The following is a 72089-nucleotide window of genomic DNA, read 5'->3' on the forward strand; positions in this document are numbered from 1 at the left end:
AGAGGAAATGCCTGAGAAAGAGTTCAAAAGAATAATTATAAATATGTTCAAAGAGGTCAAAGAACACATGAAAACAATCAAAGAAGAAATCAAAGAGGAAATCAAAGAGGAAATCAAAGGAATCAAAGAAGAGGCAGGACACCAATTTAATGAAATAAAGAAGGCAATACAAGACATAAATAGGGAAATAGAAATAATAAAGAAAAACCAGTCAGAATTACTAGCAAAGAAGAACACAGTTAATGAAATAAAAAACTCTGTAGAAAATCTCACCAGTAGGATGGATGAGGGAGAGGACAGGATATCTAAGCTAGAAGACCAGGTGGCAGACCTAATGCAGTCCAACAAAGAGAAAGACAAACTTATAGAAAAGTATGAGTGGGAATTTCAAGATATTCGGGACACTATGAAAAGATCCAATATAAGAATTCAGGGCATAGTAGAAGGAGAAGAACTCCACTCCAGAGGCATAGTAGGCATCTTCAATAAAATCATAGAGGAAAATTTCCCCCAAATTGGGAAAGAGGTGCCAATACAGATACAGGAAGCCTTTAGAACCCCAGCCAGACAAAACCTGGAAAGAACCTCTCCTCGCCATATTATAATCAAACTTCCAAACACACACACCAAAGAAAAAATATTGAAAGCAGTTAGAGAGAAAAATCAAGTTACCTACAAAAGCAAGCCCATCAGGATTACAGCAGATTATTCAACACAAACTTTTAAAGCCAGAAGGGCTTGGAGTGATATATTCCAAGTTCTGAAAGATAACAACTGTCAACCAAGGTTACTTTATCCTGCAAAGTTATCCGTTCAAATAGATGGATAAATAAAGACATTCCATGACAAAAGCAGGTTAAAGGAGTATTTGAAGACAAAACCAGCTCTACAGAAAATACTTGATAGAATCCTCCATGCTGAACAAAAGGAAAAGCACACATATAAGGAACCTAGAAAAAACAAGCTATACTCAAATACCAGTTAACAGAAGAGAGCACAGGTAGAACCAGAAACACACACACACACAAAAATGGCAAACATAAATACACACCTTTCAATAATATCTCTTAATATCAACGGTCTCAATGCCCCAATGAAAAGACATAGATTTGCAGACTGGGTTCAAAAGCAGGATCCTACAATTTGTTGTCTCCAAGAAACTCACCTTTCTACAAAGGATAGACATTATCTTAGGGTGAAAGGTTGGAAGACGGTGTTTCAAGCAAATGGGCCTAGAAAACAAGCAGGGGTTGCTATCCTAATATCAGACAGGGTAGACTTTAGTCCGACGTTAGTAAAGAAAGATAAGGAAGGTCACTTTATATTGATTAAGGGCACACTCCAACAGGAGGACATTACAATCCTAAACATATATGCACCTAACATGAGGGCTCCCAAATTCGTCAAACAAACACTATTCGAACTAAGGTCACAGATAACACCAAACACAGTGGTGGTGGGTGACTTTAACACCCCACTCTCTTCAATTGACAGGTCATCCAGGGAAAGAATAAACAGAGAGGCATCTGGACTAAATGAGGTCATAGAAGGAATGGACCTAACAGATATATAGAGGACATTTCATCCAAAGGCTGAAGAATATACATTCTTTTCAGCAGCACATGGAACATTCTCTAAAACAGACCATATATTAGGACACAAAGCAAATCTTAACAAATTCAGGAAAATTGAAATAATTCCTTGCATTCTATCTGACCACAATGGAATTAAACTACAAATCAGTAGCAAGAAAGGCTATAGAGCATACACAAAATCATGGAAACTAAACAATACACTACTAAATGATGAGTGGGTCGATGAAGAAATCAAAAAGGAAATCAAAAAATTTATAGAGTCAAATGATAATGAGAACACAACATACCAAAATCTCTGGGACACAATGAAGGCAGTTCTAAGAGGTAAATTTATAGCCTTAAGTGCCTATATTAAGAAATTAGAAAGGTTGCAAGTAAACGACCTAATGCTTCGCCTTAAAGCCTTGGAAAAAGAAGAACAAGGCAAACCAAAAATCAGTAGACGGGAAGAAATAATAAAGATTAGGGCAGAAATTAATGAAATAGAAACAAAAAGAACAATCCAAAGAATTAATGAAACAAAGAGTTGGTTCTTTGAAAGGATAAACAAGATTGATAAACCCTTAGCAAATCTGACCAAAAGAAAGAGAGAAGAGACACAAATTAATAAAATCAGAGATGAACAAGGTAACATCACAACAGATTCCAGAGAAATTCAAAAAATCATAGGGACATACTATAAAAGCATATACTCCACAAAGTATGAAAATCTGAAAGAAATGGATGATTTCCTTGATCTATATGACCTACCTAAATTAAATCAAAATGAGATTAATCACTTAAATAGACCTATAACAAACATGGAGATCTGAACAGTTATCAATAATCTCCCAACTAAAAAAAGCCCAGGCCCGGATGGATTCACTGCTGAATTTTACCAGACTTTTAAGGAAGAGCTAACACCATTGCTTCTTAAGCTTTTCCAGGAAATAGAAAAAGAAGGAATACTACCAAACTCCTTCTATGAGGCCAGCATCACCCTGATACCAAAACCAGGCAAAGATAGAACAAAAAAAGAAAATTACAGTCCAATCTCCCTCATGAACATAGATGCAAAAATTCTCAACAAAATATTGGCAAACAGAATACAAGAGTATATCAAAAAGATCATTCACCCTGACCAAGTAGGCTTTATCCCAGAGATGCAGGGATGGTTCAACATACGCAAATCTATAAATGTAATACAATACATAAACTGGTTGAAGGACAAAAGTCACATGATCATCTCATTAGATGCAGAGAAAGCATTTGACAAAATCCAACATCCCTTCATGATAAAAGTCCTACAGAGACTGGGAATAGAAGGAACATATCTCAATATAATAAAGGCTATTTATGACAAGCCTACAGCCAACATACTACTAAATGGGGAAAAACTGGAAGCTTTTCCACTAAAATCAGGAACAAGACAAGGGTGTCCACTGTCCCCACTTTTATTTAATATAGTCCTGGAAGTCTTAGCCATAGCAATAAGGCAAGAGACACACATAAAAGGGATACAAATTGGAAAGGAAGAGATCAAGTTATCATTATTTGCAGATGACATGATTCTATACATAAAGGACCCTAAAGACTCTACTAGCAAGCTGTTAGAGCTGATCAAAACCTACAGCAATGTAGCAGGATACAAAATAAATACACAGAAATCAGTAGCCTTCATATATGCTAACAACAAACACACAGAGGATGAAATCAGAAAATCACTCCCATTCACAATTGCATCAAAAAAAATAAAGTACCTTGGAATAAACCTAACCAAGGAAGTAAAGAATCTATACAATGAGAACTTTAAAACACTCAAGCGAGAAATTGCAGAAGACACTAGAAAGTGGAGAAACATCCCTTGTTCCTGGATTGGAAGAATCAATATCGTGAAAATGGCAATCTTACCTAAAGCAATCTACACATTTAATGCAATCCCTATCAAAATTCCAAAGGCTTTCTTCATGGAAATAGAAAAATCAACCCAAAAATTCATTTGAAATCACAAAAAACCTCGAATATCTAAAATAATACTGAGCAACAAAAAAGAGGCTGGTGATATTACCTTACCTGATTTTAACCTATACTACAGAGCCATAGTAACAAAAACAGCATGGTACTGGCACAAAAACAGACATGTAGATCAGTGGAATAGAATAGAGGACCCAGATGTAAGCCCAAGTAGCTATAGCCACCTGATATTCGATAAAAATGCCAAAAATACTCACTGGAGAAGAGACAGCCTCTTCAGCAAATGGTGTTTTGAAAACTGGATAAATATCTGCAGAAGGATGAAAATAGATTCTTCTCTCTCGCCATGCACAAGATTTAAATCCAAATGGATTAAAGACCTTAACATCAGACTGGAACCTTTGAAACTGCTAGAGGAAAAAGTAGGGGAAACCCTTCAACATATTGGTCTTGGCAAAGACTTTCTGAATACAACCCCAATTGCTCAGGCAATAAAACCACAGATTAACCACTGGGACCTAATGAAATTACAAAGATTTTGCACTGCAAAGGACACAGTAAAAAAAGCAAAGAGGCAACCTACAGAATGGGAAAAAATCTTCGCCAGCTATATATCTGATAGAGGATTAATATCTAGGATATACAAAGAACTCAAAAAGTTAAATAATAGGGAATCAAACAAAGCAATCAAAAAATGGGCTATGGAGCTAAATAGAGAGTTCTCAAAGGAAGAAATACGAATGGCATATAAGAATCTAAAAAAATGTTCTACGACCTTAGTCATCAGGGAAATGCAGATTAAAATTACATTGAGATTCCATCTCACTCCTGTCAGATTGGCCACCATCATGAAAACAAATGATCATAAATGTTGGCGGGGATATGGAAAAAAAGGAACCCTTCTGCACTGCTGGTGGGAAAGCAATCTGGTCCAGCCATTGTGGAAAACGGTGTGGAGGTTCCTAAAACAGCTAGAGATCGATCTACCATATGACCCAGCTATAGCACTCCTAGGCATATATTCAAAGGACTCATCTCATTTCCTTAGAAGTACATGCTCAACCATGTTTATTGCTGCTCAATTTATAATAGCTGGGAAATGGAACCAGCCTAGATGTCCCTCAACAGATGAGTGGATAATGAAGATGTGGCACATTTATACAATGGAGTTCTACTCAGCGGTAAGGAAAAATGAAGTTATGAAATTTGCAGAAAAATGGATGGACCTGGAAAGTATTATACTAAGTCAGGTAACCCAGGCCCAGAAAGCCAAGCGCCACATGTTCTCTCTCATATGTGGATCCTAGCTACAGATAACTGGGCTTCTGTGTGAGAATGAAAATACTTAGTAGCAGAGGCCAGTAAGTTGAAAAGGAGACATAAAGGGTGGAGAAAGGAAGGGAGGAGGATACTTAATAGGTTGATATTGTATATATGTAATTACAATGATTGTAATGGGGAGGTAATATGATGGAGAATGGAATTTCAAATGGGAAAGTGTGGGAGTGGGGAGGGAGGGAATTACCATGGGATATATTTTATAATCATGGAAAATGTTAATAAAAATTAAAAAAAAAAAGAAAAAAAATGTTGATGGAAGGGCACATGGGCTGATATCTCCCAGCCCCTCTAGGAGAGCACTCACCTATCCTGGCATGTCCCAGAGGGTCCCTGTTCAGGTGCCAGATGTGGGTTCCTGGATTCTTAGGGCCATAGTTCTCCAAAGATGTACAGGCAACCATGGAGAGCAATGTTGAGAGCAAGATGAAAGAACCACTTTTGGAAGGCAGTTTCTGTACAGCTCATATATTTGTTAGGGAAATGGGTTTATAAGCAGTCAATAGAGGGAAGAGGGTACTAAGGGGATTGGTGGGTTCAAAGGTTGCTAGCTGATGAGATGAATATTATGTGTGACCTGGAACTTTTTTTGTAACTGAGGAGGATTTTGAACTCCTGATCCTCATGCCTTTGCCTCCCAAGAGCTGAGACCACAGGTGTATGCTATCCTGTGCAGCATGTTCTGATAATTAATAAAAAGATTTTTTAGAGCTGGAGGGATGGCTTAGCGGTTAAGGCACTTGCTTATAAAGCCAGAGGACCCAGGTTCAATTTTCCAAGACCCAAGTAAGCCAAAAGCACAAGGTGGCACATGCATGTGGAGTTCATTTGCAATGGTTGGAGGCCCTGGCTCTTTCTCTCCCTCTCTCTCTCTCTCTCACACAAATAAATAATAAAATAAATAAAATTTAAAAGATTTTGTAGATACTTCAGATAATTTACAAACAGCTTGAAAACTTTCCTTGTGCTGTTTAAATAAAAAAAAATTGTTTGAATGAAGTGTTAATTCAAATGAGGTAACAAACTAATCCAATGATATATCAGTGGATAAAAAAGTTATGTCTGTTTCTGTCTCACTTAAAATTTCTAAAGTGAGTGATCCAGGTTAACAGGTGGCCTTTTCCTAGTTGGTCACAAGGTTCTTCTGATGTAGCTGGATCCCCAGCCTATACCACATCCCACTGCATACTCAGAGCAGAAAAAAATATGGAAAAATATGAGGGACAAACTTGGCAGTATCAAATAGATAAATGAATTAATTTCATATTCAATTTGGGAGGATTTAGATATGTGCCATACTTGTCAGTGAGAGGGCCTGGGAGATATTTACACAGAAGCCCACACCTTCTAGTTCTAGCTGTTTAACCAAGGAAGAAGGAGGAATGGATTTTGTGGACAATAAGCCATCTCAATTAACTACTGAAATATACAGGGGGAATAGGGAAGTAATAACACAAACAGGAGTGAAATATGCTTTCTGAAAATGCTTTCTAAAGGGAGGAAGACGTAAGACATGATTAGGAGAATCAGAGAAGCTTTTGTTTTCTGGGTTTAAAAATTTAATCAGTTAATTAATTTCTTGAGAGAGAGAGACAAAGAGAAACAGAGGGAGATAGAAAGAGTGAGCATGGATGTGCCAGGGCCTTCGGCCTTTGGCCACTGTAAACAAAGTCAAGATGCATGTGCCACTTTGTGCAACTGGCTTTATGTGGGTACTGGGGACTTGAACCTGGGCTGTCAGGTTTTTCAAGCAAGGGTCTTTAACTGAGCAATCTCTTTAGCTGTAGAGAAAGCTTTTTGCTAAGACTCAGGATTTTTTCTGAGCCTTGAAAGAAGCATAAAATGTAAGTTGACCAATATAAGAGAAGAAGAAAGGGTAATTCAGATATGGGACTAGAACAGCATCTCAGAGGTAGGCACATAGAGAACATTTAAGGGATGGCAAGTAAATTAGTGGAACTGAGAGAAAAGAGGATGCTAGAGTGTTTTGGGAGATGAAGAATATTGCAATCACACATCATGCTGATTTTTGCCAAACCTACCATAATGAACTTTCTTCCTCCTAGATAATGTATTCACTCCTCATCATCAACACATGGATAGAATATATAGTTTTCTAAGAGATGAGTCAGAAACATGTACAACAATAGGCTATTTGAGATTGTACATAGAACCAGAAGTTTTTCTTCTTACTAGACTTGTATCCAGTTCATCTTAAAGTAATATCTGTGCATTAAATATTTGTTACACGAAACAGTAGCTAAAAACATGGGTAGTGATGGTGAAGTATTTGGCTACTTATTCTCATTCACATTCCCTTGCCCTGCTGTTAGTCTCTTCAGAGCTGACTTCACATCTTGGTTCCTCAGGGTGTAGATGAGGGGATTCAGTAATGGAGTTACAACAGTGTAAAACACAGCGACTGCACCATCCAAGGGACTCTTAGAACCTGCCCGAAGGTAGATGAAAATACAGGGAACATAGTAGACTGTGACCACAGTTAGGTGGGAACCACAGGTGGAGAAGGCTCGGTGCCTCCCGTCAGCGGTACTTATCTTCAGGATGGCATGAACTATGTTGGCATAGGAGAGCAGAATTAGCACAAAGCAACTGGTGGCCACTATCCCAATGTCCACAAAGGTCACAAGTTCATTAACTGTTCTGTCAGCACAGGCCAGTCTCAACACTGCAGGGATATCACAGAAGAAGTAATCCACTCGATTGGGTCCACAGTATGGCAAGCGGAAGGTCAGAATGGCTTGAATAGACCCATGGATGGAGCCAGCCACCCATGCACCAGCCACTAGGATTGTGCATAGCCTCCCATTCATGAGTACAGGGTAGCGCAGGGGCTGACATATTGCCAGGTACCTGTCATAAGCCATCAAGGTGTACAGGAAGCACTGAGTGCTGCCCAGGAAATGAAAAAAATACAGTTGAGCCACACAGCCTCCAAATGGGATAACCTTACTGGAAGGAGTGAAGTTTAAAAAAATTCGAGGAACAATGACTGAGGAGAGCCACATGTCCAGGAATGAGAGCACGCCCAGAAGAATGTACATGGGGCGGGTGTGCAGCTTGGGATCGACCCACACAGTGAGTAGAATGAGCAGGTTCCCTAGCTGAGTCAGGATGTAAATGAGGAAGAAGACCAGGAAGAGGAGGGGTCTTAGATTCCTGGGGTGAGCCAAGCCCAGGAGGATGAATTCTGTCACCACAGTGTCCAGTGATGTGTTTTTGTTCCTTCTCATGTTTTTCTTGAGTCTGTTAAGATTAATGGTGAGGTTATACAAGAGAGACAGAACATAGTAGGGAGGTACAAGATTTCTTTTGTCTGGTAAAAAGAAGGCACATATATGATACAGAGTCTCATGTAGTCAAGCCTGGCCTTCAACTTGCTACGTAGCTAAAAATGACCTTAAACTTCTGATTCTGCCTTTACTTCTCAAGTATGCACCTCCTCCATGCCAAGTTTTTTTTTTTTTTATTTATTTGGTTTTTTTCAAGGTAGGTTCTCTCTCTAGTCCAGGCTGATCTGGAATTCACTATGTAGCCTCAGGATGGCCTTGAACTCACAGCAATCCTCTTACCTCTGCCTCCCGAGTGCTAGAATTAAAGGCATGTGCCACCACACCCGGCTCCATGCCCAGTTTTTGAAGTGTTGGGGGTTGACACCAGGGCTTTATGCATGCTAGGCAAGCACTCTACCCATTGAGCCACATCTCTAATCCCGAGACTTACTGTTTTAAGTGGAAAGAAATAATCTTAGTTCATTTGGCAAGACAATCCTCCTGAGGCTGGTTAATTTCCAGGTGGCCTGACACTCATTTGTTGGGACACACTACACAGAGGTGTTGGAAGCCAAAGTACATAATAAGTGTGTATGATGGGTCTATTTCCCAAAGGGGCAGCAGAGAAATGAATTTCAGTGGCTTTGGAGTATTATGTAACAATTGCTTCACAATTTTCAGCTATCTTATTGTCTTATGACTATTATAGCCTCACAATGTCTCTGCCTATGAGGATTCTCTATGGCTCTTTATGATATAGCCTTTTCATATTTCTATAAGTCTTGTTTGTGTTCCCAGAGCACCATGCCCTCTTTCCTTCTTGATCTGAATATCCAGATTCATCTTAACATACTGCAACATTCACTCAGGCTGTCTGTCACTTCTTTTTTGGAAGACTTCTTCCCTAGAAGACAATCTTCGAGGAGATAAGAACATCTATTATAAAAGGTGATTGAAGGGCTGGGGAGATGGCTTACAAGTTAAAGGCCTTGGCTTGCAAGGCTTGTCAGCCTGGGTTTGATTCCCTAGATGCACAAAGTGGTGCATACATCTACAGTTTGCTTGCCATGAAAAGAGGCCTTGGCATGTTCATACTCTCCCTCTCTGCTTGCAAATAAACAAATAAAAATATTTTAAAAGGTGGGCTGGAAGGACTGCTTAGCTGTTAAGGCATTTGTTGTGTAAAGCCAAAGGACCCAGGTTCTATTTCCCACAACCCATGTTAGCCAGGTGCACAAGGGGCCGCATGCGTCTGGAGTTTGTTTGCAGTAGCTGGAAGCCCTGTTGTGCCCATTCTCTCTCTTTCTCTGTCAAATAAATGAATAAAAATAAAATACTTTAAAATAAAAAAATTTTTAAAGGTGATTGAAGTATAATTTTAAGAAGGTTTTTGCTTAAATGCATATTACTTTTTTCTACTAGATCATAAGTTCCCTCAGAGCAAGGATCAAAATCTGTTTGCTTGACAACAGTAAGTTAATTAGGAAATTTTTATTGGAAATTGGTTGACTGTGTGCATAGTCCAAGGCACCATCAGTGCTTCTGGTTGGAATGTTATATAAATTCATTGAATGAACTAAGTAGTTTGGGTGGTTTGAATTATAACAGCTTTGATTGTTGTTGGCTCAGGCCTTCGATCTATTTATCTATTTTTGTGGTGCTGGGGATTCAACCTAGGGCTTTGAAGTGCTAGGCAAGCGCTCAAAGTGTTCAGCAAACGCTTTGCCATTGAGATATTTTTATTTATGTTTATGTGTGTATGTGCATATGTATGGGTGCACGTGTGCCTTAGTGCACACATGGTGGGCAGAGGACAGCTGGGAGGTGTCTGTGCTCGTCTTCAACCTTCTTTGAGATAGGGTCTCTTACTTCTGCAGCAAAGTAAGGCCAGTACAGCTGGCCTGTGAGCTTCAGAACCTCCTAGCAGCATCTCACTGTCAAGTCATAGGTGTATTGGGATCACAGATGCATGTGACGCTTTGTGCCCAGATTTACATGGATCCTGGGGGACCCAACTTGGGTTGGCAGGCTTTGCAAGTGAAGTTTGCAAGTGCTGAGACATCTCCCTAACTCCCCCCTTTTTTTTGAGCTGAGGTCTTTGAGCTCAGGCTGGCTTCCGACCGTTGGGATGAAGTAATAATTTTGGCTGGTCTTTGGACAATCTGGGACTACAAAAGTGCTCATTACTGCCTTCCAACAAATACAAATACAAAAATAAAAAAATACAAGAGGGCTCATTACTGCCTTCCAACAAATACAAATTTGAAAAATTTCTTCAAGGTATTTAAGATGTGGTTAGATTTTGTTGATAAATAGTTTTTCTTTCAGAGCTTTCCTTCACAACATTGGTTTAGGGATATTTTGGTCTCTTGAGACAAGGTCTTGTTATGTAGCGCAGACTGGCCTGTAGCTCGAGGTCTTCCTGCCTCCGAAGTGCTGCGATTACTTACATGGCCTATGCCCTGCTAAAAATAAGTTTTACTGTGCATATTTAAGATATACATCATGATTTTATGATATATGCGGATATCACAATATAGTATAATATAGTATTGAAAGTTAACATGTCTGTCATCTTTCATAGATGTTCACTTTTTTAATGTGACAAAACAGCCAAATCTACTCATTAAGCTGAGTTGAATATAAAACAGTATCATTAGGTATAATCACCAAATTGTATAATAGATTTCGACACTTGAACTTCCTACATATATGTTGCCTTATATACTTTATAAAATAATAAATATTAAACTAATAAAAGAGTTGTTAGAGACCTGAGCACTATGATAACCAAAAGGTGGTCACTAAAATATTCTTTTTTATAAATACCAGTCTCAAATGCACTATAATTCTAATTGTTATTGAAAAAATATAAAGTATATGTAATAATACTTAGTAATTATTAATAATACTTAGTAATTGTTAATAATACTGAGTATAATTATTTTGCAGGTTTCCAGAAATATTAATTATTGAGTTTGTCCACAAAAGACTATATTAGATTTCCATTACCTTGTTTTCAGAAGGAAGGAATTCCTTAATTCCTTTTAGGATGAATGTATGGTACTGTATTTGGCTAGAAGAGAAAGATGACACATTATGAGAGGTTATATGTATGCATATGTGATGCAAACCATTATGTACATTTGTTTAGTATAGTAAGAGGAGGTATGTATCTCAAATGGGCCTCTACTTTAGGAAATGATGTGTTTCTGATATTTTTTTGTGTGAAAACTTACTTTTAAAAAATCAAATTAGGGACTTCCAGTTAAGATGGCAGCGTAGGTACCATGCCAAAGCAGCCTAGGGGGGAAAAGAACAAAAAAACTCAGCAAAATACACACTTTTACTAAAAAGTGAGGTGTATAGGAAATTGAAAAGGCAGCAGAGAAGTAGGAGTGATCCAGAGCATCCAGAGCCCGCACAGGCCAGCAAAAGCGGCCCCAGCAGGTCCGCCAACAGTGGTGGCGGTGGCACACCAGAAAGCTGCCAGGCTCGGCTCGAGCCGTAGGAAAAGCCAGGTGAGGGGAGCTTCCACTCACACTGGAGCTCTCTGTAACTCAAGAAACATGAAGGGAGAGCGGCAGTGAAACAGAGGAGCAGATCACAATGTAGGGGACCACGTGAAACAGCGAGAGAACCAGAGCAGCTGTGGCTCCCACCCCTTCCCCACCGCCTGTGCCCAGCTTCAGCGAATAGAGCAGCGGTCCCAGGACCTGGCCACGCCAACTTGAGCTGACAACAGGACCCAAGCAGGAGCAGAGTCCTGCAGCAACATCAGTGGCTCAGGCACAGGCAACAGTGGCACCAGCAGGGGCGGATCCAGCTTTAGCAGCAGCAGCTTCAGTGGAAGCAGCAGTGGCTCCAGCAGTGGCAGCTATAGCAGCAGCAGCAGTGGCAGCAGCAGCAACTTTAGCAACAGTGGTGACAGACCCAGCAGCGACAGCTTCAGCAGCAGCAGTGGCAGTGCCAGCAGCAGGGGTGCAAATCTACAGGGCCACAGTTGCCAGGCTTGGTTTGCCCCACAGGAAAAGCCAGTGCACAGCTCCAGAAATCAGAACAGTGGCCCAACGACCCAGCAAGCAACTTGACTGAGACCAATATCATCCAAGGTAACTGGGATTGCACCAGGGAATGGTTTCACTTGGCCACAAGCTGACTTGGATCCCTCAACAGACCAGAAATCTTCTTTGTTGATAGAGTATCTGGTTGTTATAATAACTACTCTTGCATAAATATTCACTGCTGATTTTGAGTGAATGTATACAGTGTTTAGTTAAATTTTAGAATCTACCTGTATTTTATTCCACTCAGCCTATTTGAATACTTCCATAGCAGGCAAACTCAACCCCTAGGAACACCTTTGTAGATACTCTGAGAGTCTTAAGAGCCACACCTAACAACTTAAGCTCCTACTGAGAAGATATATAACATCAAATCAATTGATACAGCTAAGACTACCCAGCTAGCTAGAAAATCCAAGCATTAACTTAATCCAAGATGCAAAAATATATACATTATAACACAAGAAACACTAAAAAGCAAGACAGTATAAATGCACCTAAAAGTATTAATGCATCAGAAATGACCTCCAGTGAGAATGAGTAAGAGGAAATGATTGAGAAAGATTTCAAAAGAATGATTGTAAGGAATCACAGAGGAAAGCAAAGAAGATGCAGGACACCAATTTAATGAAATATGAAGGCAATACAAGACATAAATAAGGAAATAGAAATAATAAAGAAAACCAGTCAGAATTACTAGCAATGAAGAACACAGTTAAAGAAATAACAAAACACTGTAGAAAATATCACCAGTAGAATGGATGAAGGAGAGGACAGAATATCTAAGCTAGAAGACCAGGTGGCAGATCTAATACAGTCCAACAAAGAGAAAGACAAACTTATAGAAAAGTAGGAATGGGAATTTTAAGATATTTGGGACACTATGAAAAGATCAAATATAAGAATTCAGGGCATAGTAGAAGGAGAAGAATTCCACTCCAAAGTCACAGTATGCATCCTCAACAAAATCATAGAAGAAAAAATCTCCCAAATTGGGAAAGAGGTGCCAATTCAGATACAGGAAGCCTTTAGAAACCCAGCCAGACAAAACCTTGAAAGAACCTCTCCTCACCATATTATAATCAAACTACCAAACACACAAACCAAAGAAAAAATATTGAAAGCAGTTAGAGAGAAAAATCAAGTTACCTACAAAGGCAAGCTCATCAGGATTACAGCAGATTATGCAACACAAACTTTAAAAGCCAGAAGGGCTTGGAGTGATGTATTCCAAGTTCTGAAAGATAATAACTGTCAACCAAGGTTACGTTATCCTGCAAAGCTATCCATTCAAATAGGTGGAGAAATGGGGACATTCCAAGACAAAGCCAATTCTACAGAAAATACTTGATAGAATCCTCCATGCTGAAGAAAAGGAAAAGCATACATATAAGGAATGTGGAAAAAAACAAGAAATAATCAAATACTAGTTAACCCAAGAGTGCAAAGTTAGAACCGGAACCACACACACACACACACACACACAAAGCCAAACATAAATACACACCTTTCAATGATATCTCTTAATATCAATGGCCTCAATGCCCCAACCAAAAGACAGGTTTGCAGACTGGGTTAAAAAGCAGGATCCTACAATTTGTTGTCTCCAAGAAACTCACCTTTCTACAAAGGATAGGGTGAAAGGTTGAAAAACAGTGTTTCAAGCAAATGGGCCTAGAAAACAAGCAGAGGTTGCTATCCTAATATCTGACAGGGTAGACTTCAGTCCAACATTAGTCAAGAAAGATAAGGAAGGTCACTTTATATTGATAAGGGCACACTCCAACAGGAGGACATTACAATCCTAAACATATATGCACCTAACATGGGGGCTCCCAAATTCATCAAACAAACACTATTAGAACTAAGGTCACAGATAACACAAAACACAATGGTGGTGGGTGACTTTAATACCCCACTCTCATCAATTGACAGGTCATCCCAGGAAAAAATAAACAGAGAGGCAACTGGTCTAAATGAGGTCAAAGAAGGAATGTATCTAACAGATATATACAGGACATTTCATCCAAAGGCTGCAGAATATACATTCTTTTCAGCAGCACATGGAATATTCTCTAAAATAGACCACATATTAGGACACAAAGCAAGTCTTAACATTAATGAAATTCAAAAAGTTCTAGGGACATACTATAAAAACATATACTCCACAAAGTATGAAAATCTGAAATAAATGGATGATTCCCTTGATTTATATGACCTAACTACATTAATTAAATCAAGATATGATTAATCACTTAAGTAGAGTAATAAGAAGCATGGAGATCCGAACAGTTATCAGTAATTTCCCAACTAAAAAAAGCCCAGGCCCAGAAGAATTCACTGCTGAATTAAACCAGACATTCAAGGAAGAGCTAACACCATTGCTTCTTAAGCTTTTACACGAATTAGAAAAAGAAGGAATTCTACCGAACTCTTTCTATAAAGCCAGCATCACCCTGATACCCAAACCAGGCAAAGACAGAACAAAAAAAGAAAATTACAGCCCAATCTCCCTCATGAACATAGATGCAAAAATTCTCAACTAAATATTGAAACCAGAATACAAGAATATATCAAAAAGATCATTCACCCTGACCAAGTAGGCTTTATCCCAGAGAGGCAGGGATGATTCAATATACGCAAATGTATAAATGTAATGCATTATATAATTGCGTTGAAGGACAAAAATCACATGATCATCTCATTAGACTCAGAAGAAGCGTTTGGCAAAATCTAACATTTCTTCATGATAAAAGTCCTACAGAGACTGGGAATAGAAGGAACATATCTCAATATAATGAAAGCTATTTATGACAAGCCTACAGCCAACATATTACTAAATGGGGAAAAACTGGAAGCTTTTTCACTAAAATCAGGAACAAGACAAGGGTGTCCATTGTCCCCACTTTTATTTAATATAGTCCTGGAAGTCTTAGCCATAGCAATAAGGCAAGAGACACACATCAAAGGGATACAAATTGGAAAGGAAGAGATCAAGTTATCATTATTTGCAGATGACATGATTCTATACATAAAGGACCCTAAAGACTCTACTAGCAAGCTGTTAGAGCTGATCAAAAGCTACAGCCATGCAGCAGGATACAAAATAAATACACAGAAATCAGTAGCCTTCATATATGCTAACAACAAACACACAGAGGCTGAAATCAGAGAATCACTCCCATTCACAATTGCATCAAAGAAAATGAAGTAACTTGGAATAAACCTAACCAATAAGTAAAGAAACTCTGCAATGAGAACTTTAAAACACTCAAGCGAGAAATTTTAGAAGACACTAGAAAGTGGAGAAACATCCCTTGTTCCTGGATTGGAAGAATCAATACTATGAAAATGGCAATCTTACCAAAAGCAATTTGCACATTTAATACAATCCCTATCAAAATTCCAAAGACATTCTTCATGGAAATAGAAAAAAACAATCCAAAACTTCATTTGGAAGCACAAAAAACCTCGAATATCTAAAATAATACTGAGCAACAAAAATAAGATGGGGGTATCACCATACCTGATTTTAACCTAGACTATAGAGCTGTAGTAACAAAAACAATGTGGTACTGGCACAAAAACAGACATGTAGATCAGTGGTACACAATTGAGGACCCAGATGTAAGTCCAGGTAGCTATAGCCACCTGATATTCGATAAAAATGCCCAAAACACTCATTGGAGAAAAGACAGCCTCTTCAGCAAAGGGTGTTGGGAAAACTGGATATATATCTGCAGAAGGATGAAAATAGATTCTTCTCTCTCTGCATGCACAAGAATTAAGTCCAAATGGATTAAAGACCTTAACATCAGATCTGAAACTCTGCAACTGCTAGAGGAAAAAGTAGGGGAAACCCTTCAACATATTGGTCTTGGCAAAGACTTTCTGAATACAACCCCAGTTGCTCAGGCAACAAAACCACAGATCAATCACTGGGACCTCATGAAATTACAAAGATTTTGCACTGCAAAGGACACAGTGAAAAAAGCAAAGAGGCAACCTACAGAATAGGAAAAAAATCTTCGCCAGCTATATATCTGATAGAGGATTAATATCTAGGATATACAAAGAATTCAAAAAGTTAAATAATAAGGAATCAAACAAGCCAATCAAAAAATGGGCTGTGGTGCTAAATACAGAGTTCTCAAAGGAAGAAATACGAGTGGCATATAAGCATCTAAAAAAATGTTCTATGTCACTAGTCATCAGGGAAATGCAGATTAAAACTACATTGAGATTCCATCTCACTCCTGTCAGATTGGCTACCATCATGAAAACAAATGATCATAAATGTCTGTGGGGATGTGGAGAAATAGGAACCTTTCTACACTGCTGGTGGGAATGCAATCTGGTCCAGCTGTTGTGGAAATCAGTGTGGAGGTTCCTAAAACAGCTAGATTGATCTACCATATGACCCAGCTATAGCACTCCTAGGCATATATCCTAAGGGGTCATTTCATTTCCTTAGATGTACGTGTTCAACATGTTTATTGCTGCTCAATTTATAACAGCTGGAACCAGCCTAGATGTCCCTCAACAGATGAGTGGATAATGAAGATATGGCACATTTATACAATGGAGTTCTACTCAGCGGTAAAGAAAAATCAAGTGAGGTAACCCAAGCCCAGAAAGCCAAGCACCACATGTTCTCCCTCATATGTGGATCCTAGCTACAGATGATTGGGCTTCTGCATGAGAAGGAAAAATCTTAGTAGCAGAGGCCAGTAAGTTAAAAAGGAGACATAAAGGGAAGATAAAGGAAGGGAGGCAGGTACTTAATAGGTTGGTATTGTATATATGTAAGTAGAATGATTGAGATGGGGAGGTAATATTGTGGAGAATGGAATTTCAAAGGGGAAAGTGTGTGTGGGGGTGTAGGGAGGGCATTACCATGGGATATTTTTTTTTAAATTTTTATTTATTTATTTGAGAGCAACAGACACAGAGAGAAAGACAGGTAGAGGGAGAGAGAGAGAATGGGCACGCCAGGGCTTCCAACCTCTGCAAACGAACTCCAGACGCATGCGCCCCCTTGTGCATCTGGCTAACGTGGGACCTGGGGAACCAAGCCTCTAACCGGGGTCCTTAGGCTTCACAGGCAAGCGCTTAACCACTACGCCATCTCTCCAGCCTGGGATATTTTTTATAATCATGGAAAATGTTAATAAAAATTGTGAAAAAAAGAAAGAAGAAAAAAGAAAAAAATCAAATTATATGCCAGGCATGGTGACACGCACCTTTAATTGCAGCACTCAGGTGGCTGAGGTAGGAGGATTGCTGTGAGTTTAAGGCCAACCTGAGGCTCAGCTGGGCTAGAATAAGACCCTATCTTGAAACCCTGTCCCAAACCCCAAATCAAATCATGCCAGGATTATATGAAAAAGGTATTTATTTGTATATTAACAGACAATGAGCATGAATTTACCTGATAAAAATATTATGTTTCAGGGCTGGGGAGATGCCTCAGCAGTTTAATGTGCTTGCTTACAAAGTCTACTGAGCCAGGGTTCAATTCTCAAGCCACCAACAAAAGCTGGATGAAAGAAGTGGTCCAAATGTCTATTTTTTTCTGCAGTGGAAGAGGCCCTGGCATGCACGCTCACACACACACACACACACACACACACACACACACACACACACACAAAGAAAATTTGCTTCTTTCAGTTCTCTCACTGTGACAGTAGTCCTGATGTATTTTCCCAAGTGCTCTACTGTGAGAAAGCTCCTTCAACCTCCTTCCTTCTGTTTGGCCCAGGGAATCTTGGTGGGGCATGGAAGGGTTATGATGGGTGAGCCTGAGGGACAAGGTCCTTTTAGAGTACAGATAATAGAAGATGATTTTTTTTTATTTGTTGTTTTTTTTTTTTCCCCCTTTGGTTTTCTCAAGGTAAGGTCTCTCTCTAACCCAGGCTGACCTGGAATTTACTCTGTAGTCCCAGACTGGACTCAAACCAACAGTGATCCTCCTACCTCTACCTCCTGAGTGCTGGAATTGAAGGCATGTGCCACCATGCCTAGCTAAGATGGTGGTTTTCATTTCATTCATATACTGGGTGTGATTTGGGTGGAATACTTTGGTGTCAGAGAAATGTTAACTGGGACATTGGTAGAGGAGAATTCCTGGAAGTAGAAGCTCTGTAGAGGCAGGGAGTGAATTGCAGTACTGAGTTTTTAGATAGGGCACTTTTAGAAAAGGAGTGGTATTTTTTTTCTAGACCAAAAGGGGACAACCTAGACAAACAACATCAGAGGAAGAAGAGTGATTTAATGTTAATTTAAATGTGATATTATTTTATAGGACCACGGATTGATTGAAGCTATGGTGTTTCAGGCTATGTAAACTGAGACATGAAACAAGCTTAAATTTATCAGCTAAAATTTTAACTATCTTGGCTAATTATACATATTCTATACAATAATCTTGAAAACATACAATTAAAATAAGATGGTAACATCACTGATACAAGCATATTTGAAACAACAAGTAATGAGGTTTGGCCTGGAAATTCAAGGGCGAGACTCCTAGCAATGCAATGAACAGGAGTAGCATGGAGAGAGCACCTAAGGGAGGAATGGAACCCTCTTAACAGAGTCAGATGAGACACCATAGGATGGACCGTTTGTTGTGTCCAGTCGCTAGGAAGCTGATTCTCTTTTAGCTTTTCCACTTGGTGCCTCTTCTCATCTTTTGAAACACTAGATTAGATTATCCCAGAGGTGGTTTGGCATGTCAGCACTGAGCTGGATTTTGCATTAGGATGCCGTTGGATGATGGCAGTCTCTAATCAGAGCTGATATGAATTGTTTAAGGCTATGAGATGAGGTTTCTCACTTTTGTCTGCTTAACATACTCAGAAGGAGAATGAATAGATTTTGGGCAGGGTAGGGTGGCAGAACCCATATTTTCTTGCTTTAATTATTCAACTAGTGTCCTTGCATTCTAAGTTAAAATAAAAATAACTTTCTTTAAAAAAAATTTACTTATTTCTTCCCATCTACTGAGAGAGAGAGAGAGAGAGAGAGAGAGAGAGAGGCAGAGAGACAGAGAGAAAGCACGCCAGGGCCTCTTTCTGCTACAAATGAACTCTAGATGCATGGGCCACTTTGTGCATCTGGCTTTTTGTGGGTACTTGGGAATGGAAGCCAGGCTGTTAAACTTTGAAAGAAAGTGCTTTAAATCATTAAGCCATCTCTTCCACTCACCCCAAAACTTTCTTAACAAAAGGTGCTTGTAGACAAAACATCCTAGCCTTTAAGTAGATATAAGTGTACTGAGAAAAAAGGGTTAAACACCTAGTTTCTTATTGTTTACTCAGTAGTGCTGAATCTGAAAAATGATCTGTATTGTTTTATCATCTTCTCCAAAACAGATTTAAAAAAAGAATGACAAATGTTGAATGTTTTTTAGTAGTCTCAAGGAAAAAGTTTCTAAATCAAGAGGAAGGCCATTTTATTCAAAATTAATATAATTAATGTATTAACATATGTTGGGAGTTATGAACCAAACCTCAGCCATGTTAACAGAAACCGCCATATAGCAAGTTAATTTTCTACTTCCTTACCTAATATTCAACTACCAGAAACAATGGGATTGTACACCTGGCTGAACACTCCCCCATCCTGCTGGTAGCTGATGAAGAAACAAAGGCATTGCAGTTTAACCAGTAACTCTGTGATCTTTGCCCTAACCACATCCCCTTCCCCCTACAACCCTATATAAACCTATGTGGAAAAAATAAAATCTTGAGGCCTTGACAAACACCTAGCATGGTCTCCTTCTTGTGTCTGTTTGCTTTTTTCCACTCAGGTTAGCTTCTCCTCAGGTTCTTGTTCAACTCCCTGCTGGCCGGGGCAAGTGGTGCCTGAACGTGGGGCTCGAGGTATGAAGTGTGACCTGGGCGTCACTCGAGTAGACAGCTGTCCTCACCATTGGACTGCCACCCCACTGGGGGGTGAGTGAAGGTTCACATAGATCACTACAGGCAATACACCTGTAATACAGATTTGCTCCGTGATCACCACATAAAAACCCACCTGTGATGCAGATCTGCTAAGGTAAGACAAGCAATGCAGACTTCTAAGCAAACCATTTAAAGACTATTTAGTCAGATTTGCAAGACACAAGAACTGCAGGATTTCTTTTTGCACTTCTTTTCCTCCTTTTACTTTTGGTTGGTGCCATCATGTGGAAATGCAACATAGCAACAGGGAAACTGAAGCCTCTTGGCCAGGGCTACCCTCTGGCATTGGCTGAAGGCCCCTAGCTCCCTGTGCAAGTCCCGATAGCCTGTTTGGGCATTGGCAAAGACCTCCTGTCTATCCTCTCTTCCTACCAACAAACCTGGTTACACAACAACTAGTAAATGTCCATAGGACAGTTGCCAGTTCTTAAAATTGTGACAGGCTTGCGTCAGGCCCACCCGGGAATCCCCCATGCTGGTTCTCTGACCGGTAACATTGCCCTCTGATCTTGCCATTTCCCCTCTTTCCTTTTCTATCATGGGACAGACCCTAAGTAAGCATAAATTGTTGAAAGGCTTAAAACTTATCTCAAGGCACAAGGAACACAGGTTAAGAAAAAAGATTTAGCAAAGAGTAAAAAGGAGCTAATTGCCATAGTAAAAGATATTTTAAAAGCACAAGGAATTGAAATTGCTTCAAGTTCTTTAAGCAATTTTTTAAATTTTATCAGGAGAATATGTTCTTTTTATATGTGTGTGTGTATGTGTTTATGTGTGCTCATTGTGCTTGCTAGTCATGTCATGTTTATGACTGTGACTAAAGAGATGAGATGAGTGACTTCTGGTTAAGATGGCAGCATAGGTACCATGCCAAAGCAGCCTGAGGGGAAAAAAAGCCAAAAAAAAAACCTCAGCAAAATACACACTTTTACTAAAAAGTGAGGTGTATAGGAAATTGAAGCAGCAGCGGAGAAGTAAAAGAGATCCAGAGCACCCAGAGCCCTCACAGGCTGGCAAAAGCGGCCCCAGCAACTCTGCCAACCGCGGCAGTGGTGCACCAGAAAGCCACCAGGCTCGGCTCCAGCCACAGGAAAAGCCAGGTGTGGGGAGCTTCCCCTCACACTGGAGCTCTCTGCAATTCAGGAAATGTGAAGGGAGAGCAGCAGTGAGCAACAGAGGAGCAGACCACAAGGTAGAACACGTGGAACAGTGAGAGAACCAGAGCAGCTGCAGGTCTCTCCCCTCCCCCACCACCTGAGCCCTGCTCCAGCGAACAGAGCAGCAGTCCCAGGACCCAGTCACGCCAACTTGGGCTGACAGCAGGACCCAAGCAGGAGCAGAGTCCGGCAGCAGCATCAGCGACTCTGGCACTGGTAGCAACGGCCCAAGCAGCAGCAGACTCAATAGCAACAGCAGTGGCAGACCCAGCAGCAGCAGACCCAGGAGCGGCAGCAGGGGCAGATCCCGTAGCAGCAGCTTCAGTGGCAGCAGCGGCAGTGGACCCAGCAGTAGCAGCTTCAGCAGCAGCGGTGGCTCCAGCAGTGGAAGCTACAGCAGCAGCAGCAGCAGAGGCAGCAGCAGCGGTGGGCCCAGCAGCAGCAGCTTCAGCTGCTGACAGAATCAGCAGAGGCAGCTTTAGCAGCAGCAGTTCCAGCAGCAGGGGTGCTGATCTTCAGGGCCACACTTGCCAGGCTTGGCTTGCCCCACAGGAAAAGCCAGTGCCCAGCTCCAGAAATCAGAACAGCAGCCCGACGACCCAGACAGAAACTTGACTGAGACCAAAATCATCCAAGGTAACTGGGATTGCACCAGGGAAGGGTCTCACTTGGTCACAAGCTGACTTGGATCCCTCAACAGACCAGAAATCTTAACATCTTCGTTGATAGAGGATCTGGTTGTTATAATAAGTACTCTGGCATACATACTTGGAGCTGTTTTTGATTGAATGGGTACAGTGTTTAGTTAACTTTTAGAATCTACCTGTATTTTATTCCATTCAGCCTACTTGAATACTCCCATAGCAGGGAAACTCAACCCCTAGGAGCACCTTTGTAGATACTCTGAGAGTCTTAAGAGCCACACCTAACACCTTAAGCTCCTACCCTGAAAATATATAACATCAAATCAATTGATACAGCTAAGAATACCCAGCTAGCTAGAAAATCCAAGCATTAACTTAATCCAAGATGCAAAGATATATACATTATAACACAAGAAACACTAAAAAGCAAGACAATATAAATCCACCTAAAAGTATTAATGCATCAGAAATGTCCTCCAGTGAGAACGAGTTAGAGGAAATGCCTGAGAAAGATTTCAAAAGAATGATTGTAAATATGTTCAAAGAAGTCAAAGAGAACAAATCAAAGGAGTCAAAAAGGAACTTAAAGAGGAAATCAAAGGAATCAAAGAAGATGCAGGACACCAATTTCATGAAATAAAGAAGGCAATACAAGACATAAATAAGGAAATAGAAATAATAAAGAAAAATCAGTCAGAATTACTAGCAATGAAGAACACAGTTAATGAAATAAAAACCTCTGTAGAAAATCTCACCAGTAGAATGGATGAAGGAGAGGACAGAATATCTAAGCTAGAAGACCAGGTGGCAGATCTAATACAGTCCAACAAAGAGAAAGACAAACTTATAGAAAAGTATGAGTGGAAATTTCAAGATATTTGGAACACTATGAAAAGATCCAATATAAGAATTCAAGGCATAGTAGAAGGAGAAGAATTCCACTCCAAAGGCATAGTAGGCGTCTTCAACAAAATCATAGAAGAAAATTTCCCCCAAATTGGGAAAGAGGTGCCAATGCAGATACAGGAAGCCTTTAGAACCCCAGCTAGACAAAACCCAGAAAGAACCTCTCCTCATCATATTATAATCAAAATTCCAAATTTACACACCAAAGAAAAAATATTGAAAGCAGTTAGAGAGAAAAATCAAGTTACCTAAAAAAGCAAGCCCATCAGGATTACAGCAGATTATTCAACACAACTTTTAAAACCAGAAGGGCTTGGAGTGATATATTCCAAGTTCTGAAAGATAACAACTGTCAACCAAGGTTACTTTATCCTGCTAAGTTATCCATTCAAATAGACGGAGAAATAAGGACATTCCATGACAAAAGCAGGTTTAAAGGAGTATTTGAAGACAAAACCAGCCCTACAGAAAATACTTGATAGAATCCTCCATGCTGAAGAAAAGGAAAAGCACACATATAAGGAACCTAGAAAAAACAAGCAATACTCAAGAGATGAGATGGATGCAGGTGACACCTCTTTCTCTTCTAGAGAACAATTTCAAGGAAATCAAAGACCTAAGCATAGAATTAAAAAGGAAAAGTTAAATGTCATTTACAGTAGTGAGTTTGCCAGATATTTGTTCTAGGTCAAGTTCACCTTACAGAGAGGATTATTAAAAACAACAAAACTTCCTTTAAAGAGGTAACTTATAATTTGTCAGATATTTGCACAAAGATTGTAATGTCCTGTTACTTAAAAGCCAGCCTGCCTTAAGATAACAACACAATTTGCCTTAGTTACTCCTAATAAAATCATTTCCAAGTGTGTTATTGGTATTAATGATATAAAATTGTATTAAGACTACTTTCTTGTTAGTAATAGGATTAATCAATTTGGTGTAATTTTTTAATAGCCTCATAAGAAAGATAATTAATTGCTTCTCGGCCTTTTGGCTAAGATCAAGTGTAGTATTTATTCTTATCAGTTTAATATCTGATATGTCCTCTATCCTAGAACAATATATTAAATGGATTTTTGTAGCTCAGAGTTGAAATAGAAGCTTGCTCTGTCCACTCCATGCATCAAACTGGTATTGCAGTACCTCTAGGAATGGTGCACACACACCCTCCCCCCCCCCCCCGGGGGAATAAAAAAAAAAAAAGAAAGAAAGAAAGAAATTTTCAGGCTAAACCTAAACACCATACCTAAAGTTAAAGGTTTTTAAACTGTTTACAAAACTAATTTTCAGGCTAAAATATGTTGGGATAGCTTGCTTAAGTTTTATCAAATTTAAGTCATGGGTAAAACATAAAATTGTTTTATGTTTATAAAAATTTCTGTGGTACATAAAATCAATAACTTTCAAGTTTAAGCCAAAATCATTGGTTGTCAAATAATGTTTTCTCTCTCAAAAATTTTTTTATCAAGGGTTATATTAATATTTAACTAGATGTTTGGCTCAGAAAAGACCAAATTCTACTCTATTGTATGTAAAGTAACTGTCTCAATTTTTACATCTTAAGTCCAGTGCTTATAACAAAATTAACTCTTAAGACATATTCCCTACTTTAGGGTACAGCCTCATACTCAAACAATGGCCCTTAACTTCTAAAAAATTAACTGCAGCCACGATGTTAGTGCAGGAACAACTTGCTACAGGCCATATTAAACCTACTACCTCTCCTTGGAATACTCCTATCTTTGTTATAAAGAAAAAGTCTTAAAAATGGAGATTGCTCCAGGACCTTAGAGAAACTAATAAGGCCATGGTACCTATGGGGGCCCTACAACCAGGCCTCCCCACTCCAGTAGCAATTCCTGCAGGATATGATAAAATCATTATTGACCTAAAGGATTGCTTTTTTACAATTCCCTTACACCCTGAGGATCGTCAGCATTTTGCATTTAGTTTACCTGTGGTAAATTTTAGAGGCCCTATGCAGAGATTCCAATGGAAAGTGTTGCCCCAAGGGATGGCTAACAGCCCTACACTGTGTCAAAAATTTGTGGCCCAAATTATAGATCCATTTAGAGATAAATGGACTTCCTTGTATATCATTCATTATATGGATGACATCCTCTTGGCTGGTCCTGATCCCACTGAACTCCTTACTTGCTCTCAAGAGCTTTCTAGGGCCCTTACTGGAGCTGGTCTTCAGATAGCTCCTGATAAAATTCAATTAAAACCTCCTTACTTGTTCTTAGGCTTTGAACTTTTTCATAACAAAATTCTTTCACGGGCTGGAGAGATGGCTTAGCGGTTAAGCGCTTGCCTGTGAAGCCTAAGGACCCTGGTTCGAGGCTCGGTTCCCCAGGTCCCACGTTAGCCAGATGCACAAGGGGGCGCACGCGTCTGGAGTTCGTTTGCAGAGGCTGGAAGCCCTGGCGCGCCCATTCTCTCTCTCTCTCCCTCTATCTGTCTTTCTCTCTGTGTCTGTTGCTCTTAAATAAATAAATTAATTAATTAAAAATTAAAAATTCTTTCACAAAAGATTCAGCTTAGAACTAATCATCTAAAAACTTTAAATGATTTTCAAAAACTCATAGGAGATATCAATTGGCTCAGGCCTTATCTTAAGCTAACTACTGGATAGCTTAAACCCTTGTTTGACATCCTAAAAGGAGACCCAGATCCTGCCTCAGGCCACTCATTAACAGCCCCTGCCCTAGAATCCCTGAAGACAGTGAAGGCTGCAATTCTGAGCCAAAGGGTCACTTTTATCTCTTATGAGAAGCCTTTTCTCCTGGTCATTTGTGCCACTGACTTTAAACCTACCAGGATGTTCTGGCAGGAGGGACCCCTCTTCTGGGTTCATTTACCCGCTTCACCACCTAGAGTCCTTACCCCTTACACCTCATGGGCGGCAGAGTTAATAAAAATTGGACTCGATCAAAGCAGAAAAATATTTGGCAAGGACCTGATAAAATCATTCTACCCTACTCCACTTCCCAAATACAATGGTTAATGCAAAATGATGACGAATGGGCAATACCTTGCACCTCTTTTCAGGGATCCCTTGATAACCACTACCCTGCTAACAAACTTCTCCACTTTCTGAGAATTCAGCCATTTGTTTTTCCTACATTAACCTATCCCTGACCTCTTCCCCATGTCCCCCTAGTTTTCACTGATGGCTCCTCTAATGGAGTAGCAGCCTTCACTGTAAACAATCAAACCACTTCCCTATAATCCCCATTCCACTCTGCTCAATTAGTGGAGCTTTTTGCTGTTTTACAGGTTTTTCAACAGCTTCCAAATACCTCCTTTAATGTGTATACTGATAGTACTTATATTGCTCAATCCATCCCCCTGTTAGAAACTGTGCCATACATAAAACCCACCACAGATACTACCCCTCTGTTTTTCTCCATCCAGCAATACATACATTCTAGGCAACATCCTTTTTATATAGGCCATATTCGTGCTCATTCTGGGCTCCCTGGGCCTCTAGCTACAGGCAATGCCATGACTGACAAGCCACCCAGTTTGCCTTCCTTGTTAAGCTCAATCCTGTGGCCCAGGCCAAAGTAGCTCACTCTGTACATCACCTTAATGCTCAAGCCTTGCGTCTTCTTTTTAAAATCACTAGGGAACAAGCTTGCCAGATAGTCAAACAATGCACAAACTGTGTCACCCTCCTACCCATTCCCCACTTAGGTGTAAATCCTAGTGATTTAATTCCCAGTGAGACCTGGCAAATGGATGTAACACATGTTCCCTCATTTGGTAATCTTAAGTACCTCCATGTTACTGTGGATACCTTTAGTGGATTCATTTTTGCCAGCCTCCATGCTGGAGAAGCTTCAAAAAATGTCATTGCATATGTACTCAATTGCCTTGGGGTCATGGGAAAGCCCCAAATTATTAAAACTGATAATGGTCCTGGATATACTGGAAAAAAATTCCAAAATTTCTGTCATCAATTACAAATTAAACATATTACAGGTATGCCATACAATCCCCAGGGTCAAGGAATTGTTGAGAGAGCCCATCAAACTATTAAACATACCCTCCAAAAGTTAATAACGGGGATTTATATCCCATAAAAGGCTCTCCAAGAAATATCCTTCATCATGCCTTGTTTGTCCTAAACTTTTTAACCCTTGATACTCAGGGAAATTCAGCTGCTGATCACTTTTGGCACACAAATACAAAAAATACCTTTGCTAAAGCCATGTGGAAAGATCCTTTAACCTTAAAATGGAATGGCCCAGGCCCAGTACTCATTTGGGGCCGAGGATCAGTATGCTTGTTTGACACTAAAGAAAATGCTGAGAGATGGCTGCCAGAGAGACTTGTAAAACAAGCTGATGATCCTCCAGTGACATCTCACATATCCAGGGAAGAAACACTTCCCTGAGAGAATCTTCCTTTTTCCTAACAGGACAAAGCTGGAAGGACCTCAAGACGACCCTGCCCCAGAGGACACAGCTAACCTACTGGAGGGGCTGACTCCCATTCACACTGTGTTTGGCATCATTGAGCCGTCCCTGGAGGATACAGGCTCGTCTGGCCATCGAGGACACACAGCTCTCTATTGGGCCCCCTGTGTCTGTGCTGTGCTCGTGTGTCTATGTGTTGCTCTCCCTTTAACCCTGCAAATGCTTCTTTCTAGGCATATACAACATAAAGACAACCTTCACCTGGTGCCTGCTGCTACTGCTACATCTTCCAGCCACTTGGCCCTCCACATCCACATTTGCCTGGTGGTTCTATCTCACAGAAAACTGGACCACCTATGATCAGACAAAACAATTTGGACACGTTTTGGCTACTGCCAACTGTCCACCCACAGGCTGTGCCAAGCCTCTTTCATTAAATTTTACAGACTTTAAACATCACCCAAATAAGGTTGCTCCAGTTCTGTGCTTCCTCTTCGATCAGAAGCATGACAAATGCAAAACTCATTATATTAAGGAGAGCATCGGATGCCCTTGGCAGTGGTGTACCATTTGGAGCGCCTCTGTCCCTGCCGAGTGTCAAATCCTGGGCACCGGATGGTCTGGCCATAAATTCTGGTGCACTGACAGTGGGTATTCCCTCATCATCTGGGACCCCTAGGACTTGCGCTGGACCTCCATGGTCCAAGGGGCCATGTATATGAACAAAATTCAAAACTGGCCCTCTAGCAAGATCTATATTTGGTGCAGCTATGTCCAAGTTCAGTCCAAGGTATACTCTAACATACTACAAGCTGAAAGGAGCTCTCCTCATGGCTATCCTCTGCCTCCCACCCCTTCTCTTGTATAGCCCTGCTCAGAGAAGGCCTAATGGTTGCTGAAATGACAAAAATTGGTAACCTCTCTGCTTGTTTTCAATGCACCGCCCTCGGGCACCCCCCTCTTATGGCTGTTCCTTATCGTGTTCCCCTTAATCTTTCCTCTACTCCAAGGCATCCCATTCACCCCATCCCAGAAGTTCCATTATTTTTTGACTTTCTTCGTAACAAATTCCCCTTTTGCTATGGAGGCAACTCTTCCCTCTGCAATAAGACTCTCTCCCTTAATTCCTCCACACTCTATGCCCCTGAAGGCTTCTTTTACTGGTGTAACAAAACCCTTTACAATAATATCTCCAGATCCCTCTCTGACCAACTTTGCCTTCCAGTAACCTTGGTGCCACAATTGACATTTCAGGCTCCTGCTGAACTTCTGGAACTGGCCTTCCATCCTGCCAATCATCAGAAGAGAGCTGTCTTCCTCCCCCTTGTGGCAGGCATCTCCCTGGCAACCTCTGCAGTGGCTGCTGGCCTTGCCAGAGGAGCCCTAGGCCACTCCCTGGTCTCTACAGCACAATTGTCCCAACAATTCCAATTAGCCATAGAAGCTTCTGTTGAGTCCCTCTTCTCCTTACAAAGACAGATACCATCAGTCACCTAAGTAGCCTTACAAAATTGGAGAGCACTAGATCTGCTCACCACAGAAAAGGGAGGCACTTGCCTCTTTCTGGGAGAAGAATGTTGCTATTACGTCAATGAGTCAGGTATGATAGAAACCCAAGTAGAAAAAATTACATGAGATCAGCCTAGATCTTCAAAAACAAAAATTTTCATCAGCTGCCAATGATTGGTGGAAGTCCTTCCTATTCACCCTTCTCATGCCCCTAGTCAGACCCCTAATTAGCCTCATTCTTATATTCACGCTAGTATTATTTCTTATCAACAAGCTTGTTCACTTCATCCAATGACAGATTGACAGTACCATTTCCAAGCCCATCCAAATCCACTATCATTGATTGGACCTGATTGATCAGGGCCTCGATGTGCCAGGTGACTCCCCTTCCTCTCCTTGTTGCCATTGGTACCAGGACCTCTACTTATCTTAATCCTCTCACTCATAATCTGATCTGTTATTATAATTAAAATCATGTCTTTTGTACATCAACAGATTAAAGCCATTAAGATGCAGCCTTTACAGGTCTATTATCACAGGTTGGAGCTGGCAGATTGAGGCATTGCCACTGAAGACCTACCACCTGCAGCTGTCACTCTCCCTTGATCTTACATTCTGTAATTATTTACTATACTGCTGTCCTCTACACCTTTGCTATTGCTGCAGTCTACCTGTCATAGCCAAATAGCTACCCCTCCTATGGGAGCTGCATGAGGATACAGACCTATGCATGTTGGCTCACAATGAAGTGAGTGCCATATGGGCACCAACGTGGGTGCGAGGCAAAGCACTGCAGGGGAAGGTCCCTATCTGACTGCTTCTGGATTCCCGGAGAGGTATACCTGGCTTGCATGGAGGTTGGTACCATAACTGTTATCACTAAGGCTGTGCCTTGCTCTCCAGCCACATAGGCCCTGCCTTCCCTCCCCAAAAGGTACCAAGGGCCAAAGATTGTGGGAAAAAGACATACCACAGGAGGAGTCGGGCCTCTACTCCCCGAGTTGGTTAATGCCCACTGCTGCAAGGCGGGCTTCCCCCTCTTTTTGTATAAAAGAAGGGAGGAGATGTTGGGAGCTATGAACCAAACCTCAGCCATGTTAACAGAAACCGCCATATAGCAAGTTAAGTTTTTACTTCCTCATCTAATATTCAACTACCAGAAACAAAGACTACCATATAGCAAGTTAAGTTTCTACTTCCTCACCTAATATTCAACTACAGAAACAATGGGATCGTACAGCTGGCTGAACACTCCCCCATCCTGCTGGTAGCTGATGAAGAAACAAAGGCATTGCAGTTTAACCAGTAACTCTGTGATCTTTGCCCTAACCACATCCCCTTCCCCCTACAACCCTATATAAACTTATGTGGAAAAAAATTAAATTTCAAGGCCTTGACAAACACCTAGCATGGTCTCCTTCTTGTGTCTGTTTGCCTTTTTCCACTCAGGTTAACTTCTCCTTGGGTCCTTGTTCAACTCCCTGCTGGCTGAGGCAAACATAGAGAGTGAATTAAGGAAGATATGGAAAAGAAGTAAATATTATTTTTAACTAATTGCTAAAAATTTTAAAGCCTAAGATTTAATTTACTCCCATTAGTTGACCATGAGTTGACCCAGCTTTTAAGAATACTTTTTTCCTTAGACTCACATGGACACAGCAGCAAAATCTTGGAGGAGGTGGCTCTGTTCTTTGGTGGGATGGCCCAGCGTGAGGAGAGTACTGCTCAGAGCACCCTCTCAGCTTGCAGTGATAGGTTAAGGAATCTCTGCTTTAAAATGCAATTACAACCTTATATGGCATCAGGCAATGTCCTCATAAGATCTATGAGGTCTAATCATGTAGGTTCTTTATAGAATATGACTTTCTATTTATGTCCTTTAAGTAGATTATTATTATTAACTAGATCCCTTTTTACTCTGTTTAAAAATCACTGTCAAGAGATTTGGAAAACTTATTCACCTCTTGGGAGTTCCACCCTGAAACAATTTCCTCTTGAGAACTACATCTCCTAGGTCCTCATTATTATTTTGTTGTTGCTGCTGCCTTCATTAGAAGTGTTGTAGGAGTAGCATATTTATCTACATTGCATTTATTAAGTAATCAGAATTATACTTAATTTTCAATAATTGAGAGTATCTTGCTTTTTAAAAATTTCTATTCATTTATTTATTTGAGAGAGAGAGAGAGTGAAAAAAAATGAGTATGTGTCAGGGTCTCTAGCCACTGAAAATGAACTCCAGACACATCTGGCTTACATGGTTACTAGGGAATTAAATCTTAGTCCTTAGGCTTGGCAATTAAGTTCCTTAACTGCTAAGCCATTTCTACAATCTGAGAGTATCTTTCTTACATTTTCTTATTCCAATTCCTTTGAAAACTGAGAAGAAAAAACATGCCATAAATTCAAGTCACCTCAGTAGAGTAAGGTATGCCCATTTATTTTATTTTTTTAACTTTTTTATTGACAACTTCCATAATTATGGACAATAAATCACGATAATTCCCTCAGCTCACTCACTTTCCCCTTCAAAAAAAAAAAAACACCTTATATCATAGACACTCACCCTATGAATTAGTATCTTTTGTATTTAGATGTCATCATCTTTTCCTCCTGTTAGGAGGATCTTGTGCAGGTAGTACCAGGCACTGAGAGGTTATGGATACCGGGACATTTTGTGTCTGGAAGATTGTAGTGCAAGCAGCCTTACTCTTTCTTTGGCTTTTTCCACCTCTTCTGTAATGGACTTTGAGCCCTGGAAGGTTTTATAGAGATGTCTTAGTGCTGAACACTCCTCTATTCGTTCTTCTCAGTACTATGGTGCCTTTGGAGTCATGCCAGTGGTCACCACTATCTGAAAAGAGAAGCTTTTCTAATGAAAAGTGAGAGCAGTATTAATATATGGTTATGAGCATTAAGAGAAGTGCTTACTGGGCAGTTTGGTGAGCATAACATATGCATTTAGACAGACACCACCAGGTGTTACACCTCTAGGACTCATGACCTCCCCTGTCATAAGTTGTCAATACCAGGCATATATTCCTTCCCATGGAGTGGGCTTTCAATACAATTAGAGATGAATTAGTTTCCCCCATAACAGATGTAGCAGACAGCTTCAGGTTCGCTGAGATGAACTTCCAGACCAGGCACAGTTATGAAGAAAGGGATATTTATTGAAGCTTACAGATGCAGGGGACATTCCATAATGGCAGAAGAAGCTGGCCTGCCTTCACAGGACCAAGCGGAGAGAGAGAGAAGCACAAGCCAAAAGCCACACAGCACAGCATACTTCAGGAACTCCAGCTAGGCACACTTTGCATATCTTTAGATTAAAATCTGAAACCCACCACCACACCTAAAGATCCACCCAGTGACATTGCCTCCAGCCAGGTGGCTGCAGAATGCAAACTACAAATGAATAAACAACTGAATATATTGGGGGCCATCTCTTCTATTCAAACCACCACATTCCACCCCTGGCCCCCAATAGATTTATAACTATCACACACTGTAAATTTTACTCAGTTCAACTTCAAAGGTCCCCACAGTCTTGATCAGTTTAAGGTATTAAGACCTGTAAAATCAACCAAGTTAAACATTTCTAACATATAAAGGCACAGACTAAACATTTTCAACTGGTATAATGCATAGCAAGGAGAGACTAAAACAATTCAAACTCAACCACCATCAAACAAACATCAAACTTCTGCAGTTCAAGTTCAAAATAACCAGAGACTAACAGTCTCCAGACTTTCCAATTCCATCCCTCCAGCTGGGCAGAGTAGCAGGGGAACACTTCCATCCCAGGCCAGTAGTGCGCTCTATGGTAGCCATTTCACAGTCCTGGTATATCCAAAACATCTTGAGGTCTTCATGTAAACCATGGTCCATCTTCCAAAGGCTCTTTCAGCCTATCAGGGCATCATGCCCTGCCTCATGCCGCATCTCAGCATCAGCTCCTGGAAGCATGTGCAATTCATGACCACTCCTCATATTTTTCATGCTTCTGAAACCAATACCAGGTGTGCAGAACACAGCCATATTCTTAATTCACAGACAAAATAAATCATAACCTTGAAAAGCAGGTTCCTTCTCCAGTCAACTCTTTCCAAAAGTGTTTGCATTTCTATGATAGTCTTTCCTCAGGCATCCTTTCCATGGTGAAGCAATTGGACCATCTTCCTTAAGTTTCCTAATGTGTTTGACAATAGCAGATTCAGTAAACTAAAGCCAGTCTCAGTGCCTGTAATTTTAAGTTGCTTGAGGTTTTCAGCTTAAAATGTTAAATCTCTCCATCCAATATCTCTAGCCAAGCACATCAGTCCATTACAAATTTAACCTTCATCAAACTCTCTGGGTCTGGGCAGCAGGACACAGCCAGCCCATATACCAGTAGCCCAGTCCCAACAAAGTTCTCTGCAGTCTTTCCTTCCCCTTAGAAAGCTTATAAGCCAAGCCTTGAAGTTCAATGCTGTCTGCACTTAGCATTCTCAGACTTTCATCAGACTTGGCTTACCACTCCAGAAGACATCTTCAGTTACAAGTACAAAGTCCATGCCTATTCCTCCAAAACAAAGGTTCCAAAAGATCAACATCCACATAGTCAGGTTCACCTCAGCCCACTCCTCGGTACCAAGTTCTGTAGACAGCTTCAGATTCACTGACATGAACTTCCATACCAGGCACAGTTATGGAGAAAGAGGTATTTATTGAAGCTTACAGATCCAGGGGATGTTCCATAATGGCAGAAGAAGCTGGCCTGCCTTCACAGGACCAAGCGGAGAGAGAGAGAAGCACAAGCCAAAAGCCACATAGCACAGCACACTTCAGGAACTCCAGGTAGGCATACTTTGCATATCTTTAGATTGAAATCTGAAACCCACCACCACACCTAAAGATCCACCCAGTGACATTGCCTCCAGCCAGGTGGCTGCAGAATGCAAACGACAAACGAATAAACAATTGAATATATTGGGGGCCATCTATTCTATTCAAACCACCACAATAGACATGCTACTATCACACCTGTTGGCTCATTTGGCCTGGCTGGCCAAACTTAAGGCTTACAGTGTCCATTGTTGCTTATCTCTGATGATGACTTCTCTCTCCCATAAGGCTGCATGCAGCATAGCTTTTCCCTGTTGTCAGTTGGACTACAGGGAGGAGATTTTTTTTTTAATTTTTAAAATTTTTATTGGCATTTTCCATGATTATTAAAAAAAAATACCATGGTAATTCCCTCCCTCCCCACCCCCCACACTTTCCCATTTGAAATTCCATTCTCCATCATATTACCTCCACATCACAATCATTGTACTTACATATATACAATATCAACCTATTAAGTACCCTCCTTCCTTCCTTTCTCTTCCCTTTATGTCTCCTTTTTAACTTACTGGCCTCTGCTACCAAGTATTTTCATTCTCACGTAGAAGCCCAGTCATCTGTAGCTAGTATCCACATATGAGAGAGAACATGTGGCACTTGGCTTTCTGGGCCTGGGTTACCTCACTTAGTATAATCCTTTCCAGGTCCATCCATTTTTCTGCAAATTTCATAACTTCATTTTTCTTTACTGCTGAGTAGAACTCCATTGTATAAATGTGCCACATCTTCATTATCCACTCATCTGTTGAGGGACATCTAGGCTGGTTCCATTTCCCAGCTATTATAAATTGAGCAGCAGTAAACATGGTTGAGCATGTACTTCTAAGAAAATGAGATGAGTCCTTTGGATATATGCCTAGGAGTGCTATAGCTGGGTCATATGGTAGATCAATCTTTAGCTGTTTTAGGAACCTCCACACTGTTTGCCACAATGGCTGGACCAGATTGCATTCCCACCAGCAGTGTAGTAGGGTTCCTCTTTTTCCACATCCCCGCCAACATTTATGATCATTTGTTTTCATGATGGTGGCCAATCTGACAGGAGTGAGATGGAATCTCAATGTAGTTTTAATCTGCATTTCCCTGATGGCTAGTGACATGGAACATGTTTTTAGGTGCTTATATGCCATTCGTATTTCTTCCATTGAGAATGCTCTATTTAGCTCCATAGCCCATTTTTTGATTGGCTTGTTTGATTCCTTATTATTTAACTTTTTGAGCTCTTTGTATATCCTAGAGATTAATCCTCTATCAGATATGTAGCTGATGAAGATTTTTTCGGGAGGAGATTCTTTTAGCTTAGCTCCAACAAGATTTCTCAGTGACCTTGAGGCCCAAGCATATGGAGTCTTCAGTAGTAGGGTTTTATCATCTACTCCTAGTGGGAAACCAAGAGCCTTGGAAATGGCTTGAAATTTTTTGGGGCATCAGGAATGTCCCTGGTAAACAACTCAGAGGAAGGTATCCCAATCCTGGCACTGAAATTTTTCTAGTAACAATCTATGGCTTCTGGGTGTGCCATTGTCCAAAAATGTAAGTTTCTATATGGCTTGTTCATACCTTTTACATGTTTATTAATCCTCCCCTACCCTTGCTGTACCCAGTCTCTTCCCCTGACCTCACCTAGGCCTTTCCACACTCAATAATTTGTTCTTCTACTTACATATGTACAATACCATCCCCTTAAGTCCTCCCCTCTCCTCCTTCCCTTATAGTTCCTTTTTAGCTTACTCTGCTATCCAGTCTAAACATTTGTAGCTAGGATCTACATGAGAGAAAACATGTGACACTTGGCTTTCTGGGCCTGTGTTACCTCACAAATCTATCCATTCCCCTGAAAATTTCATTTTTTAATCATAGCATAGAACTCTATGGTATAAATATACCACATATTAATTATTCATTCATCTTAACTATTGTGAATAGAACTACAATAAACATAGAAAAGCAAGTATCTCTAAGGTAGGGACATGAGTCCTTAAAATATATATGCCTAGGAGTGGTATATCTGGGTAATAAGATAAGTATACTTTCAGCTGTCTCAGGAACTTCCACACTATTTTCCACAATGGCTGGACCATACTGCATTTCCACCAACAGTGCAGAAGTGAAGTGTTCCTCTTTTTCTGCATCCTCACCAGGATTTATTATAATGCATTTTCTTGATGGTAGCCATTCTGACAGGATGGATGGAATCTCAAAGTAGTTTAAATTTGCATTTCCCTCATGGCTAAGGATGTAGAATATTTTTTAGATGTTTATAGGCCATCTATAATTCTTATTTTGAGAGCTCTCTATTTAATTCCATAACCCATTTTTAAATTGGGTTGTTTGATATCTTATTATTTAGTTTTTTGAGTTCTTTCTATATCCTGGATCTTAGTCCTCTGTGTAGCTGGCAAAGATTTTCTCGCATTCTGTAGGTTGCCTCTTTGCTCTATTCAGTGTCCTTTGCTGTACAAAAACTTTGTAATTTCATGAGGTCCCAATGGTTGATTAGTGGTTTTATTTCCTGAGCAAATTGGGCTATATTCAGAAAGTCATCGCCATTTCAGAATTTCACATCTGATATGAAGGTCTTTGGTCCATTTAGACTTGATTATTTTATTGTGCAAGGATCTATCCTTACCATTTTGCATATAGATAACCAGTTTTTCCAGCACCATTTGTTGAAGAGGCTGTCTATTCTCCAATGAGTATTTTTGGCATTTTGGTCAAAAATCAGATAAGCAATTCCCAGATACTCTGGGCCAGAGTGTGTGTGTGGCAGGCATGGAAACAACCTTGGAAGATCTTACAAGGACAAAATTTGCTTACTCTTCAATAGAATAAAGTGTATCCCCACGATGGGTAGTCCACAATGCAAAAAAGCCAATAAAAGTCAGAAAACTGAGAGATCTCCATGAAGGATGTTAAGTCCCACAATGGAAACCTCCAATTAAATCTTAGAGAAATCAACAGAAATTCAACCCTCAAATGTAAACAATACCAATGAGACCTTGATCAAAAGAATTGTGGAACTGGAAGCAAACCATTAAAAAACTAACAATCAGGGCTGGAGAGATGGCTTAGTGATTAAGGCCTGTAAAGCCAAAGGACCCAGATTCAATTCCCAGGACCCGCATAAGCCAGATGCACAATGTGGCCCATGTGTCTGGAGTTCATTTGCAGTGGCTGGATGCCTTGGCATGACCATTTTCTCTCTTTCTCTACCTGCCTCATCATCATCATCTCTCTCTCTCTCATAAATAAATAAAAATATTTTAAAAACCAACAATTGATACAATGAAATTGAACAGAATTGTCACTTAGAGCATTCAGCTTTTGACAGTAGGCTTAACTTGATTGAAGAAAATGTTAGAACCCTCAAAAGAGATGTTAATGAATTAAAGGTGAGTCAGTCAAGAAATGGAAGATCTCAATAACTGATTGATTAAGCTTAATGAAGACTTGATCAAATGTAGGAATGAATTCCAGGAAGCATCAAGAAAATCAGAACTCACACTGAAATAGTACCTCAAAAGAGAGATAGACACAGTGCCAAATAACACAACAGAAAACAAAAATCAAACAGAGCTTAAAGAATCCTCTCTAGAACCCCTCACTAACTGAGTTACTCATGTGGAAGACAGAACATCTGACCTGGAAGACAGGACAGAAGAAATTGATCAGGAGGCTAAGAATGTTGCTGAGTTCAAAAAATCAAGTGAACAGAATTTGAGGGAACTGTGGGATACTGTAAAAAGACCAAACATCCAGATCATGGATATTCCAGGAGGAGAGGAAATTCAGGCCAGAGGCACTGAGAACATATTAAACAAAATTATTGAAGAAAAATTTCCCAATCTCTTAAAAGAGAGGCTCATCCAGATGCAAGAAGTTCACAGAACACCAAACAGACAGGACCAAAGAAGAAACTCTCCAAGGCACATCATAGTTAAAACTCCTTAACAATGAAAATAAAGAGAGAGTGCTAAAGGCAGCAAGAGAGAAACAACTCACTACATACAAAGGAAATTCTATCAGAATTACCTCAGATTTCTTAATGTAAACCCTGAAAGCCAGAAGGTCCTGGAACGGAACACTTCAAAGTCTAAAAACACTATGGCTTCCAACCCTAGATACTCTACCCAGCAAAAGTGTCCCTTTTAATAGAGGGTGAAGGGAAATGTTTCCATGAAAAAAGTCAACTCTATGATTATTTGAACACAAAGCCAAACCTACAAAGAATAACTCAGAGAATACTCCACACATGAGTCAGGCAACCTATCCCAAGAGCCAACAACAAGAAGATTACAATAACCAAAAATAGGCTTGAAAAGTACAAAACACGAGGAAGCACCAAACCCCATAAAGCATCCCATCATGACAGGGATTAATTTGAACCTTAAATATTAATTGTCTTAACTCACCCACTAAAAGACACAAGTTATCCAGGTGGATCAAAAAAAATGGACCCTTCTAGCTGATGTCTTAAGAAACCCACCTCACAACTAAAGACAGATAATTCCTCAGGGTGAAAGGATGGAAAATCACATTCCAAGCAAATGGAAATAAAAACAAGCAGGTGTTGCTATATTAATATCTGATAAAAATAGAGTTCAAACCAAAAGTAATCAAAAAGGACAAAGAAAGCCACTTCTTACTCATCAAGGGTATGATCCAACATGAAACATGAAACATGTTCCAACATGAAAATATCACAATTATAAATTTACATGCACCAAATACAGGAGCACCACAGTTTATGAAACAAAACCAAAAAAAAAAAAAAAAAGAAAAAGAAAAAGAAAAAGAGAAAAGGGCTGGAGGGATGGCTTAGAATTAAGCCAAAGGACCCCAGGGAAATTCCCCAGGACCACATTAGCCAGATGCACAAGGGGGCACACATGTCTGGAGTTTGTTTGCAGTGGCTGCAAGCCCTGGCACTCCCACTCTCACTCTCTCTCTCTCCCTCTGTCTCTGACTCTACTAAATAAAAATAAAAGTAAATCTTTCAAAAATCCTACCTGGGATGGACAAATGGCTTAGTGATTAAGTGCTTGCCTGTGAAGCCTAAGGACACTGGTTCAAGGCTCGATTCCCCAGGACCCACATTAACCAGATGCACAAGGGGGCACACACGTCTGGAGTTCGTTTGGAGTGGCTGGAGGCCCTGGAGGGCCCATTCTCTCTCTCTCTCCCTTTCTCCCTCTTTCTCTCTATCTGTCGCTCTCAAATAAATAAATAAAATTTTTTTTAAAAGTCCTACTTGACAACAATACATAAATAAACACCAACACCATCATAGTCAGAGACTTCAATAGACAGATCAAGCAGAAAATCAACAGGGAAATAATAGAGGTCAACAACACTATAGATCAACTAGAGATAAGACATCTATAGAACTTTCTACTCCAACTATACAGAATATACCTTCTTCTCAGTAGCTCAGAGAACCTTCTTCAAAATAGACAATATATTATGCCATAAAGTGCTTTCATAAATTCAGGAAAATTGACATAACTTCTTGCATCATATCAGATCACAATGCTTTAAAGCTAGAAATCCACAAGAGACTGATTAAGAACTCCACCAGGTACTGGAGACTAAACAACACACTTTTAAATAATGAATGGGTTGTAGAAGAAATCAAAAAGAAATTATAAAATTCTAGGAAGGGGGCTGGAGAGATGGCTTAGCGGTTAAGCGCTTGCCTGTGAAGCCTAAGGACCCCGGTTCGAGGCTTGGTTCCCCAGGTCCCACGTTAGCCAGATGCACAAGGGGGCGCACGCGTCTGGAGTTCGTTTGCAGTGGCTGGAAGCCCTGGCGCGCCCATTCTCTCTGTCTCCCTCTATCTGTCTTTCTCTCTGTGTCTGTCGCTCTCAAATAAATAAATAAATAAATAAATAAATAAAAAATTCTAGGAAGGATAATGAAAACAACATACCAAAACTTACGGGACACAATGGAGGCAGTCCTAAGCGGATAATTTATAGCACTAAATACCTTCATAAAAAGGCAGAGAGATCCCAAACTAATAACCTAACTGTTCACCTAAAGGCACTGGAAAAATAAGAAGAATCCAACCCAAAGAGCTCCAGATGAAAAGAAATAATCAAGATCGGCGCAGAAATTTATGAATTGGAAACTAAGAAAACAATTTTAAAATTTGATGAAATGAAGAGCTGGTTCTTAGATAAACAAGATTGATAAACCCCTGGCCAATTTGGTGAAGCAAAAAGAGAAAAGTCTCAAATTAACAAATTCAGAAATTGAAAGAATCATCTGGTCATACTTCCAAAATCTACACTCCACAAAATTGGATAATCTGGGGGATGAATTCCTAGCCACATACCACCTACCAAAATTAAACTCAGAGCAGATTAAACAAACCTGTCACATCCATGGAGATTGAAATGGTAATAAAAAACCTCCCCCAAAAGAAAAGTCCAGGACCAGATGGCTTCTTGACCAAATTCTATCAAACCTTCATTGAAGAACTGAAGCCAATTTTTCTTAAACTATTCCACATAATCAGAGACTAGGGAATCCTCCCCAAGTCCTTTTATGAAGGTAGCATCACCCTAATACCAAAATCAGGCAGAAATTCAACAAGAAAAGAAAACTATAGGTCTATATCCCTGATGAATTTTGATGCAAATATCCTGAACAAAACCTTCACTAACCTAATTCAACAACACATCAAAAGCATTATACACCTTGATCAAGTAGGCTTCATTTCAGGGATGCAGGAATGGTTCAACATACAGAAATCGGTCAATGTAATACACCACATAAATAAACTTAACTACTAGAACCACCTGATCATCTCAATTGATGCAGAGAAAGCTTTTGACAAAATACAACACCACTTCATGGTTGAATCACTGGAAAAATAGGCATGGAGGGTTTATATCTCATCATAATAACGGCTATATATAAAGCATTGAAAGCCAAGTATACTTAATGGAGAAAGACTCAGGAGTTCCCATTGAAATTGAGAACAACACAAGGGTGCCCACTCTCACCACTGCTCTTCAATATAATACTAGAAGTACCAGCCCAAGCAATAAGACAGGAGAAAAAAATTAAAAGGATTCAAATTGGAATGGAAAAAGTCAAGATAGCCCTATTTGCAGATAATATGATCCTATATATAAGTGACCCAAAAGTCTCCATCTCAAAACTTCTAAAGGTGATTAATTCCTTTAGCAAAGTGGAGGGATACCAAAATCAATGCACAAAAGTCAGTAGCCTTTCTATATGCAAAGGGCAAATATACAGAAAAATAAATCAGTGAGGCTGTCCAATTTTCAATAGCAACAAAAAAATTAAATACCTTGGAATAATACTAAACAAAGATACAAAATACCTATATAACAAAAACATTCAAAAAAAAAAAAAAACTCAAGAAAGAAATTGAGGGGGACTTGAGAAGTTGGGAAAACCTCCCATGGTCCTGGACAGATAGAATTAATATTGTGAAAACAGCAATTCTACCAAAAGGAATGTGCAGATTTAATGAAGCACCAATAAAAATACCAGCATCATTCTCCACAGAGATTGAAAAAATGATCTCAAAATTCATATGGAATGGCAGCACACCTCCAATATCCAAACATATCCTTAGCAAAAACAAAACAAAAAAACACCTCCAGAGATATCACCATACTTCATCTACAACTATATTACAAAGCCTTAGTAAGAAAAACAGCATGGTACTGGCATAAGAACAGAAACAGCCAATGGAACAGAATTGAAGACTCAGACCTTAGGTCAAGTAACTACTTGATCTTTGATAAAGATGCCAATAATGTAGACTAGAGAAAAGACAGCATCTTCAACAAATGGTGTTGGACAAATTGGATGACCATATGGAGAAAAATGAAACTAGACCCATGCATCTCTCCATACAGAAAAGTCAAGTCCAAATGAATTAATGACTTTAATATAAGACCTGAAAAACTTCTCTGCTGGAAGAAAAAATAGGAATTACTCTCCATGATATAGGAATGGGATAAGACTTTTTGAACAAAATCCCAATAGCCCAAGAAATTAAGCAATCAGTCCACCAGTGGGATCTCCTGAAGCTAAAAAGCTTTTGCACAGACAAACACACCATAAGCAGAGCCAATAGATTATCCATTGAATGGGAGAAAATCTTAGCCAGCTATGTCACTGACAGGAGCCTAATAGCTAGAATCTACAAAGAACTCCAAACACTAAACAATAAAAAATTCAAACAACCTACTCCAAAAGTGGGGCAGAGAACTGAATAGTGAGTTCTCAGAGGAAGAAATACAAATGGCTAACACACACTTAAGAAAATGTACAACATACCTAACTATTATGGAAATGCAAATTAAAACAACCATGAGATTCCACCAGTAAGGATAGTAATCATTAAAAACTAACAATGGCAAATGTTGGCGAGGATGAGGGGAAAGGGAACCCCTCACCCACTTTTGGTGGGAGTGCAAACTTGTATAACCACTGTGGAAATCAATTTGGAGATTCCTGAAAAGGATGAACATAGAGTCACCAACAGACCCAGTTACTCCCTTGCTGGGCATTTATCCTAAATGCTCCATGCAACAATACAGAGACATTTGCTCAACCATGTTTATAGCTGCTCAATTCATTATATCTAAGAACTGGAATCAACCCAGATGCCCATCATTGGATAAATGGATAATGAAGTTGTGTTCATTTATACAATGGAATTCTACTCAGCAATAAGAAAAAAATGATACAATGAAAATTGTAGATCCAGGGATAGACTTGGAACAGTTCATACTCAATGAAGTCACACAATAGAAAAAAAGACAAGTGCTGTATGGTGTTACTTATCTGTGGTTCCTAACCTGGACCTGTTCAAGTTGCTGACATACCTGATAGGCAACTCAAGGCCCACACAGTAGGGATGAAAGGTTTTGGGCAGAGGGGAAAGGAAGAAAAGGGGGGAAAACAAACACAAAATTAAATGTAAAATAAGCTGAAACCATAGAAACCTTTATCCTTGAAGACAGTCTAAAAGATATAACCCTCAAAAGGAGTAAGGGGGGAGCACCTGAAAAGTAGGGCTCTGGTGAGGGTGGGATGAAGCCTAAGCTTAAAAGAAAAAATATATATATATATTTTTTTCTGTCTCTGACCTGTAACTCTCAGTGCCAGAGATTGGTTGCTACCCACATTGAGCTGTTGATCAGAGAGACCTATGAGGTCCCAAAATCAAGACAGCTTTCTGTCAAAGCACTTGATTACTTGCCTGAGGCACAAGCTAAGACCCTGTTGCTGAAGACACCCTATACTTCCGACACACAGCATGGCAAGACCTGGCTGGATTCCAGAAGAAAGCCAGTCCCCAGTCTGCCTAGTGCTGGAAAGTGCTACATGAGCTACTGTGGGAAAATGCCCAATAATGATCTGAGTAACCACAGGTCTAAGCCACTTAGAAGCAAACACCCATAAACAATGTACACACTAGCACAATAGTGGCACACAGCCTCAGAGGGTAACCAATAGCTTTCTGATTGGCTAAGAGGTCTGCTCAATATAAAGGAAACCATATCTGGAATTGGGAATCAGATCAGAATCCTATGTAGACAAAGATTATGTTCTCCATTGTCAAGCTCTCACTAGTCTTTGGCTAAAAGAGGGGTTACATACATAAAATTCTCTCTAAATAATGCTTATCTCATTTCAACTATGCTGACTTCACTCTCTGTTGGAGAATCTATTCTTCTTTTTCATAAGGTAGTGAGACCAGAAGAGATAAACTACCCCTTGAACTTCAGCCAAGCCATGGCTGAATCCACAGAGGAATGCGGAGATGAGCAAGAGTGCTGCTTCCATACTGTTCCTGATAATCAGTGCCAGGGTGTAGGAGACAGGCCCTGAGGATACTCAACACCTGCCAAAGAAGAGATCCAGAGGCTCCTAAGACCTCATCACTGAAATAGACTTAAAACTCACTCACCACAGCTCAGGGGATTTTGTGCAAGAGGGGGCAGAAAGATTGTAAGAGCCACAGGTTGAGACATCATGCCCAGAGGCATTCCCTCCCACCCCAAAATAACTGACTACTGTCCCACAATGCATACAACCCCATGGTGAATACCTGCAAACCTCCTGTGGAACATCTCCAATGGAATGAGGGCAAGGATGAGGGAAGAGAGGGTATCAACATATGATGTATCCATATGAAACATCTTGTTAATTATAGTAATAATAACAAACATAAGAAAAAAAATCAGATGGGTTCAGCTTCCAAGACTTACATCTGATTCCTCTATTCTGTTCCATTGGTCTACATGTCTGTTATTGTGCAACTACCATGCTGTTTTTGTTTCTATGGCTCTGTAATAAAGCTTAAAATCAGGCGTGGTGATATATCAGCTTTCTTTATTTCTTTCTTTTTTATTGACAATTTCCCTTATTATAGAAAATAAAACCTGAGAATTTCCCCTCCCTCATTTTCCCCTTTACAACTCCATTCTGCATCATATCCTCTACATCTCTCAACCAGTCTTTTATTTTGATATCATCATCTTTTCCTCCTATTATAATGGTCTTGTGTAGGTAGTGCCAGGCACAGTGAGGTCATGGACATCCAGAACATTCAGTGTCTGGAAGGGTAGATTATATGGAGTCCTTCCCTTCCTTTGGTTCTTAAATTCTTTCCACCACCTCTTCCACAATGTACTGTGAGCCTTGGAAGATGTGACAGAGATATTTTAGTGCTGAGCACTCCTCTGTCACTTCTTCTCAGAATTATGGTGCCTTTTGAGTCATCCCATCAGTAACTGCTATCTGAAAAGAGAAGTTTCTCTAACAAAAAGTGAGAATAGAATTAATATGGGTATAAGCATTAAGGAAAGTGCTTACTGGACAGTTTGGTGATCATAATACATGCTTTTAGCAAGATACCAGCAGGCATTACACCCCTGAGGTTTATGATTTCCCCTAATAGATTTTCAATATCAGGCATGTATTCCCTCCTGTTGAGTGGGCCTTCAGTCCAATTAGGGAGCAGTTGGGTTCTCCCATAACAGACATACCACTATTGCACCCATTGGCTCATTTTGGCCTGGCTTGCAGTGTCCACTGTTGTTTATTTCCACTGGTGACTCTTCTCTCTCCTATGGAGCTGCATGAAACATAGTTTGTTCCAGCTTTCTGTCAGCTGGACTACAGGTAGGTTTTCAGCTCACCTCCAGCAGGATTTCTCAGTGACTTTGTAGCCCAAGTATGTGTGGTCTTCAGCAATAGGATCTTCCCATCTCAGTGGAAAACCAAGAACCTCAGCAGTGGCCTGTAATGTTTTTTTTTGGGGGGGGGCAGAAGTAACCTCCATAGCCAACAGCTCACTGGAAGGTATCCTATGCCTGGCACTGAAAATCATCTGCTAAAAATTTATGGCTTCTGAGTATGCCATTGTCCAAAAAAGTAGGTTTCCATGTGACCTATTCATACCCTTTTAGATTTTGATTAGGTCTCCCACCAGTTTTCCTTCACTCAGTCTCTTCCACTGAACTCATTTAGGCCTTTCCACCTCCAGTAATCTGCTCTTCTGGCAGTGGCCAAATGGCAGCAATGGTAAGCTCTGGAGCATGACGCTGATAAGATACCATTCAGCAGGGCTGCAGCCTCCAAGACGTTCTTTGGTAGGGCCAAGAGGTCTTTCAGCAGCCTCCTGGAGTGCCTGTTGCCTGATAGTTTGCACTATTGCTATCGCTTCCTTGGAACTTTTGGAATTATTATAAGTTTATTACTGTTTATTTTTGCTTTCATTTTCCCCTTTTCAGTAGTAATAGGGGAATCCAACTCAAATGTATTTATACAATCACCAATGATTAAACAGGAAAAGAATGTTTCTACAGAAATTTCTGAGACTGTAATGTTTAAACAGATGAACAGATTATGGATCCTGAAATTACAACTAGCTTGAATGTACAGTTTCTCAACACCTCAAATGTAAATTTCACCTAATGAGATATGTTCCTCGCAATGCTATGCCACATGCCTTATCAATTGTTCCCAAGAAACATTACTTACAAGAAAATTCTTGGTGAGATGGTTCTAGGAATTAATGGGCATGTTTCTTGAACCTACAGATGACTTACTAGAAAAGGAGCCTGAAATGCTAGAGAGCAAAAGTAAACCTTTCACATAATCGGGTTGGACCCACACAAGAAAGTAAAACAGAATATGTAACTTTCAGAATTAACAGTAGAGTTTGGTGGGCTCCTAAAAGAAAGAAATCTATGCAAAATACTGGTTGGATAGATCAACCTTTACCATATACAGGGGAATACATTAATGGAGTAAGCATGGCCTGGAAAGAGGGAAAAAGAGTTAAATATCAAAATCTTCCTTTTATGGAGAGACTTGCAAGGTCAGGACCAAACTGTAAAATGGAGCAACAAAGAAAGGTCATAGAGAGACAATTAAATCAGTACTGGATTAGAAATAGAGAAATGTACTGTTATTCAGGCTACACAATAATAATATGTAGAGAGTGGCTAACATGGCAATAAAGAAGTAAAAATAACGGCCCTTTCTGAGGTAAAAAATGTCTATCACCTTCTAATGGCAAGAAGCTGCCTGCCGGGGCTCTTGGCTAGTTTCCATGAACCTGGGTAAGATATTAACCAGCTTGAAATCTTTGACTTTCTTGTTTAAGATGTTATCAGAATGTCTATGGGGCAAGAAGTTCATGAGTTAAGCAGAAGCAGGGGAAACCAAGGGGAAAGAGGGATATTGTGCAAGATTTCTTAGAGAATAGAAGCTACATGAATAAGTTGTTATGTCTTGCTTGCAAAAAATGTAATGTATTGTAAAAATATAAATAAAGAAGCAGAGTTTTGCTCTGGGTCCAGTGTGCTTCACCTGAACTACTGGTTCAAATCATGTTCTCACAATGGAGTTCTACAACCCTGCTGAGGCTAGATCCTAGCACTCTTCTACTTACATATATGCAGTACCATCCTCTTAAGTCTTCCCTAACTTTTCTCTTCCCTTTATGCTCTTCTTTCTAGCTTACTGGCCTCTTGCTGCTGAGTTTATTTCAACTCAGTAGTCCAAACATTTGTAGCTAAGATCCACATATGAGAAAGGACATGTGAATTTTGGGTTTCTGACCTGGGTTACCTCACTAAGTATAATACTTTCCAGATCCATCCATTTCCCTGCAAATTTCATAATTTAATTTTTCCTTTACTGCTGAATAGAATTCCATTGTATAAATGTATTACATCTTCACTATCCATTCATCAGTTAAAGGACAACTAAGTTGGTTAAGTTTCTTAACTATTGTGAATAGAGGCACAATAAACATGGAAGAGCATGTATCTCTAAGGTAGTGAGATGAGCCCTTAGAATATATCCCTAGGAATGGTATAGCTGTGTAATATGGTAAATCTATTTTTGGCTGACTCAGGAACCTCTTCACTGATTTCCACAATGGCTGTACCAGACTATATCCCCATCAACTGTGTAGAAATGTTCCTCTTTTTCCACATCCTCACCATCATGTATTGTCATTTGTTTTCTTGATAATAGCCATTCTGACAGGAGTGAGATGGAATCACAAAGCAATTTTAATTTGCTTTTCCCTCATAGCTAAGAATGTACAACAGTTTTAGATGTTTATATGTCATCTGCATTTCTCCTTTTGAGAAATCTTTAGTTCCATAACCCCTTTTTAACTGGGTTGTTTGATTTGTTATTATTTACTTTTTTGAGTTCTTTCTATATTCTGGATATTAATCCTCTGTTAGATATATAGTCAGCAAAGATTTTCGCCCATTCTGTAGGTTGCCTCTTTGCTCTATTCACAGTGTCCTCTGATGTACAAAAGTTTGTAATTTCTGGGGCTGGAGGGATGGATTAGTGGTTATAGTACATGTCTACAAAGCCTAACTCCCCAGGTTCGATTCTCCAGGTACCACATAAGCCAGATGCATATGGTGGCACATGCATTTGGAGTTCATGTGCAGTGGCTAGAGACCCTGGCATGCCAATTCTTTCTCTCCCTCTCTCTGTCTCTAATGAATAAATAAAAAATAAAATCTGTTTTTAAAAGTTTGTAATTTCATGAAGTCCCAGTGGTAGATTAGTGGTTTTATTTACTGAGCAAATTGGGTTATATTCAGAAAGTCATTGCCTATGCCAATATATATGTTCAAGGGTTTCCCCTACTTTTTTCTTTAGCAGTTTCAGAGTTTCAAATCTGATATTGAGGTCTTTGATACATAGGACTTAATTTGTGTCCATGGAGAGAGATAAGGCTCTATTTTCATCCTTCTACAGATACATATCCAGTTTTCCCAGCACCATTTGTTGTAGAGGCTGTCTTTTATCCAGTGAGTATTTTTGGCATTTGTGTCCATAATTAGGTGGTGGTAGCTGCCCAGACTTGCATCTGGTTCCTCTATTCTGTTCCATTTATCTACATGTCTGTTTTTGTGACAGTACCATGCTGTTTTCATTCCCATGACTTTGTTATATAGGTTAAAATCAGGTATAGTGATATCACCAGCCTTATTTTTGTTGCTCAAAAGCTTTTTTGATGTTCAAGGGATTTTTTGCTTCCAAATGAATTTTAGGATTGTTTATTCTATTTTCATGAAGTATGCCATTCAAATTTGATGGGGATTGTATTAAATGTGTAGATTGCTTTTGGTAAGATTGCCATCTTCACAATATTGATTCTTCTAATCCAAGAACAAGGGATGTCTTTAATCTCCTAGTGTCAACTGCAATGTCTGTCTTGAGTGTTTTGAAGTTATCATTGTAGAGATCCTTCACTTCCTTGGTTAGACTTATTCCAAGGTACCTTTTTTGGAGGCAATTGTGAATGGAAATGATTTCCTGATTTCATCCTCAGTGTATTTGTTGCTAACATAAAGAAAGGCTACTGGTTTTTGTGTGCTTATTTAGTATTCTGCTATATTGCTATAAGCATTTACCAGCTCTAACAGTTTGATGGTAGAGCTTTATGGTCCTTTATGTATACAATCATATCATCTGCAAATAATAATTTAATCTCTTCCTTTCCAAATTATATCCCCCTTATGTGTATCTCTTGCCTTATTGCTATGGCTCAGAATTTTGGTACTATATTAAATAAAAGTGGGACATTGGCAACCCTTGTCTTGTTCCTGATTTTAGTGGAAAAGCTTCAAGTTTTTTTCCACTTAGTATTACATTGGTTGTAAGTTTGTCATTAATTGTCTTAATTATGTTTAGAAATGTTCCTTCTATTCCCAGTATCTGTAGGACTTTTACCATGAAGGGATGTTGAATTTTCTCAAATGCATTTTCTGTATCTATTGAGATGGTCATGTGATTTTTGTCCTTCATTCCATTTATATAGTGTATTACATATATTGATTTGCATATGTTGAACCATCCTTGCATTTATAGCATAAAGCATACTTGGTCAGGTTCAATGATGTTTGTGATATATTCTTGTATTCTGTTTGGCAATATCTTGGTGAGAATCTTTTTACACTTTTTTTAAAATTTTTTATTTATTTGAGAATGACAGACACAGAGAGAAAGGCAGAGAGAGAGAGAGAGAGAGAGAGGGAGGGAGACAGAATGGGCACCCCAGGGCCTCCAGCCACTCCAAACAAACTCCAGATGCATGTGCCCCCTTGTGCACCTGGCTAATGTGGGTCTTGGAGAATCAAGCCTTGAACCAGAGTCCTCAGGATTCACAGGCAAGTGCTAAAACACTAAGCCATCTCTCCAGCCTCTTGCTGAGAAGTTTTGCATCTATGTTCATGATAGAAATTGGTCTGCAATTTTCTTGTTTTGGTCTATCTTTATCTGGTTTTGGTATCATGGTAATTCTGGCTTCATAGAAGGAGTTTGGTAGTATTCCATTCTTTTTTATTTCATGGAAATTTTGAGAAGCATTGGTGTTAGTTCTTCCACTAAGGTCAGGTAAAATTTGCTCTTGAATCCATCTGGGTCTAAATTTCTTTTAGTTGGTGGATTTTTTTTTATTATTGTTCTGGTGTCCATGCTTGTTATAGGTGTGTTTAAATTGCTTATTTTATTTTGATTTAATTTTGGTACTTCATATAAATCAAGGAAATCATCCATTTCTTCCAGATTTTCAAACTTACTGGAGTAAATGTTCTTATGTCCCTATGATTTTTTTTAAAATTTTATTTATTTATTTATTTGAGAGTGACAGACACAGAGAGAAAGACAGATAGAGGGAGAGAGAGAAATGGGAGCGCCAGGGCTTCCAGCCTCTGCAAACAAACTCCAGACGCGTGTGCCCCCTTGTGCATCTGGCTAACGTAGGACCTGGGGAACTGAGCCTCGAACTGGGGTCTTTAGGCTTCACAGGCAAGCGCTTAACTGCTAAGCCATCTCTCCAGCCCGTCCCTATGATTTTTAAAATTTCTTTGATATCTACTGTAATGGTGCCCTTTTCATCTCTAATTTTATTAATTTGTGTCTCTTTTTTCTGTCTTTTGGTCAGATTTGCTAAGGCTTTCTCAATCTTGTTTATCCTGTCACAGAACCAAATTTTGTCTCATTGATTCTTTGTATTGTTTTTTGGTTTCTATTTCATTAATCACTGCCCTAATCTTTAGTATTTTTTTGCATCTACTGATTTTTGGTTTCTCTTATTCTTCTTTTTCCAAGCATTAAGTTGTTTATTTGTGAATTCTCTAATTTCATTTATTTTTAGTTTTTTATTTATTTTTATTTTTTTATTTTTAATTTTTCATTTGTTTATTTAAGAGTGACAGACACAGAGAGAAAGACAGATAGAGGGAGAGAGAGAGAATGTGCGTGCTAGGGCTTCCAGCCTTTGCAAACGAACTCCAGACGTGTGCACCCCCTTGTGTGTCTGGCTAACACAGGACCTGGGGAACTGAGCCTCAAACCGGGGTCCTTAGGCTTCACAGGCAAGCCCTTAACTGCTAAGCCATCTCTCCAGCCCTAGTTTTTTATTTTTATTTTTCTCAACTTTTTAAAACATTTTCCATGTTTATAAAAAATATCCCATGGTAATACCTTACTTCCCCCCCTTTTCCTCTTTGAAATTCCATTCTCCATCATATCCCTTCCCCATCTCAATCAGTCTCTCTTTTATTTTGATGTCATTATCTTTCCCTCCTCTTATGATGGTCATGTGTAGGTAGTGTCAGGCACTATGAGGTCATGGATATCCAGGCCATTTTATGTCTGGAGGGAGCATGTTGTAAGGAGTCCTACCCTTCCCTTAGCTCTTACATTCTTTCCACCACCTCTTCCACATTAGACCCTGAGCCTTGGAAGGTGTGACTGAGATGTTACTTGGTACTCTAGTCACTTCTTTCCAGCACCATGATACCTTCTGAGTCATCCCTAGGTCACTACCATCTGAAAAGAAGATTGTCTACCCAAAGTGAGAGTAGCATTAATATAGGGGTATGAATATTAAGAGAAGGTCTTACTGGGCAGTTTGATAAGCATAGTATATATACTTATCCAGACATCAGCAGATGTTACACACCTAGGGCTCATGACTATCCCTGTTTTAAGTTTTCACTATCAGGGATGAATTCCCTCCCTTGGAGCGTGCCTCCACTTCAATTGGAGGGCAGTTGGTTTCCACCATGATAGACATGCCACTATTGTATCCGTTGGCTCATTTGGCCTGGCTGGCCAATTATAAGGCTTGCATTGTCCACTGTTGAGTATCTTCACTGGTGGTATCTCTTTCTCCCATTGAACTACATGTAGAATGGTTTCTTCCAGCTTTCTGTCAGAAGGTCTACATGGAGGAGGTTATCAGGTCAGTTCCAGAAGGATTTCTCAGTGGCCTTGCAGCCCAAGTGCATGGAGTCTTCAGCAATAGGGTCTTACCATTGATTCCTAGTGGGAAACCAAGGGCCTCGGCAATGGCCTATAATGTCTGGGGGGCATCAGGGACCTCCCTGTCCAACAACTCACTAGAGGTATCTCATCACTGGCACTGAAAATTTTCTAGCAACGATCAACGGCTCCTGAATGAACCATTGTCCAAAACTGGAGGATTCCATATGAATTATTTATATCCTCTTGGATTTTGAAGAGCCCTTCCTTTACTCAATCTCCTCCCCTACCTCACTTTGGGCCTTTTCAACCCGCTAATCTATTCTTCTACTTACATATATACAATACCAACCTATTAAGTACCCTCCTCCCTTCTTTTCTCTTCACTTTGTTTTTTTTTTTTTTTTGGTTTTTCAAGGTAGGGTCTCACTCTGGTCCAGGCTGACCTGCAATTAACTCTGTCATCTCAGGGTGGCCTTGAACTCATGGCAATCCTCCTACTTCTGCCTCCCGAGTGCTGGGATTAAAGGCGTGCGCCACCACGCCCGGCTCTTCTCTTCACTTTGTATGGATATTTTAGCTTTCTGGCCTCTGCTACTGAGTTTTTACCTTCTCACACAGAAGCCCAATCATCTGTAGATAGGATCCACATATGAGAGAGAACATGCAGCGCTTGGCTTTCTGGGCCTGGGTTACCTCTCTTAGTATAATCCTTTCCAGATCCATCCATTTTCCTCCAAATTTTATAACTTCATTTTTCTTTACTGCTGGGTACAACTCCATTATCTAAATGTGCCATATCTTCATTATCCACTCATCAGTTGAGGGACATCTAGGCTGGTTCCATTTCCGAGCTATTATGAACTGACAGCAATAAAAATGGCTGAGCACGTACTTCTAAGGAAATGAAATGAGTCCTTAGGCTATATGCCGAGGAGTACTATAGCTGGATCATGTGGTAGATCAATCTTTAGCTGTTTTATGAATCTCCACAGATTTCCACAATGGCTGGACCAGATTGCATTCCCACCAACAGTGTAGAAGGGTTCCTCTTTTTCCACATCTGCGCCAGCATTTATGATCATTTGTTTTCATGATGGTAGCCAATCTGACAGGAGTGAGATGGAATCTCAATGCAGTTTTAATCTGCATTTCCCTGATGAATAGGGACATAGAACATTTTTTTAGATGCTTATATGCCATCCATATTTCTTCCTTTGAGAACTCTCTATTTAGCTCCATAGCCTCCCACCTTTTTCTTTTTCATTTTTTTGAGCTAGGGTCTACTCTAGCCCAGGATGATCTGGAATTCACTATGGAGTCTCAGGGTGGCCTTGAACTCTCAGCAATCCTCCTACCTCTGCTTTCTGAGTGCTGGGATTAAAGGTGTGTGCCACCACACCCAGCTCATAGTCCATTTTTTTTAATTAATTAATTAATTTATTTATTTGAGAGTGACAGACACAGAGAGAAGGACAGATAGAGGGAGAGAGAGAGAACGGGCGCGCCAGGGCTTCCAGCCTCTGCAAACGAACTCCAGACGTGTGCGCCCCCTTGTGCATCTGGCTAACGTGGGACCTGGGGAACCGAGCCTCGAACCGGAGTCCTTAGGCTTCACAGGCAAGCGTTTAACCGCTAAGCCATCTCTCCAGCCCTCATAGTCCATTTTTTAATTGGCTTGTTTTATTTATTATTATTTAACTTTTGGAATTCTGTGTATATCCTAGATATACAATATCTATCAGATATATAGCTGGCAAAGATTTTTTCCCATTCTCTAGGTTGCCTCATTGCTTTATTCACAGTGTCCTTTGCAGTACAAAATCTTTGTAATTTCATGAGGTCCAAGTGGTTAATCTGTGGTTTTATTGCCTGAGCAATTGGGGTTGTATTCAGAAAGTCTTTGCCAAGACCAATATGTTGAAGGGTTTCCCCTACTTCTTCCTCTAGCAGTTTCCAACTTTCTGGTCTAATGTTAAGGTCTTTAATCCATTTGGACTTAATTCTTGTGCATAGAGAGAGAGAAGAATCTATTTTCATCCTTCTACAGATACATATCCAGTTTTCCCAACACCATTTCTGAAGAGGCTGTCTTTTCTCCAATGGGTATTTTTGGCATTTTTATCGAATATCAGGTGGCTATGGCTACCTAAATTTGCATCTGGGTCCTCTATTTTGTTTCATTGATCTACATGTCTGCTTATGTGCCAGTACCATGTTGTTTTTGTTACTATGGCTCTGTAGTATAGGTTAAAATCAGGTATGGTGGTACCACCAGCCTTATTTTTGTTGCTAAGTATTATTTTAGATGTTTGAGGGTTTTTTTGTGATTCCAAATGAATTTTTGGATTGTTTTTTTCTATTTCCATGAAGAATGCTTTTGGAATTTTGATGGGGATTGCATTAAATGTGTAGATTGCTTTTGGTAAGATTTCCATTTTCACAATATTGATTCTTCCAATCCTGGAACAAGGGATTTTTTCCACTTCCTAGTGTCTTTCTGCAATTTCTCGCTTGAGTGTTTTAAAGTTTTCATTGTAGAGATCCATTACTTCCTTACTAGGTTTATTCCAAAGTACTTTATTTTCTTTGATGCATTTGTGAATGAGAATGATTCTCTGATTTCATCCTCTGTGTGTTTTTTGTTAGCATATATGAAGGCTACTGATTTCTGTGTATTTATTTTGTATCCTGCTACATGGTTGTAGGTGTTTATCGGCTCTAACAGTTTGCTGTAGAGTCTTTAGGGTCCTTTATATATAGAATCATGTCATCTGCAAATAATAACTTGATCTCTTCCTTTCCAATTTGTATCCCTTTTATGTGTGTCTCTTGCTTTATTGCTATGACTAAGACTTCCAGAATTAAATTAAATAAAAGTGGGACAGTGGACACCCTTGTCTTGTTCCTGGTTTCAGTGGAAAAGCTTCCCATTTTTCCCCATTTTGTAATATGTTGGCTGTTGGCTTGTCATAAATAGCCTTTATTATGTTGAGACATGTTCCTTCTATTCCTAGCCTCTGTAGAACTTTTATCATGAAGGGATGTTGGATTTTGTCAAATGCCTTCTCTGCGTCTAATAAGATGATCATGTGATTTTTGTCCTTAAATCCATTTATATTATGTATTACATTTGTCTATTTGCATATATTGAACCATTCCTGCATCCCTGGGATAAAGTCTACTTGGCCATGGTGAATGATTTTTGTGATATATTCTTGTATTCTGTTTGCCAATACTTTGTTGAGAAATTTTGCATCTATGTTCATGAGGGAGATTGGTCTGTAATTTTCTTTTTTTGTTCTATCTTTGCCTGGGATTGGTATCAGGTGATGCTGGCCTCATAGATGGAGTTTGGTAGAATTCCTTGTTTTTCTATTTTACGGAAAAGGTCAAGAAGCAATAGTATTAGCTCTTCCCTGAAGATCTGGTAAAATTCAGCAGTGAATCCATCTGGGCCTGGGCTTTTTTTAGTGTGGAGATTTTTGACAACTCTTCAGATCTCTGTGCTTGTTATAGGTCTATTTAAGTGATTAGTCTCATCTTCATTTAATTTGATAGGTGATATAAATCAAGGAACTCATCCATTTTTTTTTCAGATTTTCATACTCTGTGGAGAATATGCTTTTATTGTATGTCCCTGTAATTTTTCGAATTTCTCTGGCATCTCTTGTGATGTTACCTTTTTCATCTCTAATTTTATTATTTTGTGTCTCTTCTTTCTTTCTTTTGGTCAGATTTGCTAAGAGTTTATCAATCTCATTTCTTCTTTCAAAGACCCAACTCTTTGTTTCATTGATTCTTTGGTTTTTTTTTTTTTTTTTTTGGTTTCTATTTAATTCATTTCTGCTTTGTCTTTATTATTTCTTCCTGTCTGCTGATTTTGGTTTTGCCTTGTTCTTCTTTTTCCAAGGCTTTAAGGTGAAGCATTAGGTCATTTACTTGCAACCTTTCTAATTCCTTAATATAGGCACTTAAAGCTATAAATTTACCTCTTAGGAATGCCTTTATTGTGTCCCAGAGATTTTGGTATGTTGTGTTGTCATTATAATTTGACTCTGTATTTTTTTTTTTAATTTCCATCTTGATTTCTTCATTGACCCATTCATCATTTAGTAATGTGTTATTTAATTTCCATGATTTCGTGTATGCTCTCTAGCCTTTCTTGCTATTGATTTGTAGTTTGATTCCATTGTAGTCAGATAGAATGCAAAGAATTATTTCAATTTTCCTGTATTTGTTAAGATTTGCTTTGTGTCCTAATATATGGTCTATTTTAGAGAATGTTCCATGTGCTGCTGAAAAGAATGTATATTCTGCAGCATTTGGATGAAATGTCCTGTATATATCTGTTAGGTCCATTCCTTCTATGATCTCATTAAATCCAGATGCCTCTCTGTTTATTTTTTCCTGGGATGACCTGTCAATTGATGAGAGTTGGGTGTTGAAGTCACCCACTACCACTGTGTTTGGTGTTATCTGTGACCTCAGTTCTAATAGTGTTTGTTTGATGAATTTGGGGTCCCCCATCTTAGGTGCATATATATTTAGGATTGTAATGTCCTCCTGTTGGAGGGTGCCTTTAATCAATATAAGGTGGCCTTCCTTATCTTTCTTTTTTTTTAAACAATTTTTAAATTTTTATTTATTTATTTGAGAGTGACAGACAGAGAGAGAAAGAGGCAGATAGAGAGACCAAGGATGGGTGCACCAGGGCCTCCAGCCACTGCAAATGAACTCCAGACATGTGCGCCCCTTTGTGCATTTGGCTAATGTAGGTCCTAGGGAATTGAGCCTCAAACTGGGGTCCTTAGGCTTCACAGGCAAGTGCTTAACCACTAAGCCATCTCTCCAGCGCCTTTCCTTTCTTTTTTTTTTTATAGTTGGGTGCAGAATCTTTTTAATTTTTATTAACATTTTCCATGATTATAAAATATATCCCATGGTAATTCCCTCCCTCCCCACCCCCACACTTTCCCATTTGAAATTCCATTCTCCATCATATTACCTCCCCATTACAATCATTGTAATTACATATATACAATATCAACCTATTAAGTATTCTCCCCCCTTCCTTTCTACACCCTTTATGTCTCCTTTTTAAATTACTGGCCTCTGCTACTAAGTATTTTCATTCTCACGCAGAAGCCCAGTCATCTGTAGCTAGGATCCACATATGAGAGAGAACATGTGGCGCTTGGCTTTCTAGGTCTGGGGTATAATACTTTCCAGGTCCATCCATTTTTCTGCAAATTTCATAACTTCATTTTTCTTTACCTCTGTGTAGAACTCCATTGTATAAATGTGCCACATCTTCATTATCCACTCATCTGTTGAGGGACATCTAGGCTAGTTTCATTTCCCAGCTATTATAAATTGAGCAGCAATAAACATGGTTGAGCATATACTTCTAAGGAACTGTGATGAGTCTTTTGGATATATGCCTAGGAGTGCTATAGCTGGGTCATATGATAGATCAATCTTTAGCTGTTTTAGGCACCTCCACACTGTTTTCCACAATGGCTAGACCAGATTGCATTCCCACCAGCAGTGAAGAAGGGTTCCTTTTTTTCCACATCGCCGCCAATATTTATGATCATTTGTTTTCATGATGGTGGCCAATCTGACAGGAGTGAGATGGAATCTCAATGTAATTTTAATCTGCATTTCCCTGATGACTAGTGACGTAGAACATTTTTTTAGATGCTTATATGCCATTCGTATTTCTTCCTTTGAGAACTCTCTATTTAGCTCCATAGCCCATTTTTTGATTGGCTTGTTTGATTCCTTATTAGTTAACTTTTTGAATTCTTTGTATATCCTAGATATTAATCCTTTATCAGATATATAGCTGGCAAAGATTTTTTCCCATTCTGTAGGTTGCCTGTTCGCTTTATTCACAGTGTCCTTTGCAGTGCAAAATCTTTGTAATTTCATGAGGTCCCAGTGATTAATCTGTGGTTTTATTGCCTGAGCAATTGGGGTTGTATTCAGAAAGTCTTTGCCAAGACCAATATGTTGAAGGGTTTCCCCTACTTTTTCCTCTAGCAGTTTCAGAGTTTCTGGTCTGATGTTAAGGTCTTTAATCCATTTGGACTTAATTCTTGTGCATGGCGAGAGAGTAGAATCTATTTTCATCCTTCTGCAGATATATATCCAGTTTTCAAAACACCATTTGCTGAAGAGGCTGTCTCTTCTCCAATGAGTAGTTTTGGTATTTTTATCGAATATCAGGTGGCTATAGCTACATGGGATTACATCTGGGTCCTCTATTCTGTTCCACTGATCTACATGTCTGTTTTTGTGCCAGTACCATGCTGTTTTTGTTACTATGGCTCTGTAGTATAGGTTAAAATCAGGGATGGTGATACCACCAGCCTCTATTTTGTTGCTCAGTATTATTTTAGATATTCGAGGTTTTTTGTGATTCCAAATGAATTTTTGGATTGTTTTTTCTATTTCCATGAAGAAAGCCATTGGAATTTTGATAGGGATTGCATTAAATGTGTAGATTGCTTTAGGTAAGATTGCCATTTTCACAATATTGATTCTTCCAATCCAGGAACAAGGGATGTTTCTCCACTTTCTAGTGTCTTCTGCAATTTCTCGCTTGAGTGTTTTAAAGTTCTCATTGTATAGATTCTTTACTTCCTTGGTTAGGTTTATTCCAAGGTACTTTATTTTTTTTGATGCAATTGTGAATGGGAGTGATTTTCTGATTTCATCCTCTGTGTGTTTGTTGTTAGCATATATGAAGGCTACTGATTTCTGTGTATTTATTTTATATCCTGCTACATTGCTGTAGGTTTTGATCAGCTCTAACAGCTTGCTAGTAGAGTCTTTAGGGTCCTTTATGTATAGAATCATGTCATCTGCAAATAATGATAACTTGATTTCGTCCTTTGCAATTTGTATCCCTTTTATGTGTGTCTCTTGCCTTATTGCTATGGCTAAGACTTCCAAAATTATGTTAAATAAAAGTGGGGACAGTGGACACCCTTGTCTTTTTCCTGATTTTAGTGGAAAAGCTTCCAGTTTTTCCCCATTTAGTAATATGTTGGCTGTAGGCTTGTCATAAATAGCCTTTATTATATTGAGATATGTTCATTCTATTCCTAGTCTCTGTAGAACTTTTATCATGAAGGGATGTTGAATTTTGTCAAATGCTTTCTCTGCATCTAATGAGATGATCATGTGATTTTTGTCCTTCAACCCGTTTATGTAATGTATTTTTTTATAGATTTGCGTATGTTGAACTATCACTGCATCTCTGGGATAAAGCCTACTTGGTCAGGGTGAATGATCTTTTTGATATATTCTTGTAGTCTGTTTGCCAATATTTTGTTGAGAATTTTTGCATTTATGTTCATGAGGGAGATTGGTCTGTAATTTTCTTTTTTTGTTCTATCTTTGTCTGGTATTGGTATCAGGGTGATGCTGGCCTCATAGAAGGAGTTTGGTAGAATTCCTTCTTTTTCTATTTCCTGGAAAAGCTTAAGAAGCAATGGTGTTAGCTCTTCCTTAAAATTCTGGTAAAATTCAGCAGTGAATCCATCCAGGCCTGGGCTTTTTTTAGTTGGGAGATTATTGATAACTGTTCAGATCTCCATGTTTGTTATAGGTCTATTTAAGTGATTAATCTCATTTTGATTTAATTTAGCTAGGTCATATAGATCAAGGAAATCATCCATTTCTTTCAGATTTTCATACTTTGTGGAGTATATGCTTTTATAGTATGTCCCTATGATTTTTTGAATTTCTCTAGAATCTGTTGTGATGTTACCTTGTTCATCTCTGATTTTATTAATTTGTATCTCTTCTCTCTTTCTTTTGGTCAGATTTGCTAAGGGTTTATCAATCTTGTTTATCCTTTCAAAGAACCAACTCTTTGTTTCATTAATTCTTTGGATTGTTCTTTTTGTTTCTATTTCATTAATTTCTGCCCTAATCTTTATTATTTCTTTCTGTCTATTGATTTTTGGTTTGCCTTGTTCTTCTTTTTCCAAGGCTTTAAGGCGAAGCATTAGGTCATTTACTTGTGACCTTTCTAATTTCTTAATATAGGCACTCAAGGCTATAAATTTACCTCTTTGAACTGCCTTCATTGTATCCCAGAGATTTTGGTATGTTGTGTTCTCATTATCATTTGACTCTATAAATTTTTTGATTTCCTTTTTGATTTCTTCATTGAACCATTCATCATTTAGTAGTGTATTGTTTAGTTTCCATGATTTTGTGTATGCTCTATAGCCTTTCTTGCTACTGATTTGTAGTTTAATTCCATCGTGGTCAGATAGAATGCAAGGAATTATTTCAATTTTCCTGAATTTGTTAAGATTTGCTTTGTGTCCTAATATATGGTCTATTTTAGAGAATGTTCCATGTGCGGCTGAAAAGAATGTATATTCTGCATCCTTTGGATGAAATGTCCTGTATGTATCTGTTAAGTCCATTCCTTCTATGACCTCATTTAGTCCAGATGCCTCTCTGTTTATTCTTTCCCGGGATGATCTGTCAATTGATGAGAGTAGGGTGTTAACGTCACCCACCCCCACTGTGTTTGGTGTTATCTGTGCCCTTAGTTCTAATAGTGTTTGTTTGACGAATTTGGGAGCCTCCATGTTAGGTGCATATATGTTTAGGATTGTAATGTCCTCCTGTTGGAGTGTGCCCTTTATCAATATAAAGTGACCTTCCTTATCTTTCTTGACTAACATTGGACTAAAGTCTACCCTGTCTGATATTAGGATGGCAACCCCTGCTTGTTTTATAGGCCCATTTGCTTGAAATACCCTCTTCCAACCTTTCACCCTAAGACAATGTCTATCCTTTGTAGAAAGGTGAGTTTCTTGGAGACAACAAATTGTAGGATCCTGCTTTTTAACCCAGTCTGCAAACCTATGTCTTTTCGTTGGGGCATTGAGGCCGTTGATATTAAGAGATATTATTGAAAGGTGTGTATTTTTGTTTGCCATTTTTGTGTGTGTGTGTGTGTTTCTGGTTCTACCTGCGCTCTCTTCTGTTAACTAGTATTTGACTATTGCTTGTTTTTTAGGTTCCTTATATGTGTGCTTTTCCTTTTCCTCAGCATGGAGGATTCTATCAAGTATTTTCTGTAGAGCTGGTTTTGTCTTCAAATACTCCTTTAACCTGCTTTTGTCATGGAATGTCTTTATTTCTCTATCTATTTGAATGGATAACTTTTCAGGATAAAGTAACCTTGGTTGACAGTTGTTATCTTTCAGAACTTGGAATATATCACTCCAAGCCCTTCTGGCTTTAAAAGTTTGTGTTGAATAATCTGCTGTAATCCTAATGGGCTTGCTTTTGTAGGTAACTTGATTTTTCTCTCTAAGTGCTTTCAATATTTTTTCTTTGATGTGTGTGTTTGGAAGTTTGATTATAATATGGCGAGGAGAGGTTCTTTCCAGGTTTTGTCTGGCTGGGGTTCTAAAGGCTTCCTGTATCTGCATTGGCACCTCTTTCCCAATTTGGGGGAAATTTTCCTCTATGATTTTATTGAAGATGCCTACTATGACTCTGGAGTGGAGTTCTTCTCCTTCTACTATGCTCTGAATTCTTATATTGGATCTTTTCATAGTGTCCTGAATATCTTGAAATTCCCACTCATACTTTTCTATAAGTTTGACTTTCTCTTTGTTGGACTGCATTAGGTCTGCCACCTGGTCTTCTAGCTTAGATATTCTGTCCTCTCCCTCATCCATCCTACTGGTGAGATTTCCTACAGAGTTTTTTATTTCATTAACTGTGTTCTTCATTGCTAGTAATTCTGACTGATTTTTCTTTATTATTTCTATTTCCTTATTTATGTCTTGTATTGCCTTCTTTATTTCATGAAATTGGTGTCCTGCGTCTTCTTTGATTCCTTTGATTTCCTCTTTAAGTTCCTCTTTGACTCCTTTGATTTGTTCTCTGACTCCTTTGAACATATTTACAGTCATTCTTTTGAACTCTTTCTCAGGCATTTCCTCTAACTCTTTCTCACTGGAGGACATTTTTGATGCATTAATACTTTTAGGTGGGTTTATATCATCTTGCTTTTTAGTGTTTCTTGTGTTATAATGTATATATTTTTGCATCTTGGATTCAGTTAATGCTTGGATTTTCTAGATAGCTGTGTATTCTTAGCTGTATTAATTGATTTGATGTAATATATTTTCAGGGTAGGACCTTAAGGTGTTAGGTGTGGCTGTTAAGACTCTCAGAGTATCTACAAAGATGTTCTTAGGGGTTGAGTTTCCCTGCTATAGGAGTATTCAAGCAGGCTGAGTGGAATAAAATACAGGTAGATTCTAAAATTTAACTAAACACTGTACACATTCAATCAAAAACAGCCCCAAGTATGTATGCAAGAGTACTTATTATAACGACCAGATCCTCTATCAACAAAGATGTTAAGATTTCTGGTCTGTTGAGGGATCCAAGTCATCTTGTGACCAAGTGAGACCCTTCCCTGGTGCAATCTCAGTTACCTTGGATGATTTTGGTCTCAGTCAAGTTGCTGCCTGGGCTGTCGGGCTGCTGTTCTGATTTCTGGAGCTGGGCACTTGCTTTTCCTGTGGGCCAAACCGAGCCTGGCAAGTGTGGCCCTGCAGATCAGCACCCCTGGTGGTGGAACTGCTGCTACTCAAGCTGCCACTGCTGGGACTGTAGCCACTGCTGCTGAAGGTGTTGCTGTTGGACCCACCGCTGCTGCTGCCTCTGCTGCTGCTGTAGCTGCCACTGCTGGAGCCACCACTGCTGCTGAAGCTGCTGCTGCTGTGTCCACTGCCGCTGCTCCCCCTGAAGCTGCTGCTGCTGAGTCTGCCGCTGCCTCCACCCCTGGGTCTGCTGCTTCTGGGGCCGCTGTTACCAGTGCTGGAGCCGCTGATGTTACTGCCGAACTCTGCTCCTGCTTGGGTCCCGCTGTCAGCCCAAGTTGGCATGGCCGGGTCCCGGGCTGCTGCTCTGTTCGCCGGACTGGGCTCAGGCGGTGGGGGAGGGGAGGGAGCTGCAGCTGCTCTGGTTCTCTCGCTGCTCCAAGCGTTCTTCTACCTCGCGGTCTGCTCCTCCACTGCTCACTGCCGCTCTCCCCTCACGTTTCCCGAGTTGCGGAGAGTGAGGTGTGAGGGGAAGCGCCCACACCTGGCTTTTCCTGCAGCTGGAGCCAAGCCTAGCGGCTTTCTGGTGTGCCGCAGCCGTGGCAGTTGGACGAGCTGCCGGAGCTGCTTTTCCTGCCTGTGCAGGCTCTGGATGTTCTGGAATTCTTCTTCTTCTCTGTTGCCACTTCAATTTCCTATACACCTCACTTTTTAGTAAAAGTGTGTGTTTTGCTGAGTTTTTTTGGTCTTTTTTCCCCCCTAGGCTGCTTTGGCGTGGTACCTACCCCGCCATCTTAACCGGAAGCCCCTTTTCTTTCTTAACTAATATTGGACTGAAGTCTACCTTGTCAGATATTAGGATAGCAACCCTTGTTTGTTTTTTAGGTCCATTTATTTGAAACACCATTTTATAAACTTTCACCCTAAGATAGTGTCCATGCTTTGTAGAAAGGTGTTTTTTATTGCATTAACTTTGTTCTTTATTGCTAGTCATTCTAACTGGTTTTTCTTTATTATTTATATTTCCTTATTCATTTCTAGTATTGACCTTTTTATTTCATTGGCATCCTGTATCTTCTTTGTTTCCTCTTTGAGTTCTTTGAACATATTTATAATCCTTCTTTTGAAATCTTTCTCAGGCATTTACTCTTACTTGTTCTCACTGGAGGTCATTTCTGATGCATGAATACTTTTTGGTGGATTTATATTGTCTTGAGTTTTGGTCTTTCTTGTGTTATGATGTATATATTTTTGCATCCTAGATTATTTAATGATTGTATTTTCCAGTTAGCTGGGTATTATGAGATGCATCTATCAATCTGATGTTATATTTCTTCAGGGTAGGAGATTAAGGTGTTAGGTGTGGCTCTGAGGACTCTCAGAGTATCAACAAAAGTGACTCTAGGTGTTGGGTGTGCCTGCTATGACATTATTCAAGAAGGTTAAGTGGAACAAAAAACAGGCAGATTCTAAAATTTAATTAAACAATGTACACTTACAATGAAAAACACTACAGAGTATTTATCCAAGAGTCAGTATTATGACCACCAGATCCTCTGTCTGTCCCTTAGGCTGTGTGGTGCCCACCAATTTCCTTAATCCTGACAATAAGGCGGTTAAGATTTGTGGTCTGGGTGAGAGAAAGAATGTAAGAGCTAAAGGAAGGGTAGGACTCCTTACAACATGCTCCTCCAGACACAAAATGGCCTGCATATCCATGACCTCACCATGCCTGACACTATGTACACGAGACCATCATAAGAGGAGGAAAAGATCATGACATCAAAATAAAAGAGAGACTGAGATGGGGAGGGGATAGGATGGAGAATGGAATTTCAAAGGGGAATGTCGGGGGGGGGGGTGAGGGAGGGTATTACCATGGGATATTTTTTCTAATAATGGAAAATGTTAATAAAAATTGATTAAAAATTTCTGGTCATAGAGGGTTCAAAGTCAGTTTGTGACCCTGTGAGACCCTTCCCTAATTTATAACAGAAGAGTAAACAAAGCCACTATAATTCAAGAAGCAACAAATAACAAGCCCAAAATTCAGCTTATTTAAGAATGGCAAATTTGCCCATCCATCTGATTTAACATATAATTTATCCTGATATGGAAGGTGCAATTAACACTTCTGGTTCAGGCCTATATGCCAAGTTTACTAGGCGGGTACTGACCTGGTGTAATCCCAGTTACCTTTGGGATAATTTTGGTCTCAGCTGCACTCTTGATTGGTTCCCTCTTTGTTGCTCTGTCAGTTCCAGTAGGCATGGCCCAGTCCCTGGACCGCTGCTCTGTTTGCAAGGTCTGGGCACTGGTGGTGGGGGAGGGGAGGGAGTCAATGTTGCTCTAGCTCAACCACTGTTCCATGTGTTGTTCTACCTTGTGATCTGCTCCTCTGTTGTTCCCTTCAAGTTTCTTGAGTTTGCGTAGAGCTCTGGTGTGAGTGGAAAATCCCCTCCCCTGGCTTTTCCTGTGGCTCAAGCCAAGCCTGGCAGCTGGCTGGCGCTCTGCCTCCATGGTCTTGGGCATGGACCCGATCCCCCTGGAGCAGCTTCTGCTGGCCCATGTGTTCTCTGAATGCTCTGGATCTCTCCTACTTCTCTGCTGCCATTTCAATTTCCTATACACCTGACTTTTTAGTAAAAGTGTGTATTTTGTTTTTTTGTTTTTTTGGTTTTTTTGGCTTTTCCCCCCTGTGCTGCTTTGGTGTGGTACCAATGCCGCCATCTTAACAGGAAGTCTCTAATTTCTTAAGATAGGCACTCAGAGCTATAAATTTCCCTCTTGGGACTGCCTTCATTGTGTTCCAAAGGTTTTGGTATATTATGTTCTCATTATTTGATTCTATGACTTTTTGATTTCCTTCTTGATTTTTTCATTTACCCATTTATCATTTAGTTGTGTATTGTTTAGTTTCCATAATTTTGTATATGCTCTATAGCTCTTTTTGCTTCTGATTGGTAGTTTAATTCCATTGTGATCAGATAGAGTACAAGGGATTATTTTAGTTTTCTTATATTTGTTGAGATTTGCTTTGTGTCCTAATATGTGGTTTATTTTAGAGCATGTTCCATGTGCTACTGGAAAGATTATGTATTATGCATCATTTGAATGACATGTTCTCTAGGTATCTGTTAGATCCATTTGTTCTATCACCCCATTAATCTGGATGCCTGTCTGTTTATTTTTTGCCAAGATGACCCGTAAGCTGAGAATAGTGGGATGTTGGAGTTACCCACTACAACTGTGTTTGGTGTTATTTGTGATCTTGATTTTAACAATGTTTGTTTGATGAAGTTGGGAGACCCCATGTTAGTGGCATATATGTTTAGAATTGTAATGTCCTCCTGCTGGAGTGTTCATTTAATCAATATAATGTGACCTTCCTTATCTTTCCTTACTAATGTTGGTTTGAAGGCTATCATTTCAGATAATAGGATAGCAACACCACTTGTTTTCTAGGCCAAATTCCTTGAAATACAATTATCAATCCTTTCATCGTAATATAGTGTCCATATTTTATGGAAAGGTGAGTTTCTTGGAGGCAACAAATAGAAGGATTTGTTTTGTAATCCAGTCTGCAAGCCTGTGTGTCTTGTTTGCATCATTGAGGCCATTGATATTAAGAGTTATTATTGAAAGGCGTGCATTCATTCTTGCCATTCTTCATGATTTGTAGTTCTTCCTGTTTTTCATTTACTCTCTTGTGTTAGTTTTTCCTGTTTCCTAATGTGTGTGCTTTGCTTTCTCTTCAGCACGAAGGATCCCTCTAAGTATTTCTGTAGAGCTGGCTTAGTGGTCATTCCTTTAAACATTCCATTAGCATGCTTTTGTTGTGGAATGCCATTTCTCCATCAAGTTGGATGGATAGCTTTGCTGGATAAAGCAATCTTGGTTGACAGTTGTTATCTTTCAGTACTTGGAATACATAATTGCAAACCCTTCTGGCTTTTAAAGTTTGTGTTGCATAACCTGCTATTATTCTGATGGTCTTCTCTTTATATGTGACTTGATTTTTCACTCTTGCTGCTTTCAATATATTTTCTGTGGTTTTGTGTGTTTAGTAGTTTAATTATGATGTGGCAGTGAGATATTCTTTCATATTTTTTTTTGTTTGGCATTCTAAATGCTTCCTATATCTGTATTAACATCTCTGTCCTTATTTGGGGGAAATTTTTCTTCTATGATTTTGTTGAAAATACCTAGTATGCTTTTGTAGTGAAATTCTCCTTCTAGTGTACCATCAGGTCTTATGTTTGATCTCTTAATAGTGTCATGAATGTCTTGAAATTCCCACTCATGCTTTCATATTACTTTTCCTTTCTCTTTGTTGGACTGTATTGTATCTGCCACCTGGTCTTCTAGTTTAGATATTCTGTCCTCTCCTTGATCCATTGTACTGGTGAGACTTTCTATAGTTTTCTACTTGATTTACTCTGTTTTTCATTTGAAAAATAATATTTATTATTGGCATATTTTCATTCCTTCTATCTCCTTACTCATATCTTGTATTGACCCTCTTATTTCATTAAATTTGTTTCTTCTGTTTTCTTGAGATTCCTTCAGGAGTTTGTTTCTTCCTTAATTTCTTTGAACATAGATATAATCAATTTTAAAATTCTTTTTAAGTCATTTCATCTATATCAGTCTACTGGAGGTCCTTTCTGATGGATTTATAATTTTCAGTTGAATTGTATTGTCTTGATTTTTTATGTTCCTTATATTATAATATAGAGATTTTTGCATCTTGAGTTAATTTGATGCTTTTGTTTTCTAATTATCTGCAGTATTCTTAGACATGTAAATCTGATGTTATATCAAGGTTGGAGTTTAGGGTGCCAGGTCTGGCTCTCATATCACTCCCAGCGTAACAGCAGAAGTGATCCTAGCTATTGAATTTGATAGCTAAGCAAGTATTCTAGCAGGCTATGTGACACAAATTTCTGGCAAATTCTAAAATTTAACTGAGAAATATATACCTTTGGTCCAAACCAACACAGAGTATTTATGCAAGAATGGGTATTAAAAGAAACAGTTAATTTAATAAAGTCAAAGTCCCTACAAGTGTATACTGCCCCCTACCATTAAGCCTCTCAACTGGGAAGGTGAGATTTCTGGTCTGAAATGGGTTCTAGGTAAGCCTGGGACTTTGTGAGACTCTGTCTCCAATATATTTTTTAAACTCTTTTTATTGACAGCTTCTTTACTTATAGATAATAAACCATAATAATTCCCTCTCCTCTCCCACTTTCCCCTTCACATCTTCACTGTCCATCATATCCTCTCCTCTCCATTGGTCTCTCTTTTATTTTGATGTCATTGTCTTGGGAAGATATTGCTAGGTACTATGAGGCCATGGATATCAAGCCCACTTTCAGCCTGGACTGTTGCATTGTTAGGAGTGGTACCCTTCCTTTGGCTCTTACATTCCTTCTGGCACCCCTTCTGCAATGGATCCTGAGCCTTGGAGGATGCCATAGAAATGTTTCAATGCTGAACACTCCTCTGTCACTTCTCAGCACTATGTTGCCTTTTGGGTCATCCCAGAGGTCACTGCCATCTGAAAAGAGAAGCTCCTCTAGCCAAAAGTGATAGTAGCATTAATACATGAATACAGACATTAAGTGTAGTGCTTTCAGTACAGTTTGCTAAGAATAATATGTGCATTTAGCCAGACAAGAGCAGGCTTTATACCCCTAAGGCTCATGAATTCCCTTACCATAGCTTTTTTTTTGTTTTGTTTTGTTTTGTTTTGTTTTGTTTTCAAGGTAGGATCTCACTCTAGCCCAGGCTGACCTGGAATTCACTATGGAGTCTCAGGGTGGCCTCGAACTCATAGCAATCCTCCTACCTCTGCCTCCCGAGTGCTGGGATTAAAGGCATGCACCACCACACCTGGCTCTATAGCTTTTTTTAAAAAGCTTTTTGAAAATATTTTATATTTATTTATTTATTTATTTGACATAGAAAGAGGGAGAAAGAGAGAATGGGCATGTCAGGATCTCCAGCAACTAAAATGGAACTCCAGACACATGCACTCCCTTATGCATCTGGCTAACATAGGTCCTGGGGAATTGAACTTGGGTCCTTTGGCTATGCAGGAAAATGCCTTAACTGCTAAGCCATCCCTCCAGCTCTAGAATAGCCTTTATTTTTAAAATTAGGTTTGCAATACTATGCATGCATTGCCTCCCATTGAATGGGCCTCCAGACCAATTAGAGAGCAGTTGTTCTCCTCCCAGAATAGACTTACCACTATTGCACCCATTTGGTCATTTGGCCTGTCTGGCCAAACTTGAGGCTCCCAGTGTCCACTGTTTTCACCACTGATGACTTCTGCCTCCCATAGGTCTGCATACAGTGCAGCTTTTTCCAGATTTCAGTTGGCTGGCCTTCAGAGAGAAGGTTTTCAGCTCAGTACTAGCTTGAATTCTCAGAGACCTTGCTGCCCAAGCAAATGAAGTCTTCAGCAATAGGTTCTTACCATCTGTTACTTGTGGGGAACCAAGGGCCTTGGCCATAATCTGTAATGTTTTGAAGGCAACAGGGACCTCCCTAGCCAACAACTCACTGGAAGAAATCCTGTCCCTGGCACTGAAAATTTTCTAATAGTAATCTATGGTGTCTACATGTGCCATTATCCAAAAAAGTAGGCTTTCATATGTCTTATTCAGAATATCTTGAATTTTTATTGACCCTTCCCCCACCCTTTCCTTACTCAATTTCTTCCCCTTGCCACACTTAGGCCCTTCCACTCCATGTAATCTGTTCCTCTACTTACATATATGCAATATTGTCCCATAAAGTCCTTTCCTCTCCTCCCTCCCTTATAGCATTTTTCTAGCTTACTGGCCTCTGCTACTGATTTTTTGTTCCAGCTCACACAGAAATCTAAACACTTGTAGCTAGGATCCACATGTGAGAGAGAACATGCGATGTTTGTGTTTCTGGGCCTGGGTTACCTCACTTAGTATCATTCTTTCCAGGTCCATTTATTTCCCTGCAAATTTCACAATTTCATTTTTATTTACTGCTGAATAGAACTTCATTGTGTAAACGTACCCCATCTTTATTACCCATTCACCTGTTGAGGCACATCTGGGCTTGTTTGATTTCCTAGCTATTGTGAATGGGGCAGCAATAAACATGGTTGTGCAAGTATCTCTAAGGTAGTGAGAAGAGTCATTAGGATATATGCCTAGGATTGCTATAGCTGTCTCATACAGTAAATCTATTTTTAGCTGTCCCAAGAACCTCTATACTGATTTCCACAATAGTTATACCAGACTACATTCCAACCAACAGTGTAGAAGGGCTGCCCTTTTTTTGCACTCTCACCAATATTTATTGTCATTCATTTTCTTGATAATAGCCTTTCTGATAGTAGTGAGATGGAATCTCAAAGTAGTTTTAATTTGCATTTTCCTGATGGCTAATGATGTAGAACACTTTTTTTTAAATTTAATTTATTAGTTTTCTTTTCAGTAAATACAGGTAGTTTGGTACCATTATTTAGGCTCATCTGTGATCTACCCCCTCCCATTAGACCCTCCTTGTTAATGAAAATGGGTCGTGCATTGTGGAGTTAGCCCCCAGTTATTGGTATGATAAATGTCTCTGCATATCATGACCCAACATGTGACTCTGACATTCTTTCCACCCCTTCTTCTGCAAAATTTCCCTGAGCCATGTTGGGCTCATTTTTGGTCTGTTTCAGTGCTGAGGTGTTGGGGGCCTCTGAGGCTCTGGCTCTCTGATTTGGTAGGAGTTGATTTTTCTCTGCGTTGATCTCCTTCCCCTTTGTGCTGGTATCCGGTTCACAGGAAGACATCACCCTTGCTTATTTCGCCAGTTGTCCTTAGTTTCAGTTGGGTCCCTTTTGAGGTATGTTGGGGCAGCTCTCTTCTTAGGATCTGCATCTATCTTTTTTTCTTCTTGTAGTCTGTAGTGCAGCTAGGTGGACGCCATCTTGACTGGAAGTCTGATGTAGAACACTTTTTCAGATGCTTATATGCCACCTATATTTCTTCTTTTGAGAGCTGTCTATATTGTACCATAGCCCATTTTTTTTAAAAATTTTTTACTTATTTATTTGAGAGCAACAGACACAGAGAGAAAGACAGATAGAGGGAGAGAGAGAGAATGGGTGCGCCAGGGCCTCCAGCCTCTGCAAACGAACTCCAGACATGTGCGCCCCCTTGTGCATCTGGCTAACGTGGGATCTGGGGAACCGAGCCTCCAACCGGGGTCCTTAGGCTTCACAGGCAAGCGCTTAACCGCTAAGCCATCTCTCCAGCCCCCATAGCCCATTTTTTAATTGGGTTGTTTGATTTCTTTTTCTTTTTCTTTTTTTTTTTTTTTTTTTGAGTTCTTTGTATATTCTGGATATTAATCCTCTGTCAGATGTTTAGCTGGCAAAGATTTTCTCCCATTCTCCCATTCCCAACAAGATTGTCTCTTTGTTTTATTCACAGTGTCCTTTGCTGCACAAAAGCTTTGTAATTTCATGATATCCCAGTGGTTGATTACTGGTTTTCTTTTCTTTTTTTTTAATTAATTTTTATTTATTTGAGAGTGACAGACAGAGAGAAAGGGAGAGGGAGGGAGGGAGAAAGAGAGAGAGAGAGAGAGAGAGAGAGAGAGAGAGAGAATAGGCACGCCAGGGCCTCCAGCTACTGCAAATAACTCCAGACATGTGCTCCCCCTTGTGCATCTGGCTAACGTGGGTTCTGGGGAATCGAGCCTTGAACCAAGGTCCTTAGGGTTCACAGGCAAGTGCTTAACCGCTAAGCCATTTCTCCAGCTTTGGTTTTATTTTCTTAGCAATTAGGGTTATATTCAGAAAGTCATTGCCTATGCTAATATGTTGAAGGGTTTCCCCTACCTTTTCCTTTTGCACTTTCAGTTTCAGGTCTGGTATTAAGGTCCCTGATCCATTTAGATTTTATTCTTGTGCATGGAGAAAGACAAGGATCTATTTTCATCTTTCTACATGTAGATATCCAATTTTCCCAGCTCCAATGTTGAAGAGGCTGTCTTTTCTCCAATAAATATTTTTGGCATTTTTGTCAAAAATCACATGGCTGTAGTTGCCTGGATTAACATCTGGGTCCTCTATTCTGAGTCATTGATCTATGTGTCTGTCTTTGTGCCATTACTGTGCTGTTTTTGTTACTATGGCTTTACAATATAGCTTAAAATTGGGTATGGTGATACCACCAGATTTTTGTTGCTCAAAACTGTTTTTGTGCTTCCAAATGAATTTTAGGATTCTTGTTTATATTTCTTTGAAGAATGCTATTTGGGGTTTTACTGGGGATTGCATTACATGTGTGGATTGCTTTTGGTAAGATTGACATTTTCACAATATTGATTCTTACAATCCAAAAACATGGGATGTCTTTCCATTTCCTTGTGTCTTCTCCAATTTCTCACTGAGTGTTTCAAGTCTCATTGTAGAGATCCTTCACTTCCTTGGTTAGGTTTATTCTAAAGTACTTTATTAATTTTTTTGAGGCAATTGTGAATGGGAGAGGTTCCCTGATTTCTCCCTCCTCATGTTTGTTGTTAGTATATAGGAAAGCTAATGATTTCTGTGTGCTTATTTTATTCTGCTACATGGCTATAGGTTTTTATCAGCTCTAACAGTTTGTGGGTAGAATCTTTGGGATCCTTTATGTACAGAATCATATCATCTGCAAATAATGATAACTTGATCTGGGGAACAAATTTATATCCCTTTTATGAGTGTCTCTTGCTATTGCTATCACTAGTATATCCAGTACTATATTAAATAAAAGTGGGGACGATGGATACCCTTATCTTATTCCTGAATTAAGTGGCAAAGCTCCAATATTTTCCCCATTTAGTATTATGCTGGCTATAGATTTTTAGCCTTCATTATATTAAAATATGTTTACTCTATTCTCAGTTTCTG

General features: G+C 39.5%; 1 protein-coding gene and 1 non-coding gene across 2 annotated transcripts; one reads left to right on the forward strand and one right to left on the reverse strand.

Moving 5' to 3' along the window:
- Nucleotides 1–7180: 7180 nt before the first annotated feature.
- LOC101610984 (olfactory receptor 10G2) lies at nt 7181–8137 on the reverse strand. The gene has a single exon (XM_004672380.2). It carries the CDS (start codon nt 8135–8137, stop codon nt 7181–7183), a length of 957 nt encoding a protein of 318 aa, XP_004672437.2.
- A 15754-nt stretch (nt 8138–23891) lies between these two features.
- LOC123462999 lies at nt 23892–24082 on the forward strand. The gene has a single exon (XR_006638629.1). It is a non-coding gene; the product is annotated as a U2 spliceosomal RNA (small nuclear RNA).
- The last annotated feature ends 48007 nt before the right edge of the window (nt 24083–72089 follow it).

This window comes from Jaculus jaculus, chromosome 8 (genome assembly GCF_020740685.1).
Source record: "Jaculus jaculus isolate mJacJac1 chromosome 8, mJacJac1.mat.Y.cur, whole genome shotgun sequence".
Taxonomy (NCBI): Eukaryota; Metazoa; Chordata; class Mammalia; order Rodentia; family Dipodidae; genus Jaculus; species Jaculus jaculus.

Coding starts and splice junctions, on each gene's coding strand:
- LOC101610984 (XM_004672380.2), bottom strand. CDS start 8,137: ATGAGAAGGAACAAAAACACATCACTGGACACTGTGGTGACAGAATTC.